The 56,044-nt window shown below is 37.0% G+C and overlaps 1 pseudogene; it reads right to left on the bottom strand.

Annotated features, from left to right (window-relative positions):
* Positions 1–38,719: 38,719 nt before the first annotated feature.
* LOC143607087 (ent-kaurene synthase 2, chloroplastic-like) lies at positions 38,720–47,721 on the bottom strand (annotated as a pseudogene).
* Positions 47,722–56,044: the final 8,323 nt, after the last annotated feature.

Raw genomic sequence — 56,044 nt, forward strand, 5'->3', positions numbered from 1 at the left:
ATCCCAAGAAATAACCTTCGATAGCTTTTTCTTCGAATTTACCCGAATCCTTCTTCAAAATAGTACACGGACACCCAAATGGTTCCAGGTACTTTAAATTAGTTTTCTATTATTTAAGATCTCGTAGCTTGTTTTCTTGAGGCGTTTCACAGTTAGAACTCGATTAAGCGTATAACAAGCTCTATTCACTGCCTCATTCCAGAATTGGACAGGAAGCTTAGAATCAGCGAGCATTGTGCGTGCAGCTTTAATCAGATTTCTGTTTTTCCTTTCAGCAACACCGTTTTGTTGAGGTACATAAGGTGCACTATATTCTCGGTGAATTCCCTTTTGAATACAAAAGAAGTCCAATATAGTGTTTTTGAATTCAGTACCATTATCAGTTCGGATTCTCCTCACCTTTTGTTTATACAGTGATTCGATCTTACTAATAATATTTTGTACCAAAACCGGTGTTTGATCCTTTGAACTCATAAATAACACCCAAGAGTATCTTGAATAATCATCAGTCACTACAAGACAATACCAGTCTCCAGAAATACTCGCACGATTCACTGGACCAAACAAATCCATATGAAGTCGTTCAAGAGGAGTATCAATGGAATTCAATAAGTTAGAGGGATGTGTCTTCTTCTTCTGCTTGCCCTTTTTGCATGCAACACAGTGATCAGACAACGTAAAATTCTTTAACGAGACACCCTCAACTAAGTCATTTGCCATTAAATAATTCATCTTTCTGACATGTATGTGACCCATTCTACGATGCCATAGAATCGAGTCTTTCTCGGTTGCTTTCGAGACAAAACATATTTCGATCGATGTGGATACCTTAGAGCTCATATTAAGACATAAATATCATTTGATCGTGACGATCGCATGACAACCATGTCCTCGGGAATAACATAACCCGGTTTTAAGATAAGACATTCTTTGTCAGTAAATATCGTAGTGTACTTTTTATCACAAATCTGCGATACACTCAATAAGTTATGATCAACTTTGTCGCAATAATTCACTTTCCTCAAACGTAATGTGACCATTTGAAACTTCACCCTCTTGTGTGATCATGCCCCCAGAATTCCCTGCAAATGCTACATAACCCCCTTGAATATTTCTCACATTTGATAAGAGGTTGAGATTTCCAGTGATATGACGAGAACATCCGCTATCCATGATCCAGTTTTCACCAGAAATGGTCTTGGAAGAACCCTACACACAAATAAAAGTGATTAGTTCAAAAAGGCATCCAGCCTCAGTCTTGGGTACCTTTTGGTTTTCTCTTTGATCATTAACTTGAACAGATTTCAACTGTTGTTCAGCCACTTGTGAATAAGTTACCGGCTTCCTAGACTTTCGTCTTAAGTAAGCTGCCTGAACAATGTTTGAATTCTTGTTTTGACATATGGGTTCAGTTGGAACGAATTTTGGTTTCACTTGACCATGTGTCTCATTGACATGAAGAACCTTCCGAGGATTCACATTAGAGAACAAAATATGAGTATCATCAGCATACGACACAGGTCGTTTCAAAATCTCCTTAACCAATGGAATTGGCTTAGATTTGTCCTTGATAAAAGGATGAAGATTCTGATAGTTCTGCTGACTACAATTTCTCACAACATGACCTTGTTGACCACAAAGAAAAAAACTTCGCATGTCTACATGATAATGTTGAGAAGTAATTGGAACAAATGATGCAGACGGTTGAAGATGACTCACATTTTTAGTCATGCTCTTAGCAAACTCATCAGATAATTCAGATTTCTTCTTTAAATAAAAATCTAAATTAGAACAGTTCGAAAAACTTTTAAGTGTATCTGTTCCAGTTGACTTCACAAAGTTAATTTTCTTAGCTTGTTTTAAAAATTGTTTTGCCTTAGTCAATGAGTCAGATTGAACTGATGTTTTTGTTTGAGCATACACACGTTCAAGTTCTTGAATTTTTGAAGTTTCATTGATAAAAACACTCTCAATAAGTTCAGGTTTGATAATACTTATTGGAATATCATTTTCAGTGAACATCGTGTCCATTCCCTTTAACTTAAAAACTCTAGCCGATGAAGACTTAGAACTCGGAGGATTAATGAAACGCATTAAGTCCTCATCAGAAATCTATGGTTTAACTGACTTCTTTGCCCTCACTGGTTTGGTTTTCACAGTTTCTTCCTTGTTCAATTGAGATTTGAATGAACCATACACAGCTTCCTCAAACTCTTGAGGTTCGCAAAGAATATGATTAGAACTAGGAATGTTCTTATTCTTGTGTATAATCTCAGGTTCAAACACATCCTCAATAATCACTTTGTCAACATTTTCAACAAAGACCTTTTTACTTTCCACATGAGGTTTTTGAGGAGCAACTTGGGGTTTGACAATTTCAGGTTTAATCAATTTAGGTTTTTCAGAAATCACATACTCTTTTTGAATCAAATCCTCTTCTTTTCTTGTAAAAGGATTAATTTTATAATCATTATGAAAAGGTGGTGGAATTTCGACAAAACCAATACCTTTCTTGGAATCTTTTTGTTTTCCAGATACTTCAATAATTTCATTCAACAGAAAAGATGAATTCCTAAATTTCCCCAATTTGGTCTTCAACTCAAGAACCTCATTCTCAAGCTCAGTTATCTTAGAACGATGTTTCAAAATTTCTTGAAACTTTTGGTCATTAATGGTCATTTTCACAGATAACTCGGCTTTGAGATCGTGGTTACTTGTCGATAATGCTTCAATCTTTTCTCGAGATCTCCTTTGAGATTCAAGAGATTGTCGATAAGTATCCTTAAGAGACGCAATTTCTCTTATAAGATTATCATTTTGATTTTTCAATGCTTCTAACTTAGATTTGTTAGAATTACAGTCAACACATGATGTTTTAACAAATGAAGTAGCGGAAATAGAATTACTAACCTCATTGATCTTGGCCATGCAAGCAAACATTGATTCAGAAAACTTGTCGCAAGAGTCGTTAGAATCAGATCCAGAATCATTATCGGAAGACATCTCACTACCAATAGCATCTTGACAATCTTTATGTAATCCGAACATAGCCAAATTTGCTTGAACATCATTGCATAGTAACCGTTGTGACCAATCAGTTTCATCTGCTAACACTGCTTGTGTTGTAGAAGAAGATGGTTTCTTTTCAGCATCACTTCCTCGTGGTGTAGAAGCATTTTGACTTTGACCACGAGGTCCAGTGTATTCTTTCCTTGGTTTATCACATTCCTTCGCGAAATGCCCAAATTCTTGACAATTATAACACTTTACTTTTAATTTGTCAAAACCCAACTTCTTGTTTAAAGCTGGAAGATCTTTTCCAGTTCTCTGCATGAATCTTTTAACTTTACGAACGATCATAGCCATATTCCATTTTAAATCCATGATTTCTAGATCATCTGGATCTATCTGATCATAGTCCTCATCTGTTAAATCACTTGTGGCAATCTTACTACTCACTAAGTTTTCATATGAAGACATAAAAGCCGTCAGAAAAGCAAAGTTTTGCTCAGCTTCCTTCATATTAACACTAGGTGGTGTAGCAAATGGATTGGTATTAGTTGAACTTCCAGAACCACCCGAATTACCATCATAGTAGAAACAAACTTTTGGATCATTAAACATAGTTGATTCTTTTTCACTTGCAGCATGAGTAAGAAAAGCAGTGATTGGAGAGATCGTTGAACTAAGAGGCATACTTCCACCATAGAAAGCTGGATCTTGATTTTCTTTGGAGGATTTTTGACACTTAAGATCATATTCTCTAGCTTCGATCTTTTGTAGAAATCCAAGTGCCGTCAAGTCTTCATTCACAAAATAGTCATTCTCTTTCAAAACCATTAGAAATGTAGAGTAGGAACTTGGAAGCACACTTTTAATAGTGTCAATTTTATCTCTTTCAGAAATTTCCAATTTCAGCTTGTCCATTTCAGCAATTAAATGACTAAATCTTGTAGTCATCTCTTCAACTGTTTCTCCCTTCAATGGATTAAAGTTTCGAAACTGAAACTTGAGCATTACGTTCTTACTCTCAGCTGTGTTTCCCATGCTTCTCATACGCAGATGTTGAAATAAAGACGCACATCTCTTGATACTACCAACTTGATGAAAGATATTTTCTGGTAATGCCATAGTCAAAGTAGAATATACTTTTATCTCGATTTCTAAAGCTTTCTTCTCTTCTTGTGAGTATTGAGAAACAACTTTAGGAGTATACCAAATAGTATCATCACCAATCATTGGTGCAACATAAACTTCATCAAGACAATATGAGCAGTCAGGATGAACATATCCCAAATGTGCACGAAACCGAGGTTCCCACTTGGCAAAGTCACTAAACTTCATCAAACGTGGACATTTCTAATGTGAACCTATCTCGGTATCAAGTTGCAACATCTGTTGCATCAACATGTTTTGAGACGCTAATGCATACATACCAGCCATTTTTTAAAAAAATTAAGTGTTTAACGAATCAAATAGTGAAATAGCTAAACGAATCAGTGAACAGTTATAGCGAACTGTGAACAGTTATAACGAACTGTGAACAGTTATAGCGAATTGCGAACAATGTTTAACGAATCAACCCTTAACGAAGTTTAGACTGATCAGCAACGAAGTACCTTAACGAATGAGGTGAGTGTTTTAGCGAATCAAAAGTCAACTTAATGAGTCAACTTAACGAATCACAAATAAAGTTAATGAATCAACCAAATGGCGAAACAGATAACGAATGAGATGAAGGTTTAGAGAATCACAAGTCAACTTAGCGAATCACAAGTCAACTTAACGAATCACAAGTCAACTTAACAAATTGACCAAACGAATCACAAAGGATTAGTTTAGCGAATTAGATAATAATCAGTAACGAATCACTAAAAAATTCTTAGCGAATTAATATAACGAATCAGCAACAGTTGATTAGCGAATCACACTATAGCGAATCAGGTTGTTACAACCGTTTGTAACAAACTCTGACACCTTATGCCACGTGGCAAAGGTTGTTATAACACAAATCCCAAGAAGAACACGTGTCACACGAATCGTTTAATCTAGTTAACAAACTAGATAACACGAATCAATAGCTCACACGAATTGATTAACGAACTGGATAACGAAGTAACACTGATGTGCGAAAAAATATATATAAATATAAAACACAAATCGCAACTAAGCTTTAAAAACCGAACAATCTATCCTAGTTCACACAAACGGCAAGTGTACCGGTCGCGTATAGCACAGATAAGGAAAGTCCGGATATCGAACTCGAAGACACGTGAAAACGTTTATAATTACTAAACTCTGACTAAGACTCACCAAAATATTTAATTAATTTATTTTAGAATTTATTTAACTACTTAACTTAACTGAATGAAAACTTTTGACAAAACTTTGAAAACTTTGGTTTAAATTCAATGAATAAAGACGTCTACCTAGGAATGAATCATGTTGATAAAAATAACAAGACAATGGATTGAAAATATTCACGACACCGGTTATAAAAGATGACACAACTAAAACTTGTTTAAGAAAGTTAAATTACCTCTCAGTCTCTCTAACAAACTCTAACTTATTTTAATTGATTTTAAATAATAAACCGGAAAAACAATTATTAACGTGTTCAAATGACGACTCACCTCTCGGTCTGACCGACATACTAGCCTAATGGAAACGAATACTACGCCACCAAGGATAGAGGAACAATTTAACTTAACCCAAATTAAACCAACTAATTGCACATAAACACTCAAACTTGACAAGACAAAAACCCGCTCTCGCGCGGTCTTAATTCTAACAAGTAAAAGCAACAAGACAATATTACTTCTTATCACCTCTCGGTCTCAAAGAAGGTGTATTTTAACTGATTTTAGATGATTATATTACCCACTTATCTCTACGGTTGTACACCCCGCAAATAAACCCGAAACACCAAATCAAGAGTCTAACAAGCAATCAATTAATCAAAACCAATTCAATTAACTAATGCAAGAGGATTATAAGTAATAAAACATAAAACACAGCCATCACACACAATCTAATTTATGGTTTAGTTAAACTTTACATCAATAATTCAAGTATTGAACATTAAAAATCCATTAAACAAGTCTAAACTACCCAACAATCATCTATCCTAGGTAGAACAAACAAGTTTAGCTACTCATTGATTTTGGACAGCAGCAAACACTTAAAATAACAACCATAATACTCATCCAAATCATAATAAAACTCAATCCAAAATCAAGTATAATCAAACACACTTCAATCCTTAACTTAATGGAAAAACAATTAACTTTAAAGATCAAAATCAATATAGTTAAGAACATAAACAAGAAAGCAAAGTTTATGAGTATTATACTATCAAATATGGCTGAGATTTGTGATGAATATTGATCCCTAGTTGCTGCCCAAGATCACCCCGAGCCTCCTTCTTCTTCTCCAGCCGCCAACAGCCCCTCAACAGCAGCCGCCTCCTTCTTTTTTTCTTTCTTCTTTGCCGGCTACTGTAGCTCCGATCGGAATTTGCCCAAATTAGGGTTTTAGGGTTTTTTTGGTTTTATTTTCGGGTTTGTGATCAATGAATGGCTGAAAACTCTTGTTAGTAACTTAATATAATATTATAAAAGGCTTTTAAGATGTGGGCTTGGGTCCGGCCTTGACTTATAAGTTTGAAAGTTGAACAATTAAGCCCCTAAACTCTTCAATTTAACTCTTTTTTCCACTAAACTTCATAACCTACAAGAAAACAATCATCTTTGTAAAATCAAGCATAAATAAACCATAAAACTTAATAATTAAACTAAAAAGTAATTAAAACATGATAAAAATGATACGGAAAGTAAGTGTGTTTCACTACACATCAAACATCCCCACACTTAAACCTTTTTCGTCCCTGAAAAAGTCTAATGCAGTTGGATCAGAATCGGAAAATCAAAGTTAAATCAAACATATAGGTTATGTTTTAAAGCTCAGAAAAACGCAAAAACCGTGATCATCGATATTGTTGTCCACCTAAACCCATGCCTTAATCTTTACCGGGACAAATAAGATCCGACAATAATATTACTTAGTGGTTTACACAATTAAGACCCCCTTATTTTCTGCTTTTACCGGACCATACCACCCCAACTTGACTTAAACCTCAAAGTTAGCAGATTTAAAACTTTGTTGCTCAATATTTATGAATAGTTAAGACGATCAAGGGTATTGTTTATCCACCTAAGCTTAAGCATCAAAGTCTACCAAGCAGCCATTAGATATGATTAAAGTTCAATTATTTATAGCCAGTGCTCCCCACAACATGACATACCCCCGTTATCAAGCAATACCCCAAATCCATAACCATATGTGAGTATGCAAAATTTCATCTGTAGGGCTTACATGTAGCGTGTCCCTTGTGGTCCGTTTCTTAATGGTAATGAGACGCGAGCAAGGGGACCCCACATGACTAACAGCGTGGATGATCAAGTCTGTAGTGTATTTGTACTTTCGTACTTTTTGTGATCATGTTTATAGACTTATAAGGGTTTGCTCTTTGGCTTTATTTTAAATATCCACAACCCCACTTAGGAATTGTGAATACCCAGCTAAATAGATTGCATACAGACCCATGGTCTCCGGACCCGAAGCATCCCATCAATACAGGATTTAAGGTTATAAAACCATACGCCGATGAGGTGTAAAACACTAAACTAGCAGTCTAAGATTTATATCACAGGCTACACGGCATACTCTAACGTTAAACCTACCCAAGCATCATATGATAACGTATTCAAATTTTTAAAAACTCATGATATTTCCACTTTTTCATACCAAAATTTGAGGCTTGAGTATGGCCCGACCTTACATTGCTTATTTTCCACGGACAAAACGCTTTACCCACAAAAGATTTCCGTTTAACCGTTTTATCAAATTTGCCCTTTCATTTTCAAGGCTGAGCCTACCGACACATCACAAGTTAAGTGCGTTTTCTTTTATTTATCTCATATTATTAGTAGTTTGAAAAACCGATTTCCGATAAATATCATCATTTCCCACTTTAATGCAACAGAAGCTAAAAACAAGGGACATTTGTTTTTTCAATAAAAACAACGTACGAAAACGAAAAACGAGTGAGAAATTTTTATTTTTTTTTAGAATTTTTTAATTTTTTTTTTCTACAACTAAGTAAAATAAATTCCCATCCCCACACTTAGAACGAAATCGTCCTCGATGAGAACAAGGAAAAGAAATAAAATAAAAATAAAACGTAAAGCATAAAATTAAAACTTGAAAGAAACGAAATTAAAATAGAGAACGGGTTACTCCCCTGGTTTAGATGCAAATTCTTCATCAGCTGTTTATGACTCGAACGACCGTATAGCATTTCATTCGCGGCCGCAACCACGGGTGAACCAGTTCCAAAACGCCATCAGAGCTACTATGCGCATAATAATACCTGTAATAACTCAAACTCGCTCGCATGTAGCGGCGTACAAAACAGAAAACAGAAACATAAGAACTAAACATATTTTTGTGTTTTTGAATTTTTTTAAATTTTTTTATTTTTATTAAATATTTAATTTTTTTTTTGTATTTTTATGTTTTTATTTTAAAAATATAAAAATAAAACAAATAAAAACAGATAATAAAGAGAATCATAATATAAACTCTACAACTCGGGCTGTCTCCCGAATGATGCATCCATCACGACTATTCCTCGATGAATGAGTCAAGGTAGAACACCTCGACTGTCTGATCAGTTATCGGCTCTCCTATGTAGTGCTTCAATCTATGGCCGTTCACCTTAAACTTCCCGCTTCGATCTTGTATCTCAATCGTGCCATACGGGAAAACCTCAGTGACTATGAACGGTCCCGACCATCGGGATTTCAACTTTCCCGGGAATAACCTCAACCGTGAGTTATACAGTAAAACCTTATCCCCACACTTGAACTGCTTATTACCCTTCAATTTCCTGTCATGCAGTTCCTTCGTATGCTCCTTATACCGAAATGATTGTGCGTATGCGTGATCCCGGAGCTCCTCTAATTCATGTAATTGATGGAAACGATTACCCACTGCGGCGGGTAAATCAAGATTAACCCTTTGAAGGGCCCATGAAGCGCGGTGTTCCAATTCAACAGGAAGATGACAGGCATTCCCATAAATCATCCGAAATGGTGTGGAACCAGTCGGAGTCTTGTAAGCTGTACGGAAGGCCCACAGAGCGTCATCTAATTTGTCGGACCAATCCCGACGATTTGAACCAACCGTTTTCTCGAGAATACGTTTGATTCCCCGATTACTCACTTCCACTTGCCCACTAGTCTGTGGGTGGTAGGCGGTCGCAAGCCGATGGGTGACCCCATAACGCTTCAACGCCTTATCCATCTGCGAGTTGCAAAAGTGAGTACCTCGATCACTGATCAAGGCTTTCGGGACTCCAAAACGAGCAAATAGACTTTTCAGAAAATGGACTACCACTCGGGCATCATTGGTGGGTAGAGCTTTGGCCTCAACCCACTTAGACACGTAATCGACGGCCACGAGAATGTATTTGTTTCCGCGCGAAGATGGAAACGGTCCCATGAAATCAATACCCCAAATATCAAAAACCTCACAAACTTGAATGGCATTCTGGGGCATTTCGTTTCGCGAAGAAATGTTGCCGACACGCTGGCAACGATCGCAACTCTCAACGAACAGGTGAGCATCCTTAAAGATAGACGGCCAGTAAAAACCAGAATCAAAGACTTTCTTTGCCGTAGAACTCACACCGTGGTGACCTCCAGTCGGTCCCACATGACAATGGCTCAAAATTTGCCATCCTTCCTTGACATTCACACATCTTCTAATAAGCTGATCAGCACCAATGCAGAAAAGATACGGATCGTGCCAAAGGTAAAATTTGATGTCAGCAAAAAATTTCTTCTTTTGCTGGTAAGGCATCTTTGGGAGGTATCCGTCAGCGAGATAGTTCGCGAAATCAGCAAACCATGGAAAACCTTCCTCTTGTGCAGTAATGAACATCAGACTCTCCGTCGGAAAACGATCGTCGATCCTAACTCCTGAATCTCCTAAATCAACTCCCTCTAGTCGTGAAAGATGATCAGCCGCCACATTCTCGGCCCCCCTTTTATCACGGATCTCTATATCGAACTCTTGAAGCAGCAGGATCCATCGGATAAGACGAGGCTTAGCATCCTGCTTGCTGAAAAGATATCTAATAGCGGCATGATCCGTATAAACAATCGTTTTGGACAAAACCAGATAGGACCTAAATTTATCGAAAGCGAACACCACAGCTAAAAGCTCTTTTTCGGTGATGGTATAGCTTTCCTGTGCGCCATTTAAGGTCCGGCTTGCATAGTAGATCGGATGGAAATGTTTATCCTTCCGTTGTCCAAGAACCGCTCCGACTGCGAAGTCGCTCGCGTCACACATCAACTCGAATGGTAACGACCAGTCGGGAGCAACCATGATCGGGGCGTTAACTAGTTTGTCTTTTAGAAGATCAAACGCCTCGATACATTGCTCAGAAAAAACAAATGGAGCATCCTTCTCCAAAAGTTTGGTCATGGGTCTCGCGATTTTAGAAAAATCATTGATGAACCGGCGGTAGAACCCGGCATGACCTAGAAAGCTACAAATTGATCTCACAGAAGTAGGCGGGGGAAGATTAGAAATGGTCTCGACCTTTGCCCGGTCAACCTCTATCCCCGCACTTGAGATTCGATGCCCTAGAACAATGCCCTCGCGAACCATGAAATGACATTTTTCCCAGTTAAGGACTAGGTTGGTGTCAACGCAGCGGGACATCATCCTTTCGAGATTTGATAAACAATGATCGAAGGACCTCCCAAATACGGAAAAATCGTCCATGAACACCTCCATGGAGTCCTAGATCATATCATGGAAAATGGCCACCATACACCTCTGGAATGTGGCCGGAGCGTTACAAAGTCCGAACGGCATACGTTTGTAAGCAAACGTTCCGTAAGGGCATGTGAAAGTGGTTTTCTCCTGGTCGTCGGGAGCTATCGGAACCTGGAAATACCCGGAGAAACCATCTAGGAAGTAGTAGTACTACTGACCTGCTAAACGCTCTAACATCTGATCAATGAATGGGAGAGTAAAATGGTCTTTCCTGGTGGCATCATTCAATCGGCGATAGTCAATGCAGACTCGCCATCCCGTCACAGTTCTCGTGGGAATAAGATCGTTCCTCTCGTTGGTGACGACATTCATGCCACCCTTTTTAGGAACCACTTGGACTGGACTCACCCAAGCACTATCAGAAATGGGGAAAATGATCCCCGCATCAAGGAGTTTAATGATCTCCTTCTTTACGACCTCTTGCATTTTCGGATTAAGCCGCCGTTGCGGCTGGACGACAGTTTTGAAATTTTCCTCCATGAGTATTTTATGAGTGCAGAACGAAGGATTGATACCCTTGATGTCGATAATCTTCCAAGAAATAGCCTCCTTGTGCTCTCGTAGCACCCTCAACAACTTCTCCTTCTCGACCTCGGTCAACGCAAATGCAATGATAACCGAAAGTTTCCTCTCTTCATCTAAAAAAGCATACTCAAGGTGGGAAGGTAAATCCTTGAGCTCTAAGGAAAGAGGAGGACTCTCGACTGAAGGTCGGTCCATCGGATCGTCTCGTACGATCTCAGCAGACACGCCAGATTCAGGGGTATGCGACTCGGTGTCGTCATTTAAGGACTGATTGGTTACGGCAACCATTTCAATCTCCGGAATCTCCCTACCGAGAATCTGGGTGTCGGAGGCAGATCCTCCACAAGTTTCGCTGAAAAATTCCCCGACATGCTCCATGATGGTATCAATGAAGTATAAGGAGTCATCAGCAGACTTGGGGTGTTTCAGTGACTGTCGAACATCGAAGGTGACGTTCTCATCCCCAACTCTTAAGATTAATTTACCCTCGCAGACATCGATCAATGCCTGTGCAGTGGCAAGGAATGGTCGGCCCAAGAAGAGTGGGACACTATCGTCATCGTTCATGTCCAGGATGACAAAGTCCACCGGGAAGATGAACTTGTCGACACGAACAAGCATGTTCTCGACCACCCCTCGGGGGTATTTCACCGAACGATCAGCAAGCTGGATACTCATACGGGTAGGCCTCGGTTCGCCTAGACCCAACTTGCGATACACGAAATACGGCATGAGATTAATACAGGCACCAAGATCTTCCAGCGCATGGACGACCGTATTATCACTCAAGATGCAGGGAATTGTGAAACTCCCAGGATCGGACATCTTTTCTGGTAACTTTCTCTGCAAGACTGCAGAGCAACCAGCACTCAGAGGAATGGAAGAGACTTCGGCTAACTTCTCTTTGTTTGAAAGAATATCCTTGAGAAACTTTGGGTATTTGGGCATTTGCGTAAGTGCCTCAAGGAAAGGAATATTAAGATGAAGTTGCTTCAGAAGATCAAGAAATTTGGAGTTTTGCTCCTCGTCTCTATCCCTACAGACTCTCCCGGGAAATGGGAGTCTAGGTTTGTAGACTCTCGGTGGTGTGCTGGGTAATGGTTGGTTCTCGGCCTGTGCTGAACTTCCGGGTCTGTCCCTTTGATGCACCTCGGCCGGTGGAGACTCCAACTGAATCTCCTCGTCTACCTGCTCCTCCACATCTACCGCAGGCTCGTTAACGACTCCTCTCGTCGCCTCTTGAATCACGGGCTCGCTACGTGCCCCCGCACCGCTCCTTGTCGTCACAGCCTTCGCGAACGCCTTCAGATTTTGTTCAGTGTTACTTGGAAGTGTACCTGGCGACCTCTCATTTAGACGACTTGCTATCTCTCCCATTTGACGCTCAAGATTTTGAATTGACGCTCCTTGATTTCTCATGAATGACTCGTGCTCCCAAAATTTCTCTTGAGTTTCTTTGTGACGGGAGTCCTCTTGAGTCATAAGTTGCAACAGCATCTGTGTCTGCTGTGCCATCATCTCCTCTAACGTGGGCTTCTTCTCCCCACTACTCGGTCCCTCACCGGAATCCGGGAATAGGCTCTGACGTTGCTGGAAGCCGGATTGATTTCCGTTCCTCCAGTTGGAATTTTGGTTACCTCTCCACCCCGAATTATAAGAATTGAAAGAATGTTGATTTCAGTTTGGATTATTAACGAAGTCGACTGCCTCCTCCTGTAAACCTACGGGGCATTGAACGGTATCGTGTCCCCCTCTACAGATCTCGCATAACTTACTTTTCACCTGCAAGTCCTTCACTAACGCTTCAACTTGTGCTGCAAGTGCGGTGCTCGTGTCGACCGAATGCATGCCGCGTGATAGGGAATCCCCGGTTTTGGTACTCTTAACTGGTGGTCGCTGGTATCCACTCATGGCTAAACCGTTAAACAAGGCAATGCACTCATCCGTATCTTTCGTCGTCAGTAGGTTACCTCCTGCAGCTGTGTCGAGCAGACTCTGAGTTGCGTACGTCACTCCGTTGTAGAACTTCTCGACAAACGCCCAGTCTTGTAGGCCGTGGTTTGGACATAATGCGAGTAGATTTTTGAACCTTTCCCACGCCTCGTAGAAGCTCTCGGTGTCCTCCATCTGGAAAGAATGAATTTGGTTACGCAAACGAGCGGCCTTAGCCGGAGGATCGTATTTTTCAAGAAATTGGGTCTGCATGGCAGCCCAAGTAGCAATGGATCCCTGTGGAAGGGACTCAAGCCACAGACTCGCATGATCAACGAGTGAGAACGGAAAGATTCGGAGTTTTATGGCGTCTTCGGATACGCCGGCAAGATGAAACGTGTCGCAGATACGTGCAATACGAGTGAGATGAGAATGCGGGTTCTCGTGGAGCAACCCGTGAAACTGAGCAGAATGAGCTATCGTGTTCAGAACGTTAGAAGGAATCTGCCAACTCGTTTGAACTCCTATAGCTGGTGGAGCAATGCTGGATCTCGCGCTAGCATCGACCGGACGGGCCCGGTCTGCAACTGTCCTCCTCGGTAGTGGATTCGCGTCGCCCATAATCCTATCCCTAATGACGGGTTCAGAAAAAGTAGGAGAAGAAAACGTATTACCGACGGATGTAGATGAACTGGAAGACGGTTTTGTACGACGTCTCTCAAGAAGCTCTCTCTCTGGTTCGGGAAATCCTTCAACTTCTGGTGGTCCTAGAGATCGAGTACGTCGCATACAACTATTAAAATAAATAAAAGAAATTATAATAAGCTAAACTATTTTAAACTAACAAACAAAACAATTAAGATAGACAAGTAGTAAACAAGGCAAGTCTTAACTCGAGTCGTTCTTAATACGCCTCAAACCGTGTCCCCGGCAACGGCGCCAAAAACTTGATGTGCGAAAATATATATATAAATATAAAACACAAATCGCAACTAAGCTTTAAAAACCGAACAATCTATCCTAGTTCACACAAACGGCAAGTGTACCGGTCGCGTATAGCACAGATAAGGAAAGTCCGGATATCGAACTCGAAGACACGTGAAAACGTTTATAATTACTAAACTCTGACTAAGACTCACCAAAATATTTAATTAATTTATTTTAGAATTTATTTAACTACTTAACTTAACTGAATGAAAACTTTTGACAAAACTTTGAAAACTTTGGTTTAAATTCAATGAATAAAGACGTCTACCTAGGAATAAATCATGTTGATAAAAATAACAAGACAATGGATTGAAAATATTCACGACACCGGTTATAAAAGATGACACAACTAAAACTTGTTTAAGAAATTTAAATTACCTCTCAGTCTCTCTAACAAACTCTAACTTATTTTAATTGATTTTAAAGAATAAACCGGAAAAACAATTATTAACGTGTTCAAAAACAATTATAAACCGGAAAAACAATTATTACCTCTCAGCCTAATGGAAACGAATACTACGCCACCAAGGATAGAGGAACAATTTAACTTAACCCAAATTAAACCAACTAATTGCACATAAACACTCAAACTTGACAAGACAAAAACCTGCTCTCGCGCGGTCTTAATTCTAACAAGTAAAAGCAACGAGACAATATTACTTCTTATCACCACTCGGTCTCAAAGAAGGTGTATTTTAACTGATTTTAGATGATTATATTACCCACTTATCCCTACGGTTGTACACCCCGCAAATAAACCCGAACACCAAGTCAAGAGTCTAACAAGCAATCAATTAATCAAAACCAATTCAATTAACTAATGCAAGAGGATTATAAGTAATAAAACATAAAACACAGCCATCACACACAATCTAATTTATGGTTTAGTTAAACTTTACATCAATAATTCAAGTCTTGAACATTAACAATCCATTAAACAAGTCTAAACTACTCAACAATCATCTATCCTAGGTAGAACAAACAAGTTTAGCTACTCATTGATTTTGGACAGCAGCAAACACTTAAAATAACAACCATAATACTCATCCAAATCATAATAAAACTCAATCCAAAATCAAGTATAATCAAACACATTTCAATCCTTAACTTAATGGAAAAACAATTAACTTTAAAGATCAAAATCAATATAGTTAAGAACATAAACAATAAAGCAAAGTTTATGAGTGTTATACTATCAAATATGGCTGAGATTTGTGATGAATATTGATCCCTAGTTGCTGCCCAAGATCACCCCAAGCCTCCTTCTTGTAGGTTCCCAGCCGGATCTACACGAGATATCGCGTTCTACGTAGGTGCGGAATCCCTACGTAAGACGTTACGAGCGTAGAAGACGATACGATTAAACACGTTACAATAAACACAAACACGTTATATTGCAACCGTAAACACCTGATACAAAGATCACCAAATACAGACTCTCTCTAACTCGTTCTCTGAATAATGAACTGAATTCGTTGGAATTTTTTAATAATACGTAACCTAAACAGCTTATATAGACACGACAACTTCGCCTGGCATGTTCAGGCGAAGTTGTCCCTAACTTCGCTTGTCTAACAAGTTCGCCCATATCAGCGAACTTGTTAGCAACTTCGCTTACATACAAAACATAAATCTAACTAACACGATTACAGACACTTGACACTAAACTACTGACATCTTGCACCAACAGACTCCCCCTTGGCAGTAGCTTCAACTCTTTATCTTCAAACACGTGTCTTGTAATCTTCAACGACCTTGCATCTTCATCTTCAAGCATGAACTCCTTCGCGTACACAAACTGATACAATTCTTTGATATTTCTTCGCTTCGTCTTTCCAAGCAGGAATATAAAAGATTTTCTTCTCATTCAGCACCTGCAGATCAGCTTGCGACAAGTTCACTAGATGCATCGGATCATAAACTCTTAGCAGCTCTTGTTCATCTTCGTCTTCCATCACTGCTTCAGCTGTTTCACAATCAACATACCACCACTTTAGATCTTTGAGCACATCCTTGGGCATCTGTTTCATTGGCACTTCTTTAAGGCACCGGATCGGCTTATACTTCATAATCATCCAAGGTTTACCATCTGCTCTCAATCCACGATCTTTGTCTTCGATAATTTTTCCCTTTTGTGGTTTCAACAGCTCAAACTTCTTCTCTTTTATACTTTCCTTCCAAACAATCTTCCCAATAACTCTAGCCATATTATCATCACTTCAGTTTATCAATCCCAATCTAGCTAAGTCTTTCACTTCACATTCTGGCAGTGTATTCAACGATCTTAAAAGTCTTTTGAAGTACTGAACACCATCATACCTCTTAATAACAAAGAGCCTCAACTGCTCATCGTATATCCAGCAAATAATCCCTTTTCTCGATTCAGCATAGCCTCTAATGTTGTAAGTCTTCTTAAACATAGTAGGGACCGCCGGTTTCTTCGTTTTGACGAACCACTGAGCGTAGCCTTCTTTCCATCTAGGCTGCTCTTCCCATTCCGTCTCATCACTTCCAATCTGTTGACTCATATCTGCCTTATCTACTTCTGGTATCTCATGCTCCACATTCTCCTCTACTATCTCTCCCTCTTCAATCTCATTATCAATAACTATCTCTTCACCAATCTTCTCTATCTCATCACTCGGTAGTACATCATCATCACCAAACAACTCATCATCCATCTCCTCTACATCCACTACCACCACATCATCATCACCAGCTGCAGTTGTCGACTCCCCCTGAGTTGTGGAAGTTCCAAGAGCTTGATCAGTTCTTGGCAACTCACCACCTGCATCTTTCGACGCATTGGGATCATCGTCTCTATCATTTCGTCTCTTGGTCCTCAACTCATCGCCTTTACAGCTCGTCTCCCCCTGAGATGCCAAGAACTCCTTCAGAGCATCTATGATTTTTCCATGTTCTACCAGCAGGGACGACTGCATCTGATTCTCTGCAACTAGGCGTTAAATAGCCTAGGTCTGGATAAGATTTATCCTTGATTGTTCTGCCACGACCCGTTCAAGTGTTGCTATTCGTTCAGAGTCTGATAAGGTTGCATCGAAATCGAACCTCATATGTGATATATCTTGAGTGTACTGAGGAGGGATTTCCGATGTCACCGGGACCTCAGAAGTAGAAATAGACGTAACCGCAGGTGGTATTGTCACCGATAACCCTGCAGTGGCCACAACAGTCGACTCAATAAAGCGTGCCACGACCTCCGTTGGAGTAAGAGTTGGAAGCGGCAACGAGACAATCTCAGGAGCCGATAGTTGGAAAGTAGTGGGTGGGAGGCCAAATGTAGATGAGGTAGCCACCACGGGAACATCCGTAGCGCTTGGCCTTGTAACCTGTAATGTTGAGGGAACCATTGTCATACTGGATAGTGCGGGTGGGGTGAAACGTACCACCATCGAGCTCTCACCAGCTCCAGAACCTGCACCTATCCGTTCCCTTCTTGATCTGCATATTAACTGTTGTACCTCTTCCTCATAGTCTGACTCGCTGTCATCATCAGTTCTCTTTCTCTTCCCATGTAGTCTTTCTCGAGTTACCATAATCCTTCTTGCCTCATCAGAACCAGCCACCGTAGCAGCTGTCCTAGTAACATTCACAGTCGACACCCTCTCAACCGAGACTTGCACATACTCTCCAGGGTCCACCCGTTCCATATCAAAGTAGCCTTGACCTCCAAACTCAGCATCAAGGTCCACGTTCTCCTCCGGTGACACAACAGGTGCAGCAGGTATAACTTGAGGTGCTCCTGCCTGTTGTGGTGCCGGGTCCCGAAACTCGTCCCCACGAGCAGGCACATACCCTAGGTTGATTAAGTACCCAAACAGTGGAGTATGGCGAGGACGGAGCTCAGGTTTGCTCCTCGCACTCGAAGATCTACATTGGGCGAAGATCCGTTTATTCACACTTTCAACGTATCTGATCGGACGGCGCTGAGGTAGCGTTGGAGCAACATGATTCAAGATTATTTGTAGGAATCTTGGATACATGATGAATCTCTCACGCGCCATCGCCCTTCTCTGACGATCAATCTCATAGAAGACCATCTGACTAAAGCTGTATCGCTTGTTGTAAGTCAGAGCAGTCATCGCCGACTGCATGGTCGCGCCCATGCCATCAGTGCCAGCCTTTCTCCCTGACATGCATACAATCATGACATGCATGAGAAAGCGCCACTGGTCAAGCAAAAACCCTTTCCTTCTCTGCGTATCCCCCAAGGGACCAGAGTATCCCATCCTCAAAAACGGTCCATCACGGAAAGGAGCCACAAACTCTGTCGGGTCATCCCTTGTCTCATTTCCAAACCGTAAAGCCGCCCGGATTTGTTCAGAAGAGAACTGAACAATCTGATTGTTGACTGTTGCGCGCATCACCGGGGGCTCGACTCTACAGTCATATTCCACGGTCTGCCAAAAATCCTCAATGTTGGGCAAGGATATCGGCAGTGTTGTAGTGATCGCGTGGAATATACGCGAGCGTAACAGAAACGTGATGATTTCGCGGAAATCATCAACTCCGCTCGCCTCCGGGTCTAATGTTATATACATGTTGTGACCCGGGAAGAACTGTCTTTGGTTATCACCTCCGTCATCACCGCCTGCACCACCTGCTCCAGCTACAGCAGCCATATCTGCAACAAACAGGCTAAGTTATATAAACGTGAAAGCAAATCACAAGTTCGCCTGTTACCATGAGCGAAGTTGTGATCTATTCTGTACAGGCGAAGTTAAAGGTGGGGCGAAGTTGGGAAACAACTTCGCTTCAACTTGAACTTCGTCTATTAACTGTTAAGTAAAAAGGTCCAGGCGAAGTTAATGAGAACTTCGCCTAACCACAACATCACCTCATAAACTGTTTCAAAAACTATTATCAGGCGAAGTTAAACCTCAGGCGAAGTTACGGATAACTTCGCCTAAACTATAACTTCGCCGAATATGAAACGGCGACAGTTAAGGCTGTTCAATCGAATCGATTTGGACAATTTTGAAGATTTCGGCCAGTTAACACAAGATTTTGAGTCGATTTGGACGATTAATATGTTTACTATCACGTGAAAGTAAGTTTGAAAATCGGGTGTTAAGGTTCGAAAGACGAGGTCGATAATCGAGTCGAAACGACCGATGATTAACCTCAAAAACAATGATTATATGAAACTATAAACCCTACAGACCTTTAATCGACAATGAAATCGAGAAAGAATGAACACAGATTGAATCGAACGATAATACGATAAGTTCGCCGGTTGACAGGAAAGAATAAGTTCGCTGAGGTTTTTGAAATAATGAACAGGTTTGACCTAAAAACTTCTTTATATAGGATCACAGATGTACCGGCGAAGTTATGGATAACTTCGCCTATTGCAGGCGAAGTTATACACAACTTCGCTGATATTAAAATTTTTCAAAACAACCCCATACTTTGAACAATTTGCAATTAAGTTTTAAAACATCCTTTAAAGAGATAAATGATATGATCAAGACCAAGTAACCAGGTATAAAATCAAACAACTACAAAAGTAACGAAAATTTGAAAAATTAAAGTACACAGGATCAAATTTCAGTCTCGACAGGGACTACCATGTTTTAGAAAAGATCCAAACAGGAATCATACTTATTACGTGACTGTCACACAGATCCGTGTTTAGATGTATTATGACATAAAGAAACAGGTTGTAAGCAGGTAAATGACTTAGAATGGTTTTCATTGTTTCTGTGATACGGGTTAGGTTCAATTAAGCTCAAAACTTAAGTGGGCAACAACTCAGAGATTATGATGCCTCCTATCTATTCTCAAAGCGTATTTGGCTTTCCCCAAGTCACCCCGAGTTGACCTCGACCCGTAGTGTCTGATTAACTAGTAAGTACTCTTCGATCTCTAGTCTCTTCTTCCCGTACTCTTTGTTGCATCTTGATTTACTAGTAAGTACTCTAGAATGTCTCAATAACTCACATTTTTTTTTTCAAACTTCAAAGTAGTAAACAACTGCAAGTCCCGAATCTGGATCACTGCAGTGTCTTGACACGCTATAATCACGGGAATCAAAACACTCATGGGCTCGTGTATGACTGGGTAATCGCTTTTCTGCCTATCATTCGGAAAGATATATATGAAGACATGCACAACTCTTAAGGAGTTTCCACGTAAAATCGAGTAGATTTAGTTAGTATCACTTCTACTTTTACGCACCATAAAAAGCTACCATGACATACAATGACTGTTCTAAAGTCTTTTAGGCCTAATAACTTCACTAGTTAAGAACACAGAATCAGTATATCTATCACTTTCCAAGGTTGGATCAATTTTCTGTTAAACATAGCAAAGGTACTTCTTACGAAGTAGTAGACTTGAAAAATAATTTCATCTCCCATAAAAATTTTTTAACTTCAATCGCCCCGATCAAATTGAAGTTTTCAGGTAAACGGCTATCCCGAAGATCCAATGGATCAGCTGGACCGACCACATACAAGTATGTGTCCTTCTAACTAAGTATGATCGATTAATTTTCAGCGAAAGAATAAAAACACATCATAAACCGCCCCGGTCACTTTCAGTCATCTGGTTAATGGCTATCCTTATATTCAACAAGTAGAAATGAGGACCAAACATATCCGAAGATATGTCCTTCAAACTGAGGCAACCGACATAATTCTAAGCGATAGTGATTTTTTTTTTTTAATACAAAAAGCAGGGTTACTCGGGATTGATCATCCCATTCAACTCAACAAGGTTTTGAAATCTAGTTTTGTCAAACGCTTTCGTAAACATGTCAGCGAAATTATCTAGCGTATCAACCTTTTCGAGCACAATCAGTTTCTTCTCAGCACAATCCCGTATAAAATGATGACGGATGTCAATATGTTTAGTTTTACTGTGCTTAACGGGATTGTTAGTTACTGAGATAGCAGCAGTGTTATCAATGCAAATAGGAGTAAGAGTAAAATTCAGACCATAATCGCGCAACTGTTGTTGAATCCAAAGAACCTGGGAGCAGCAGTTGGATGCTGCCATGTATTCTGCTTCACAGGTTGAAATTGCGACTGAGGTCTGCTTCTTGCATTGCCAGGACACTAGGCTGTCACCAAGAAACTGACATCCACCAGTTGTAGACTTCCGACTCTGATTGCACCCTCCATAATCAGAATCTGTGTAGGCGACCAAATCCAAGTCTCCTCCTCTTGTGTACCACAACCCCAGCTTAGGTTTGCCTTTGAGATACCTCAATATTCTCTTCGCACCCTTCAAGTGAGATTCCTTTGGGTTTGCCTGAAAGCGAGCACAACGACAAACAGCAAACATTATATCAGGCCTAGAAGCAGTTAAGTACATTAAAGAACCTATTATAGCCCGATATTGGGTTGGGTCCACGTCTGCATCGTTGTCTGACTCAGCACCCAATTTGTGGTTGACGCAGACTGGAGTATCGTATGGAGTGTTGTCCTCCATCTTGAAACGTTTGAGAACATCATGGACATACCTCGTCTGATGAATGAACATACCATCTTTCTTCTGATCAACCTGCAGTCCTAAAAAGAAAGTTAGTTCACCCATAGCACTCATTTCAAATCTCTTCTTCATGATGGCCACAAACTCCTGACACATGGCGACCTTTGATGCAGCAAAGATAATGTCGTCCACGTAGACTTGCACCAGTAGAAAGTCGCTCCCTTTTCTCTTGAAGAACAATGTGCTATCAATCTTACCTCTTTCAAACTCATTCTCAAGCAAGTAATCAGATAACGTTGAGTACCAGGCACGAGGTGCCTGATGTAGTCCATACAACGCTTTACTTAGCTTGTACACGTGATCGGGAAAGTCAGGGTCAGGAAAACCCGGAGGTTGCTCAACGTACACAACCTCATCGACTTTACCATTTAGGAACGCACTCTTCACATCTAACTGAAAAACCTTCATCTCCTTATGAGCAGCAAATGCCAAAAACAGCCGAATGGCTTCCAATCTTGCCACAGGAGCAAACACCTCATTGTAATCAATCCCCTCTTGCTGATTAAAGCCTTTAACAACCAGCCTCGCCTTATTCCTGATAACAATCCCTTTTTCATCTCTCTTGCATTTGAAGACCCATTTTGTGCCAATCGCATGCACATTCTTTGGTTTTGCAACCAAGTTCCATACCTCCATCTTCTTAAATTGGGCTAATTCTTCTTGCATGGCTTCGACCCACGAGCTGTCCTTGAGAGCCATTTGATAGTTCTTTGGTTCAATCTGGCTGATAAAGCAGGTGTACAAGCATTCGTTGATTATGCCTGATTCTTTAATGCTTGTGTAAACACAGGTGTGCTCATTCAAGCTTTGTCTTGTTTGTACACCATCGGACAGATCACCTATCACATTTTCCAGAGGGTGATTTTTGTGAATTCTCGTAGTCGGAACCGAACTGACATTCAGATTATCTTCCAAGTTCGAAGATAGCTCATTAATGGGTGATTGATGTTGAGAGTGAAACGGATTGATGAATTCCTCTTCAGTAGAGGCAGCAGGGGTATTGACAGCATTTGACGAGGAAGGCTGACATTCATCATACTGTGGTCGTTGCACCAAAGTGTCTTCCTCATCGCATATTATCTTCGTAGCAATTCTTTCCTCAACTTCTGCAAAATCCAAATAAGGCATGTTAAAAGATTTAAAAAGTCTATCATAGTCAAAAACCGCGGCGGGTCCCGTGCTTGGTTTTGGTGATTTGTAACTTGTGATATCAGTGTTACACACCACCTCAACTTGCTGGTCGATGTATTAAAGACCCATCTGTTGGGAGTCCCAACAACGTATCCGACTAAGATTCCTTCGTCGGCTACTTCACCAAATTTAGAATTGGTCTTTAATATCGAACATGGGGACCCGAATGGTTCAAGACCACTCAAGTTGGGCTTTCTCCCATGCATAAGTTCATAACAGGTTTTATTTAATCTTTTAACAGTTAACACTCTATTAAGGATATAACAGGCTGTTGCAACTGCTTCAGCCCAGAACACCACGGGAAGTTTCGAATCAGCCAGCATGGTTCTGGCTCCTTCAATTAAAGTTCTGTTCTTCCTCTCAGCCACTCCATTTTGTTGCGGTGTATACGGAGCGCTGTACTAGTGTTCAATCCCCTTATGTAAGCAGAAGATCTCCATCTCATAGTTCTTGAACTCAGTCCCATTATCACTTCTGATGTACTTAACCCTTTTTCCCATGATATTCTCAACCTTGGTAATCAAATTCTTTACCATCTGAACAGTTTCATCCTTTGACTTCAGGAAATATACCCAGGAATATCGAGAGAAATCATCAGTGATCACCAAGCAGTAAGATGTTCCTCCTAGACTTTTTACATTCACTGGACCGAAGAGATCCATGTGAAGTAGTTCTAGGGTACTGACTATAGAATTAATCTTCTTGGTGTGATGGGATTTCTTGTGTTGCTTTCCCTTCTTGCATGATAAGCATTGGTCTTCGAAGTTGAAATTCTTCAAGGGAACACCCAACACCAACCCATTCTTGACAATGTAGTTCATCTTCCGAAGATGAATATGCCCCATTCTCCTATGCGATAATTCGGACTCCGATTCAGTCGCTTTCGACAAAAGACACGATTCTTCTGTGGCCATTTCAGTCGACCTCATGTCCATGATATACGTATTCTTCTCTCTTGGAGCCTTCATAACAATCCAATCCTCGGGTATCTTAAAACCAGGATGCAACACAATCGCCTCATTCTTGGTAAAATGCACGGTGTAATCCTTGTCACAGATCTGCGAAACACTCAGCAGATTGTTCTTCAATTCTTCAACAAAGTTCACTTTCTCTAAAGTCATCTTTCCATTCGTCACAGTCCCAATTCCTGTGATCCTTCCACCGCTCTCTCCAGCGAAACTCACTCTTCCTCCTTGAACAGGTTTCCATTCGTGTAACAAATTCTTGTTACCCGTCATATGCCGGGAACAGCCGCTATCCACAACCCATAGATTGTTTGCAGCCCTGTTCAACTGTTCCTGCACGATTAAAGCAGAGGGTTAAAATCTGGGGACCCAAGACCTCTTGGTCTTGGGTCGATACATCCCGTACCTTGGCTGTCCAAAGTTAGCATCAGAATAATTTCTGTAAGTCCAGCGGATACCTTCTTGGAGATTGACTATGAGGCCATCCAAACCGTCGTGAATTAAATGAATTATTACTTATGGTTTGGTTGTTAGCAGTGAAAAACTGAGATCTATTTCTTTGAAAACCTGAATTAGACCAATTTCTGAATTTTGATGGGTTTTCATTTTTTCCATTATATTGATTACCGTTTCTTTTCTCAGATTTTGAAGGCCTCACACCTCTGAATTTCTGCTTCAGAGGGCAATCAGCAATTAGGTGTCCTAATTGATTACATCTGAAACAACTCATGTGTTCAACTTTCTTTTCCATAGTTGTTTTAGATGTTGAGGCTGTATTACTGCCCGTTTGTCTCACATAAGGTGGGACATACGGGTTTAGTGGAGATTTCTTTTCAGTTGTTTTATGTTTCTCCCCACTTTTTGGTAACACTGCCTCTTGTTTTGTCTCACTCGAGTCGGAAGACTTGTCCGAGTTAGATGAGACAGGACTAGGCACAGAAATTTTCACACTCGAAACAGGCTTACTTGTTTCGCCTTTACTAACTTCTGGTTCTTTAAAGTAACCTTAACCGGAACTGTCTGACCAAAATCAACGTCGACAGATTTCTGATTACTAGGATCATAAGTGTAATTATGATTGTAAGGTGGTGGAACTTCATGATAACCAATTCTTCCCCTTTTAACTGGGGAACCTTGATCACTAACGAGGTGATCAAGTATAGCGGAGGAATTTCTAAATTTCTCAAGTTTCCTGTTCAGTTCCACCACTTTCACCTGGTGATCAGCTATCTGTTTATCCCTTTCAGCTATTAGTTTGGTCTTCTCTTCTAAGACTTCATAGCTAAGATCAATAACTTATATTTTTTCAGCTAAATTTGCTTTCAGACTTCTAATATCTTTTTCACTAGCTTTTATTTTTACTTTATAACTGTTTTCTCTAGCTTTAGTGAAATGATGATCTTCTTTTAACGTTTTAAATTCAGCATCCAAACTAACAAACTGATCAGTTATAGTTTTCAGTTGTTCAGACAGATTTTCACATTTAGTACAATGAATTTTGGTACTTACCTCGGAGAGCTGGTCTTTCACATCTGCCATGTTAGCTTCATTTTGAGCTTCTGCCATGTAAGCTTCATTTTCGCCAGTCACTTTCTCACTATCTGCAGTCTCGATGTTTGCCAAATTGGCCTGTTCGAACACTTCTTCAGCATGCAGATTCCAGTTGTACTCTCCATTTTGTCTGGATATCATGGCTCTATTATCATTGACACCCCCACTCTGTTGTGTAGACCTGTTTTGACTGCGCTCTACACGTTCATTTGTGCACTCCTTTGCAAAATGGCCATTCTGTTGGCAGTTGTAACACCTAACCTTCGACTTGTCAAACCCTGGTCTCTCACCAACAAACTTCCTACCAGTCTTCTTCATAAACCGCAACCCTTCTCACAATCATCGCCATCTACCACTGCAAATCCATCTCTTCCAGATCATCAGCATCGATCTGATCATAATCTTCATCCAAAGTTGTTGGATCAACAATTTTACCCTTGATGTAATTTTCATACGAAGCAATGAAAGATGCGTAGAGAGCAAACTGCTGTTCAGCAGATTTAACACTTATGGGCATCTTCGAGTAGTTGTTGTTTGAAACACTTGGGGAAAAACTACTCTTAGTTGCTTAAGGGCTAGAAGCATTAGATCCACCAGCTACAAAGCACACATCACCATTCATGTTGAGAGATACATGACCGTCATTTGTTGAGTTAGCGCCCGACTCTCCCTTTGAGTAGTAAGCAGACGAATCAGACTTCGAACTTGAACTTGAGTTGACCTTTGCACCATACATTCCTGGATCTTGAACCTGATCAGTAGATGTCTCTTTTCGAACCATGTTTAGTTCAAAAGTTCGTAGCTTGTTTACTGCCGTTTCCAAATCATAGTCGGCAAAGTCTTTGTCTTCTCTCATCAACACGGTGTACATCTCCCATTTCGGTGGGAGAGCATCAAGAAGCTTTTCAACAATCTCATCTTCTTTGTTAGTAATAGAATAATTGCTTAGTTCTGTCAGCAGATGATAATATCTAGTGATGATATCATCAAGTGATTCATTCTTCAGATACTTGAAGACCGAGAACTGGGTTTTAAGTAGTTTAATCTTTGAAGCACGGATTCCCACATTACCCTCAAAACGGTTTTCAAGCGCTTCCCAAAGCTCTCTGGCAGTTTTGTACTTTCTGAAGGTGTGCAGAATCTCTTGTGGAAGAGCCATTGTAATTGCTGCATGAGCTTTGCTTTCGGCCTCATACATTTTCTTCTCTTCTTCTTCCATCTTGCTGTATTTCTTAATCTGATCACGACCCTCATATTCAGCAGTTGGTGGAATGTAGCCATCTTGTATACACACCCATATTTTAGCATCTTGGTACTTGACATATTGTTCAAACCGATCCTTCCATGCCACGAAGTCAGTTCCTTTCAGCATCTTTGGGGCCTTAGTAGCTGATCCCGCTTCCACTTCCATCTTCACCAGTTCCGTAATGTTTATTGAATTCATCTTTTACAAAACACAAAGAAACCCGAAAAATAAAAATTTTCTTCATAACAGTACTGTAGGCGAAGTTGTGGATAACTTCGCTTAAGTCTGAACTTCGCTCACTTTCTTAAATTCGCCTGATTTGGCGAAGTTGTGAATAACTTCGCTTGAGGTAAGCGAACTTGTGAGGTAGGCGAAGTTGTGGGTAACTTCGCTTGAGATAAACGAACTTGAGAAGGTAGGCGAAGTTGTGGATAACTTCGCTTAACCTTATATCTTCGCTGAAACCCTACTAACAGTGACGGCAACTTCGCCTGATGAACACGATGGTTTTTGCAGGTTTGATTTCTGGATTTTGCGAGGTTTGTGACGGTGTAAAGGGTTGTTTATGATTGCAGGAGGTGAGTAGGACACAAAAACACAGTAAACTCGTCCCGCGAATAGTCGAACGGAACGATTTCTACACCCGCGTGATAATCCCGAACCACAATCACCAGCAAAAAGATCTGATACCAATTGTACGTTCCCAGCCGGATCTACACGAGATATCGCGTTCTACGTAGGTGCGGAATCCCTACGTAAGACGTTACGAGCGTAGAAGACGATACGATTAAACACGTTACAATAAACACAAACATGTTATATTGCAACCGTAAACACGTGATACAAAGATCACCAAATACAGACTCTCTCTAACTCGTTCTCTGAATAATGAACTGAATTCGTTGGAATTTTTTAGTAATCCGTAACCTAAACAGCTTATATAGACACGACAACTTCGCCTGGCATGTTCAGGCGAAGTTGTCCCTAACTTCGCTTGTCTAACAAGTTCGCCCATATCAGCGAACTTGTTAGCAACTTCGCTTACATACAAAACATAAATCTAACTAACACGATTACAGACACTTGACACTGAACTACTGACATCTTGCACCAACACTTCTTCTTCTCCAGCCGCCAACAACCCCTCAACAGCAGCCGCCTCCTTCTTTTTTTCTTTCTTCTTTGCCGGCTACTGTAGCTCCGATCGGAATCTGCCCAAATTAGGGTTTTAGGGTTTTTTTGGTTTTATTTTCGGGTTTGTGATCAATGAATGGCTGAAAACTCTTGTTATTAACTTAATATAATATTATAAAAGGCTTTTAAGATGTGGGCTTGGGTCGGGCCTTGACTTATAAGTTTGAAAGTTGAACAATTAAGCCACTAAACTCTTCAATTTAACTCTTTTTTCCACCAAACTTCATAACCTACAAGAAAACAATCATCTTTGTAAAATCAAGCATAAATAAACCATAAAACTTAATAATTAAACTAAAAAGTAATTAAAACATGATAAAAATGATACGGAAAGTAAGTGTGTTTCACTACACATCAAACACAGTTGATAACGAATCACAGATAAACATATAGCGAATCACCATACAGATGATAGCGAATTACATTCATCTTCAAATCTTCAAACATTCAAAGCAATTTTCCAGAATTATGAACATCAAACTTCAAAACCCAGAAACTCAGAAATATGCAAATCTGTAATACTTTCTCATTACTCAACCAAAACACACAAATAACCTACCAAAATCCTCGTAATCAAATTCCGAATCCAATACACACCATCTCGTAACCGATTAACACTAATTACCTTATCAATTTGACCAAAAACACACCCCTGTTTCGGACTTAAACCGAATCCAATATCAAACCTCAAAAATCCAAACCACACCTCAATTCCTCTAATCCACACCTATCCAATACCTTAACCAACACAAACTCAATCCAATTCGTCCATAATTCAACCAATTCAAACCAAAATTGATTCAATAACAATAAAACAGAAAAACTTAATAACAATAACAATTTAAACACCAAATCAAGTGTAAATCGAGCACCAACAGCTCTGATACCACTTGTTGGTTCCCGGATAAACAATCGATAACAATAACAGATCTCAGATATGTGAATATCCGATTAATACTATTAAAGATATAGCTCATAATTAAGCTTGATTTAATGTTATGTATGTGTATATATTATCAATATGTTAGATGAATAATGTTAAGGTGAAGCTTGAGAGAGAGCAAATACTCAAAAACTCTTTTTTCTCAACTCGTTAGAAAAGCTTAATTAACATGCTTTCGGCTTTTACCTATACATAACACATTTACACATTACCATTTTATTGGTGATAATCCATACATTTCATATTTAATAAATTCTACTCGCATACGCTTGTACAATCATCAAATCTCCACCTATGTAAATGCTTATTTACATGAATACAAATCAAGAGGTCTTTAAACGGGTTGTAATGGGGCCAAGTGTAAGGGTATGGAAGGGAATATTGAAAGTAGCTCAAGCGACCCGATCCGACTTATTACAAACAAACTAAGTAAACAATGAAATAAACAACTATAAACATCACTAACTTCTCTTTTTCTTTTTTTTTCTTTTGTTCCTCTTTTTTTTCACTCAATACATAATACTTTGAACATTGCATACATAAACCTTGCAACTCTCATACAAACTTCTTCTTTTTTTGTTTTTTTTGAACTAGTATAATACTTGAACATTATATACTAGCATGATAAACATAATGCTTCACATCTCTAACTGATAAATACTAAAACAATTACATAAAAACCTATTAAGTCGGATCATTTTACAAAATAACACCGGGGTTGATTAAATGAAAGAATAGGCCCAATAAAGTTTTCTAAAGGAACCAACCCCCCGCCCCTCACATAACCATCCTCATATGTATAATGTATGAGGCCCCAACCCCCCAAAACCCACACTCTCGCTCATCCAGACGAGGCTTAACCTAAGTGCCTCTATCAATTTTGCACGCATGCCAAGCTAAGATCACGAAATGCACTAATTATACAAGTTCTATCGGAGAATATCAACCTTCTCACCAAACAATACTTTTTCAATTCTCAAGTGTAAATGAACGTGTTATGTAAGTTATTACACTGAAAGCATGCTAACCTTGGTTAGAAAACTACATAATCTCCTTTTTTAAAAAACAACTAGGCACATGTTATTTAGGGAATTGTGACCATGAAAAGGGACCAAAACTTTACCCCGCCATCTTATCACTTTCCGATTCTTTTAAACACATTTTTTTTTTAATTTTTTCTATTTTTATGATTTTTTTAATTTTTTCTGATTTATTATTTTTTTTCTGATATTTTTTAAAAAAAAAATTCAACACAAACGAAAATAACGAAAATTTTCCTCATCCCCACACTTGGGATACATTGTCCCCAATGTACAGTTTTAAGAAAAATAAAACAAACCACTTGTTAAACACAACCTTCATTCCAACACATTCCAATTATACTTAATCAAAAGTATTTTGTCCACCACCCATCCACCCAAAAGCACATAAAGACACAAAAAAAATAACAACTATACAGTAATATACAGAATAGTGTTCAACTGGCATCACAAGGCTCGATCAGTTGTAAGGCGGGTGGGCCGACTCGAAGATAGATGTCATAAAGTCTGAAAATTGGCCGAAGTTAAACGCCCCATCGCCACTGCTGCTTCCTTCTTCTTGTGCTGGTGGTGGTGCCATTGACTGCATTGGGCTGACCCACATTGAATGATGAAGTGGTGGTTCGGGATATCGCACCAAACCATCATACGGAGGTAGAGTCGTGTAATCTACAATTTAAGGATCCGGTATAACCGGTTCACCTGCGCCCCTGGCCGGTTCAACAGATTAAACAATACACAGACAACCAACTGAACCAAGTGGCCAGTTGATTATAGATTAAAAAAATGTATTAAATATAGCATTCAGATAAATCCCCAATTCATATGAACCCTAAATCCCAAATCATTAAATTTGTTTATTGTTTAGTTTGATTGTGTTAGGGTTAAACAAGCAGTGGCGAGTATAACCTACTAATTAATTACCTTATACGACGATGTTTGATGGTTTAATCGCGAAGAACAGAGGACGGCGACGAAAGGCTCAAGACGCAGCACATACACTTCAATAATTAAATTAGATGTAGGGGTTTTGATCGTAGGGTATGTATAACGGTGTATCTATGTTTAATTGAATTTCTATAATCGTTTATATGTATTTTGTATTAGGTTAAGGTCGGCAAAGAGATGATACGGGATACGAATCAAAAAGATTGATATAACCAAATTGGGATGTCGGTTTGGCCGCAAATGGAATGTTTAACATAGCTGAAGATCCAATTTCCAAGTATAATACGTGAATTACGGTGCAAGCTATTGCAAATTTGTTACTCGGGTTCGCGAATAAGGTACGGGCCATCGGGTGTGGGTTACTAGGTTAAGGGGTATCATATATTAATATATCAAAATTTGCAGTTTAGTCCCTCAAGATAGGGTGTGAAAACAAAAAGATACTAATGTATAGTTTGTGGTTACAAATGTATTATCTTTCAAAGTAAATTTATATTTAATAAATAAATTATAATAAGAAATTAATAAAAATTAAGAATTACTCGATAAGCGTGATATTTTTGTTGATAAAAGCGGTTCGGTTTATGAATATAAATTTAGAAGATCCGAGTTGTTACATTATTGCCCAATAGTAGCTCTAGGGTGTTCAAAAATCAAAGTTATTAACTGTTAATTACTGTTATTAACGCCAAGTTAGAGGTCTTTTGGTCATTATCTGTTTTTGAGCTTCTCGATAGTTTCCTAAAAAAATTTTTCAAAAAGGAATAAAAGTGGGGTCGTTTAGATGGGTATAAGAGTCAAGGGGATAGGTATACATGTTTCATATCGGCAGCCCATATATCCATCCATATTGTGAGATATAGCCCCTATACTTAATACACATATTATATATGTATATATATCAAAACATGCCAGATTATGATTTGAGTGTAGCTGGTATGTTTCACAGAATTAGAACTTGCTTGTGATATGCATGTTGAGATCTTAATACCATCACTTGTTTGGAGATTAGGACTAGAAAACCCGTACATATATACCCTTACTAAATAAAACTCCTTACCCTACATTATCCCTTAGGAGCCCGTTTGAATCTTATTCCTTTTCATTTGCTAAACGTTACATTACAAGCCATGCCAGCTTTAGCCTTTTTATTTTAACCCTATTTGATGAAAACCAGTTCATTAAATTTGTATATATAGTGATTTGTAGAGCATGGTACACAATTCACATATGTCCCAATCAGAGTTGTATATATTGTATTCATTTATTGGCAAAAAAAATATGAAAAAGCCAAAAAGAGTTATCATTTAAAGTTATAGCTATTTGTAAATAACAGTCTTTTTGTATTTGAGTTGTTGGATAGTTTATTTGAATAAACTGGGTTTTATCCACCTTAGTCACTAGATATGCATGTTACGCACCCGATCCTTCGTTTAGGCGAATCTATTGTTCTTAAAGCACCACCAAATACCTTTGTTGGGTTGTCAATCTAGAATCGGTTATGACCTTAGACCTTACTAGTATTAATGATAGCAATTAACATAGGTTTGTGTTTGATTAATGTCAAGCAAATGATAAGTGTGCGGATGTGATGTTCGGGTGAAAATTATGTATTTTTAGGTTTCATTTTGGTGGTTTTACTTGGTTTTACTTAGAATTTCGATACTTCAATAGTGCTTTTGATTTGTAGGTCAGTGTCAGTTAAAGTATTATTTGGAGGAATTTACGAGCATGATTTGAAGTATCGAGAAGGTCGAAGCCATTACACAAGTGTTGGAAACAAAAAGAAATGAATTGGTTAAATTTCAGCTCCTAGGGTAAGCTACGCTGGGATCACAGTAGCTTACTCCGACTTCCAAATTAATTCAGAGTATGGCAGTCAGATTTTAGAGTAAAGGGATTACCACCGAGAGTATGTTATGCCAGGGGTCAAAGTAGTTTACGCTGGGTTGGGTCATGCAATTCAGTTTTAAAGCACGGGCCAGCTGCTCTATAAGCCATAAAAACCCTAAATTGAAGGGTATTTCATTCCAGCTGTTTGGGATGAACTTTGGCAATTTTGGGAGCTCCGGAACACCTCCAATCACTACAAAATCCATTGAAGATCATATGATGACCATGAGTGGCCAATTTCCCTCGAATGTTGATAATTAATCTGTTAAATGTCCTGAGATTGTTGTTTGTTACATACTTGAACCCCGGGTGTGATTTGATTTTCTTAATTGTTTGAACTTTGAGTTAGTTGCTTGCTTAATATTAATACTAAATAATTGCTAGTGTGATTAGCACTCATATTTGCCTACTTCATAATGTTAAGAATTAATTATACATTGAATTGACCACATACTTCTCATAGTTCGACACCCTACTTGCCCTAACTAGTTTAAGATGATTATGAAACTTGTTTAATATTGTTTTTGACTTGATCTTGATAGTCTTGCATCATTATGGCATGTGAATCGCTAAGCATTTTTAGTAATATCTATATATTAAACTTATGAAAACTCACCAACATTCGTGGTGCCAAAATATATTATTTGTAACGTGTTACATGTTGTTTGATGAAGTGTTGAAGATGAAGACAATTAGTCGACTTTATGGTTTACTTAGTAAACTTCACTTGTTATTCGATGTATTATTATTTGATTCTTTAACCAAACTATTTGTACTTATGATATATATATATATATATATATATATATATATATATTCATCCTATATAGGGTTGGTATCATTTAAGAACTCTAAAAAAGTTAAGAACTCTTCGATACCTTTAAAAACCAAATAATTTTTTAATTTTTTTTATATATTAACATTATTTAAGAGTAGTTTTATCATATTTTATATAAAAAATTTGATTACATATATTAATCACAAGTTTACATTTATGTAAAATTTATGTACTAACAAATTTACATATGTGTAAAACAAAACATAGATATGTATAAAAACTAATTTTCAAAATTGTAATCGTAGATATAGATATAGAAAATGATAAAACTACTCTCAAAGAATGTTAACATATAAAAATTTTTTTCAAAATATTTGTTTTCAAAGGTTCCTTCAAGTTCTTAAATAATTTAACAGTTCTGTAATGATACTCATCCTATATATATATATATATATATATATATATATAGGGGTGGGTTAACGTACAATAATGGCTTATCGTACATTAGGTACGCGATATTCCAGAACGTTTGATTAAAAAACGCGCGGTGGCAATTTCGTAAATAACCCAACAGTAGTTCGCAATCAAAATTCGTCGATTACAAATCAACTCTGATCCAAATTCGGAACTTGTCGCTCAATCTAATCCAATTTCTAAACTCTAATCACAGCTTACAGTATGAAATCTCAAAAGTGAAAAATCAAAATTGAAATAGAACGTCACTGAACATTAAAAATCTTCAAATTGATCAAAAATTGATGATTTAATAAGGAGCTTTAGAATCTTCAATCGATTATGAAAATACAGATTAACACACTTAATTGAGCTATGATTAGGGTTCATGTTTAAACGTTCTACTCAAAGTTTATACGTTCTGACCAAATAAACACCAAAATGATGATTTTAATCAATCGAATTAATGTGTAGAAGTATTTAGAATCATCAATCGATTATGGGATTGAAGAAATAACGCACTCAATCGAGCTCTTATTAGGGTTCAAAATGTTATGTTTAAACGTTCTGAAACAAAACTGAAGACCTATAAAGGTTCTGATACGTTCAATGAATTTCTGGGTGTTAAAAAAATGAAAATCTTTAAACGTTCTAATACTTTCAATGAAATTCTGGGTGTTCAAAAATCATGAACATCTTTAAACGTTCTAAGAATTTCTAGGTATTCAAAAAAGTTTAGAAGTTCTGAACTTCTAAACAGAACTTCTAAACTAACAAAAAAAAATAAACACCTGAAGTTCAGAACTTCTAAACAGAACTTCTAAACTAACAAATGTTAAATGTTGTGTTTTTTCAAATGTTAAACCTTTAAACGTTCAGGCAAAAAAGTTTAAACGTTCAGGCAAAAGAGTTTAAACGTTCAGGCAAAAGAGTTTAAACGTTCAGGTAAAAGAGTTTAAACGTTCAGGCATAACCCACTAAAAATTGAAAAAATTAATCGACCGAATCTTCAAATTGATGATTAATTAGATCAATTTAAAGGTTAATTGATGAATTAGGTTCATCAATTTCAATTTCAATTTCAATTTTATCAAAATATTAACAAACATGTGAACAAATAATAGACGATGATGTATGATGATTGTGGATGGTGGCTTCGATAATGGACGAAATCGTTGTACGATGAAGATTGTTGAATGGTGACGATGAAGGTGGACGGAATCGATGGGAGCAGTGGATCAGATTTGACGAAAATTACAAAACTGCCATCGCGTTAAATTGAAGATCGACGGGTATACGAGTCGCGTACGTATTGTATGATAAACCATTATTGTATTGGATCCTTTATATATATATATATATATATATATATATATATATATATATATATATATATATATAGGGTTGAGTTATAATAAGAAGATTAGTTTTCCTAGGAATGATAGGAAATAATGTTGTCCATTCATTTGAGAATTGAATGGTTGAGATTAGATTAGAGAGATCATCAAGTGCAAAACAAGGGTAAGGGCATAATAGGGATAACACATTTGTTGACATTCTCTCTCCACATGCAAGGCACATGTCAAATACCCCAATCATTTTAAAAAGCCCATAACTTTTTTATACAACATTTTTTTTCAAAACAATTTCACATAATAACGAGTGTTTTTTTATCTTTTATATGAGTACTATATTGCTATATAAAAATTAAAAAAAAATTCTTAGGTTTTTTACAAAGTGTGTTTTACCAAAATTGTGTTTTACAAAATTGTGTTATATAAGTGTGTTTTATTTTTTCATAGTGTTTTTTGCATTGTGTTTTACCAAAATTGTGTTTTACAAAATTATGTTATATGAGTACTATATTGCCATATAAAAATTAAAAAAAAATTCTTAGGTTTTTTACAAAGTGTGTTTTACCAAAATTGTGTTTTACAAAATTGTGTTATATAAGTGTGTTTTATTTTTTCATAGTGTTTTTTGCATTGTGTTTTTTACATTGTGTAATTTAATTGTGTTTTTCATTGTGTTTTTATTTTCATAGTGTTTATTCCATTGTGTTTTTTACATTGTGTTTTTCATAGTGTTTTATTTTCCGGAGACTTTTCCGGCAAGGAGGTGGCGGTGGGTGGCAGTGGGCGGTGGTGGTGGTTGTAGGAGATAAGTGAAAATTTAAGTGGGTTTTAATTAAGTGGGTTTTTGAAATTAAATTAAGTGGGTTTTCAATATTAAGTTATTAGACAAAAATACCATCATTCGTAGTCTTCTTAGGATAATCAAACTTCTTATTTGATCTTTTCTCTCTATATATATATATATATATATTGGCCACTTTAATAGTGTATTCTAGTGATTAACAATCTCAGTATCGCGCCGACGTATTCTACCCAAGGTCGGGGTGTTACAGACCCGGTACATGATCTCCAACATGTCTTGCTCCTCATACAGAGGTGAAACTTGACCCTATACAGGTACTCTGAATTTCTTTGCTCCACGTGCAAAGGTTGACCCTCAAAGACGAGCTCGTTATTGGGTTGTGTCACGTAGTAGTGCTCACCATCCAAGAGGCACTCCTTAAACAAACTAACAGCTAGCTTGATGGCTATTAAATAAAAAACAAACGCTTTGTTTCATTCAAATCCGGCATCCTGTCTCATATATATAGGAAGACTGTATGTCGGGCCCTCATCTGCTGAAATGCTTTCTAGCACCGCCCATTCGTTAAAAGATTCGCCAAAAACATATATAGTTCCCATTCCAAAACGACATTGCCAACGAAAATCGAACTATAGAAATAAGAACTCGATGGTAATATAATTTGAGAATGGGGTTGTGAATTGAGAACTGAATGTAGAAATTGTGAATCGACATAACAAACTAAACTATGGTTAAATAATATAGAAAATTACCCAAATAGCCATTTTTGACCACCAATTTCCAACTTTAGCCATGCTTTTAAAGAAATTCCGTCGGATCAAACGAAAACAACATCCCCTCCGACAGGTTAGTGTGATTAATAAGAATTCGCCATGTATGCAAGTGTTCCCGTCGGTTCTTATTGACTAAGAGAAAACATCTGCCGAAAAATTAACCTTTGGATCTGACGGTTTAATATTCCTTCATCGATGTCTCACATGTGTACGTAAAGACCTTGAACCACCAGATCTTGAAGCAATCTTTGATGGCGGTAGTGATATATAGTGGCAGTTTCAAGCGATGGTGGTGGTAATGACAATTTTAGGAAAGGAAGTTGTCGACGGCGGATTCTCCGTTGTTGGTCTCGGTCGTTTCAATGGAGAGAAAATGTTCAGTTTTTATTAATCTGAGTCCCGGTAGTGCCAAAAGTCCCGGTAGTTATTACTATTTTCTTTGGTTATTTTGCAAAAATAAAAGACAATCGGATCCGACTGTTTAGAAACTGTTTCCGTCAGAGCTGACTGTATTTTCCTCCGACGGTTCGTCCGGCTAATCGTTTCGGTCAATACCTTAAACCGTAGGTTCCGATGAAAAAACATGCTACGTACGTGGCGCGTCGGGATAGGGTAAAATTCCGTCGGACCAAGAATGGTTTCCGACGGATTAGTTTGGCTATTTTTGGAATTAGTTTTGGTCTTGGGCTAGAACTGGAAAAAGTGGATGAAAAATGGCTGGTTTGGGAATTTTTCCTAAATAATATGGAGAGGAATCACACATTAGTTGTTCATGATATAAAATTTGAACCTATACGTCACATATTGGTCTATACGCTATGTATAGATGTGATCAATATGCTACATATAGACCACAACAATGTTGGAAATTCCCGAGTCGGTCCGTGGCTTGGTGCGTGGGACGGCTAGGATATTAACTTGGCGTGCAAGTTAATGATTAAATAATATTAATCAATTTATGGTAGTTTCCTATTGTTTACATGTTAGGAAGATGATTATTATGGAATTGATTAATTAGAATCCCGATTATAGTATAACGTGTTAGGTTAGCTATAAATACCGTGTTTAAAGGGTAGGGACATTTGTATCAAGTTTTTGAGTCAGATTTCTTGATCATTAATAAAATTGGGTGTTAGCCAAATATTGTCTTCGTTTTTCTTGTTCATTACGCATCTTTGATTACCATAAACAACGCATGAAACTTTTGTGATATCTGCCTAGGACACGACCTCAAGGCACATGTGTAATACCCAAATTATTTCTCATTTCCCATATGTCGTGAATAGGTCCATACGCGACGTATTACTTTCCCAAATTTCAAATTCCCATATGTTGTGAATAGGTCCATACGCGATGTATTACTTTCCCTAATTTCAAAGTCAACCAGACAATGTAGGAGTTTGAAAGTTGTACAATCAATACTTGGCGTATAGATGTATACGCAACGTATATACGGTGTCAAATTAAAGATTTGTTGTCCAAATAATAGCACCTTGTACAAAATAGAATCATAATACAATTACAATATATTCTCTTGCTAATAGAGTTCCCTTTATTTAAAATTAGTAATACATGACTTGGACTAATAACAACCATAGTCGGTTGGGCCTTATTTAAAATTCAAATTACTTTCAAATAAAAACGTGAATGGGATCAAGTTCCAAGTCAAACTTCAACAACATATAAGAGCACCATAGTATAATCATGCAAGGCTGATTACTCAGTTAGACTCATAGGCATGGATACTGGTTGATATATGACTTCCTTCACGGTATCAAGAATCTTATTTCCGGTGAACGCATCATCTGTTGCATAAAAAAAGATGTCCACACAACACATCTTCCAAAATACATCTTTGCAAGCTTTGGGAACTTTATTTTCCTTTGTTTCCAGAACTAATTGCATCAACTTTTTCTCCAAATTATCGATCCACGTCTTAATTTCTTCTATGATTTCTTCTTCCTTAATCCCGCTCTTTCCATAATTCTTGTGCAATGTCACAGCATTAAGTTTGCCATCCTTCAATTCTCTCTGCACAAACACAACCCGTTAGTAGTAGCATATTTGATATCTTTAAAAGCTGAACTTGTGAAAACATCTACCTTGAAGGTTCTAATGTCATTGATAAGTCTACCATGAGTGCTCATTAGCTCAAATAAGTTATGATATTCAGAGCTTTGAACAATATCCTCTGACAGTCTCGGGCCAATAAAGTAAAGAGCAGGGAGTATGAACGCGCCTAGCGTGAACGATACATAACCATTTTCTATGTACTCGTTCATTGTTGGCACCACACTATCTCTAGCCCATTTAGCTTCGGTTAACATAGTATACAACATTTCCAACCACTGCAAAAAAAAACATATTAAAATGAACACGATGTAAGACTACGTGAAAAATCAGTAAAGAAAAGGTTAGATTGTGGTTGGAAGGATTTATCTTACACATTGAATAACATGACTTGTCACGTCTCGTTCTTGCCATTTATAAGCCGCGCCTCCTATCCAAGACACTACGTCTTTTATTGCCAAAAACATAATGCGGACTTCTTCTGAGCAGCAATCAGTTTCGACATTTACATTCCATCTGCAGTGATAATGACAACCCTTTAGAATATCAGGTATAAGTTTATAATTGGGAAAATCCCCAAAATGTCCATTTGACACCCCCCCCCCCCCTCCCCACAAAGATTAGAGAATCTCCTCCATAATCTAAAATCCAGAAATGTCCATTTAAATACCGTTGGACCCACCCTATTTGCACATGTCACGTGACGTTATTTCTAACCAATTACATGACGCCACATTGTAATTCTTAAAGTCCGACTAAAATTTGTTATTACAGGGGCGCTTGGGATTCCTTATTTTACTTCCTTATAACTTTTCAATAAGTTACAAACGTATAACTTTCCCTCTCACATCAAAAGCAATCTCAAATACCTTATTTATTTTCAAAAAGTTAATAAGTTATAAGTTGATGAAAATAAGTAATCCCAAACACCCCCTAAGTTTGGTGAGGATCAATAGTACATTTTGTGAGTCCAAACCAAATTTTTATTGACTCATGACCGTTTTAATCAACATAATTGAAAAATAATAATTTAAAAGCTATGTATATAAAATGGCGCCTTAACATGTAAAAATGGTCAGGTCCGCCGGGTTAATAATTAATGGAAATTTAGGGAATTTTTTTGAGGTGGACATTCTCTTGATATATACGTGTCAAATGGACGTTTTGAGTATTTTCTCGTCCATAACTAACCATAGATAATATACTTTTCAACACATTGAATCATGTTCACCAACTCATCCAAAGAGCCATTGACATCAAAAAAATCATCCACGATGATGACAAGGAAGCTAGCTTTTGCCCAAGTAATACGAGCATCTGATAATTCGGGAGAAGAAAGAACCGAAGAACCAGAGAAGTAACAGTAGCCCATCTTCTGCCTACAATTGATTTTGTCCAGTTTATTTTCTGCCACCCATCTGCCAACACAAAGAGAATCTATCAAGTACAAATAAAAATTATCATTTGCAGTTATTGTTGTAGGGTTGGAGACTAATAGATATTGTATATCCTAAACATATATTTCTGATTCTTTTAAATATATTTAGTATATAACAAGATTCAATCTTTTAATATTTATCCCGAAATATGTAGGATCCTTTGTATCATATTAAACTAGGTTTTATCTCCCGTATTATTACGAGGATTGTTATATATTTTGTTGTTTTTATAATATTTACTTATTTTTTTGAATTTTAATTTTATTTATTGCAAGACAACTAATAATATACATAGAGTTTTATGATAATAGAGTTTCACAAATAAATAAGATGCTATAACCCGTTTAAAAGCTATGTGGGTTTGATGAGACCCATGACATGCTTATTTTTTTATTATAAAATTGTTTCTTAGCTCTAAATAACATCTTTTAAAAAAATGAAATTAATTTTTAGTATATTCCTATATTATATGATTTTCATATCAAATAGTATTTGGTAAGATTAATTTTTAATTTAAAGAGATGTTATAACCCGTTTAAGGGTTATCTGGGTTTTGTGAGACCCATACCCGTGAATTTGAGTCAAATGCATGAGAAGCCTCAAATTACAAATAAAGCAATCTTGTGGATTGAGAGAATGTATGGAGTAATCATAGAGCTTTTAAAAGTTTCATTTATATATATATATTAAGAGAGGTTGTTTTACATTATTCGTTTATAATATTTGTATATTTTTTAGAATTTAAATTTATTTATTGAACCAAAGTTAATAATATACTTAGTATTTGATGATGAAAAAGTTTCACATATAAATGAGATGTTATAACTCGATTTAAAAGCTATTTGGGTTTGGTGAGACCCATGACCCGCTTATAAAATTGTCTTTTTAATTATAAATAATATATATCTTTTTTTTAAAGAAATCATAAATTAATTTTTAATATATCCCTATTTTATAAGATTTTTACATCAAATATTTGATGTGATTAATTTTTAATTTAATGAGATGTTATAACCCGTTTAAAGAATATATGGGTTTGGTGAGACTCATACCCATGAATTCGGGTCAAATGCATGAAAGGTCTCCATTTAAAAATCAAGCAAATTTGGTGACTCAAAAAAGGGGGTGCGACCACATCGCGACACGTGTGATTTTTATGTTTTCGTTTATAATAATGTTTATATGTATTATAGATAGATGATATTTGAGAGAAGATTGATTGAGCCAATTATAATTTCTGTCCGAGACAACAAATCTACTCTATAATAAAAGAATAATATCTTCAGCCACTTGTCACTCTCCTTTCTTTACCCATTTTCAATATGTTATTGGATCTGGGTTACCCGACCCAAATAAACAAATATTTTCTTTCAAAACAATGGTCTCTTCTTTCTTTACCCATCTCCAGCCACTGCCGATTTGGATCTACACCTCACCTATCACAACAAGCCATAGGTCGTCGTCATTGTTGCAGAACTGTATTGCTATTGCCTCCTTCGCTCTCCGATTACACGCCCGCTGCTGATTTGGATCATTCTTTGTTTTCCAATTGCAGCACATCATGTCAATAGTTAATTTGATTTGATTGTTTTGTTCATTACAAAAATCTGTTTAATTTAGGTCTTTTGATTTGGTTTTGTGAAATTGTTGATTTATGTGAATTTAGTTACCTTTTTAATTTGAGAACATACTCTTATTACTTAGATTGAAAGAATTGAGTTTGGAGGGTTAAACCTGTGTTTTGACTGGTAAAATTAGAAGTCTTAAGTTACATGCACATAAGGTGTTCGATAAAAAGCCTCAACTAAATTTTTATGAAAAAACTAACGAATACATGAAAGTTTAGGATAATTCATATAGCGAGTGAAACTGATATGTATAAGTTTCATGGTCTTTAGAGATTGGTGTATGATTAAATGAGTCGCCATGATCACTACTACGTGGTAATTCTATTATTTGCAATGTGTTGTCCAACAAAGATGCATTATGCTTAAAGATTTAATGGTAAATTGAATTATACTTGGTCTATGTTTGATTGTTAGGCTATATGTAGTGGGCGTGAGTTTGGGCGATTTTTATTTACTTTTAAACCTTGAACTTTGAAAGTGTATTAAACTTGATAAAACTTTAAATACTTTAAAATCTTTGGTTTGTTTACGTTTATATCCGTACAGTTTTAAACTTTGATTATTTTTTTGTATTGTTTACTTTATTTGTAAATTTATATGTATTTTGTCGTGTTGTGTTTTTTTATTATAATTTATTTTTATTATTGGTGTGTTTTTTTTAGTTTTATGTATTTTTTTGTATTTATTTTTTAATTTTAATACATTTTTATTTAATTATTTAAATAAATTGGTTTTTATTTGATTAGTTTAATTATAAAAAGAAAATAATAAATAAAGATACTGTGGGCCCAACTTGTAGCCCCTACACCATTACACCCCAAAACAAATTCGCCCTCTCTGCTGACTGGGCGCCACGTGTCACAATTCGCCCTCATTTGTAGCCCCTCCACTACACATAGCCTTAGGAGGACAAGGGGACAAAGTAACCAAGACACCATTTGTATCCTTTATGTTCTAGATAAAGGTGAGTATTTGTATCCTTTATTTTACATTTAGTAGCCCATTTGCTAGATGAAGATATGAGAAAAATGAGATTATGTATTTGATATTTAATAATATAACGGGCCATAAGTTCATATGACTCGTATGGTGAATAAAAAAGAATTTACCAAGGCATAGTGCATCTAACAGATGTACTAACTCTGATTCGATTATGAAAATATTTTGGTTCGGTTATGAAAAAATTTTGATTTAATTACGAAAAGGATTTGATTCGATTTCGAAAAGGATTTGAATTAATAATAATGAGGAGTATGCAACTTCTAAAGATGTGAAATTAACATGTTGAATGAAAGAACACGTGTTCTCACACGGACAACTATATGTGGCCTTATCGAGAATTAGAAGTAGACATGGATTAAAGATTATGATTCTTGATAAACAATGTACATTGACTAATACAACAAATGTAGTGTACAAAGAAATTTTGCTTATTTGTAAAATTTTTGTGTAATGTTTGTTTGGTAATTTCAGTATAACTTGTAACTGCATTAACAATATATGATAATTGTGTTGTTAATTGTATTTTGGTTAATAATTAAAGTTTATAATATTAATCAATTTCCCGTGTAATATACGGGACTCAAACTAGTTAATAACAAATTCTTGAAAGACAAATCCCAGGACTTAACCCAAGTCGACAATTACGTGATTAAGATATTCAACCAGGAAAGGGTTGCACCAGGCAATAAGTTACCTTTCAAGAGCTTTAAATTCTCCACGATATATAGACTGGCATGCATTAAAATCTTCCACTGCCAACCTTATGTAATCCTCGTTGCTAATATTTGATGAACTGACATGCGTACACAGAGTATTGTATTCAGAACTATTTAGTACAAAATTCTAAAATAACTGGCAAGTGAATTTTGTGTAAGATCCACAAAATCTAAAACTCACCAATATGTAGTTTTCAAAGTTCTTGTGTCATCTACGTTGTAATTCTGTATGTTTCTTCTAGTGGCCACGCGTTCTAAACCGGTATGAAAAGGGAACTTAAATGCATCGTTCACCTGAGTTAATTAATAACAGTTTACATATATTAAATTAGACATGAAGAGAGCATGGGTGGCTCGAAATTACAAAATTAATAAGCCGAAAGGCGAGGCCTGACCATGAACTAAGCATTTTATCTCCTATGCTAGTATTTAAAGTCGGTTTGATCAGGCAAAAGGAAACTACAAATATTATATTCCCTCTGTCCCTCTACAAGTGTCATGGTTTGAAAAACATAAAATTTAAGAAAGTTTAATGATTGTACTTTTTTCTTAGCAAATGACTATAATGCCCTTAGACATATATAAAAAGACAAAATTAAAGAAAATTTGAATGCTTGCATTATTAAGGGTAAATTTGGAAATTAATTAATAAAGTTTGAAAGTGAACATTTGTAATGGAACAAACTAATAAGGAAATGTGGACACTTTTAAAGGGGTGAAGGGAGTACTTAAGGAGACAAAACCTGTTTGTAGATGTATTTAGAGTGTTTGTTTGGCGCAGCGGATATTTCCCTTTTAAGGAACTTAGTTGACACCAAGTTTAGCTCTCCAAGAGCCGATTCATCTTGGTATATAACTTGTGATGCCTGATAAGCTTCAAGAGCTGCATATATGTCTTCAAAAGGCTCTTGATCATGTGGACTCATGTACGAACCATCTTGAATGATTTCAGCTAAGGGATCTACACAACAAGCCAAATGAATAAACTTTAAGGATAGCAACATATAGGGTACACGAGTTACTTTTATTTGTAATTGTCAAATATACCTGATGATATTTGATAACCATTTGTCCTTAATACCCGAAGGCGAGTGCACAAGTCCCAGCATTCATGAATATTCGCTCGTCCCTCTGCATCCAATAACTGGTTTTGTGGCTATATTGTTAGATTTCCAACCAATAAAAGATGAAAACCGGCCATATTTAACTCAACCATAATGAACATTAACTACCTGTATGCTTCCTCTAAAACAGTTTTGATTTCCACCATGAAATGTCGTGAGACTCCCAATCTTTCAAGTTGATCAACCATGTAAAGCCAGACATATAAATCAGGGTAAACTGTTGGGACTATAATCCACCACACATGAGTAGTTAAATTAAACATGTTAAAAGTTATCATGAAAGATATGGATGGTAAATATATATTGATGACGTACCTGCGTTACCAAACTTATCCAAAAGTGAAGTTAGATAATCAAGACAATCTGCATTCTGATGATGAGTAAGTGCAGCCGCTGATGCCGAAGGCGAGTTGAGAATCGAACCGTTCTTCATCTGGTATTTCATCACCATCTTCCAGTCATAAAAACTACCAAGTCCTTCTGAAATATATGCCAAGTATGCTGCCCTCTCTTTTAAAAGACATCTGTGTTCGTGTACATGAATATATAGCTTGTAATTGATGATAGTTAGGCTTAGTGCCATATGGTAACACGTATGAGCGTCTCTCAAAATGATTAGAATGAATTAAGTTGAGTTTACAATTTACGTTACAATGCTCTCCTCTAATATAAGGAAGAGAGAGGAGAAATAAACAACTAAATGCCTAATAAGGTTGTGTAGTGGAGGGGCTATAAAATGGGACGATTTGCGTCTTTGACACCTAGTCAGCAAATGATAGGTTTTTGTTTAAGGGTGTAATGGTGTTGTAGAACCCCCCCCCCCTCCCCCCCCCCCCCACACACACACACGTACGTACACACACATGTATATATATATATATCCACATACATAATAATAATAATAATAATAATAATAATAATAATAATAATAATAAACATTAACAAATAACAGGCGATAAATATTCATCGCACCCCCCCCCCCCTCCAAATCGCCCCAATATCGCCTGGGGGCGGTGTTCCATATAAAAATGCCACCATCGCCTCTTATTACTCGCCCACTACACATACCCTTAAACATCTACAAGTCTACAACTATCATAACTAGAAGTCAACAAGTCAATCAAATACCTTAGACAAATATATATATTTGAAAAAAATAAAAAAGGGTTAAATTTTTTTAAAAGAAAAAAATACATACCTCCTGAGCTCTAATTCTCTTCCATGTAGCATCAGACTCAGATCTTCTTGTTTTAGGGGGGAGCTTTATGTTCAAATCTACAGCATACTCAAGCATATGAGGAAATATAATGTCGAAACCAATTGGGGACGGTTGATTCTTGTCAGTAGCCGAAGCCATATTTGACTCGATAAAACATAGACCTACAACATGAGTTGATTGTTTATGTAGTCGATAATAATAACACACGACGTCGACAACCAAGAATCAAGCAAACAGACCCTTACCCTTCTTAATTTGGTGTTCTCCAGACATTCCATTTTCTTAATGCAAACAATAGATGCTAATGTTGAAGAGAGAGTATCTTTAAGTAATGGGGATGGAGGATTGTGATCAATAAGACCCCATGAACCATCATTAAGCTGATTATCCATTAACCAGTTTAGGCACTCAGGGAAACAAGGAGACTTGGGAGAGCTTGGAGAAGGGACCATGGCAACCCACGCCGTGTCATATGATGAAACAGAAAGTTCGACGTTGCTGAACAGTTTCGAATTCGTTCTTTGGTCATATCCATAACAGTGTGATTGTGTTGTCTAGAGTGTGAAGCAACTGCTAAAGTAAAAAAAAAAAAAGGAAAAGAGCGATGAAGATGTGAATTGGTAATCGGTAGGCCTAATGGCTTACTGCAGGGTCAAAACACCGTTAAAAAAAATAGACAATATTTCTTATGGTTGAAAGAAGCAAAATGAGGAAAAAAAAGAAAAAAAATGGTTAAGAGAGAGGATATATATGAGCTCTATTTACGCTTTGTACCAGGTTGAAGGCCAGGCAGGTTGTGTTGCTCCATGCAACAACCTACAACCCATGATCGATGAGCTGTGTGCGACAGCATGCTTACGGCCAGCTAGCTTCTTGCTTATCTCTTAACAGTTGACAGCAACGTCGATCGGTCTATTTGACAAAATTGAATGAGTTAGTGTCACTAGGGGTTGTGAGTATGGAACTTGTATAGTTTTCTGAATGTTAGAATATATATTTTTAGTGTTAACCAAGTGAATACTAAGGAACAACAAATGACATTAATAAGTATCAAATGTTGTGTTTTAACCATCTATACTTAAGAACAAGAAGGTCTTTGATATAAGTATCAAATGATCTCATCACGAAAGCATTTAATATTAACGGAATAAAAGAAAAAAAAAACGAGAAAACTCTACGCGTAATTAGAAGCATAAAGAAATTGGCATGTCACCTGATAAAAGCAGCTTGTAAGGAGGGAGGGGTAGAGCCGAAGAGCAATTATGCAGTCTGATTTAAGGATGTGTTTTATATATACAAAGTTTACAGTCCAGCAATATATTAATGACACTAGCACGTTAAGATACTTTTTAAAATCATGAGGAAAAATAATAATTACAAGTGTTATCAATTACTTCAATGCGTAAGGTGACAACTGACAATTATCATAGATTCTATGTTTACATACAAACAAAAAGCCAGAAAGGTTTACTAAGATACTGGTCAAAGGTTGTGTCTTTTGTGTGTAGTGACTTAAAGATATATTATTTATTGATTTGACATTTTTATATTTATTAAAAATATAGTTTACTTATCAATACACCTACGTACTAATTAAATAAATTATCATCGTTATTTACAACTTATTCCCCCAATAATTAACAGTGGATTTCCGACATGATACAAAAAAGTATAACTAAAAAAAATATAAAAAGGCAAAAAGAAAGTGTTTCTTTTCAAAAGTTCTTGATTAATTTAGAATCGAATGAGCAAGATGAATGCTTGAATTGTTGGAGATTAAATTGGATTTAATCTAAGTTATGTTCTTATATCGTGATTACGCAAACGAAAAATACTTGAAGAATGAAGGCTGCGATGTTTGCTTTGGATACGAAGAAGAAAGAAAAGTATATTGTAAAATGGGGTTGTAATTGAAATCGAAAAAAACTGATATTATAAACTTTAAAACTTTAAACTTCAACTTAATTATTTATATTCTAATAAAGTAAAGTAACTTTAGACACGTGTCGGTTTATGGTTAATTCTCATAATTTTTCCTTTCCAAAACTAATATATATCATAGATTAATAATTATTCACTTTTCTTACACTTCATTTATATTATATCTACAACATTATTAAATTATTTATTTTTCTTTACACTCTATTTATATTATATCTATACGCTTTTATAAAAATAAATATTTACATATTATACTACTATATACTGTTAGAATATATTTCACAACATACTTAGTGAAACCCAAAAATCAACAACAAACCGTGTTTGTTAATTATTGAAAAGAATATAATTTTAAATGTTATCATTAACATATTATACTATGTATATTGTTGAAGATTTATAAAAAAAAAAGCTCTAATATGTCTTCAATTTACGAAGTAATTTTTTAATCATTAAATTATTAATATACGTTTAAAAGTTGATCCATTTTTTTAATAATAAATCCATTTATCTATTGGTTTTTTTTAGTACATTGTCATTTAAATTTATAATTCATAAATATATGATTAAAATCTACCTATTTTTTCTGGTTAATTTAGTAAACTATATATATATATATATATATATATATATATGTGTGTGTGTGTGTGTGTGTGTGTGTGTGTGTTTAATTGCAATGATAGTATCTACCAATCACTTTCAAAATTAATAAAGTTTATCATATTTAGTTTCTTGGGTTTTTTTATCAAGGATTGCTTCGGGTTTTTTTGTGGAACTTAAATTTGTTTGTTACGAGTTAAAATTTGGTAAATAGATCGTCTGATACAAATTAACTACATTTGGCTCAAATTTGTTACGGGTAAAAACAGGGGTAATCTGAATATTTTTAAAAATTTGAGAATGCAAATAGATTTATCGTCAAAATTGTTATGGGTTCAAAGTTTTGACTTGAAAATGTAAAACCATGAAAGTTAGAATTTTAAATTTGACTGGGTTTCGAATTTATTTTTAAGAACATTTTTGAAAATAGTCAAAAGATTCGGGATTTTTTGCACATTGAATATGTTTACCATGACTATTAAAATTAAAGATAAAATGACAAACACTTCCTGTCATGCCACCTCCAGGCTTATCAATGCTTCTAACTTTTATCAAATTACAAGCACTTGTGTCGGCATTGACTTTTCCTTGAATAGTGATCGAAATGTTGTATGTGAAGTATGTCGTTGTAACATCCCGAAATTTCTAAAAATAATATTTAATATATTATTTATTTATGATGGAAAAGTTTACTTGACTTAGGGGGTGTTTGTTTTTTCTTCAAACATCTTCAAGGGAGCTAATGTCTGCAGGCGCGCAGACATTACCCTTGAAGACTGTTTGTTTTTTTTTCTTAAAACAGATCTGAAGTTATCTTCTTTCATCTTAAAAGAAAAGCAAGGAAATCTTGCTTAAAACATCTTCACAAAAAAACCCTACTCTTCTCCCTTTGCAGCCACCCCTCTCATCCACTGCTCCTACCACCGTCCGCCAACACCACCACCCACCGTACGCCGCCACCACCACCCCCGTACCCCGCCGCCACCGTCCACCACCATCCACCGCCACCACCACCGTCCACCACCCACCATCCATCACCACCACCGTCCACCACCCACCATCCATCACCACCACCGTCCGCCACCACCACCACCATCCATCACCGCCACCACCACCATCCATCACCCACCACCACCACCATCCATCACCGCCACCACCACCACCATCCATCACCGCCACCACCACCGTCCACCACCCACCATCCATCACCCACCACCGTCCACCACCCACCATCCATCACCACCACCGTCCGCCACCACCACCACCATCCACACCACCACCGTCCATCACCACCACCGTCCGCCACCACCACCACCATCCATCACCACCACCGTCCACCACCCACCATCCATCACCACCACCATCCCATCACCGCCACCACCATCCATCACCGCCACCACCACCATCCATCACCCACCACCACCACCATCCATCACCACCACCGTCCACCACCAACCAAAACCATCCATCACCACCACCCATTGTCCACCACCACCATCCACCGCCACTACCCACCGTCCGCCGCCACTACCACCATCCACCACCACCACCTTCCCACCACCCACCAAAACCAAATCGGCATGGCAAGCAAAGACTAAAAACTAGATGTAACTTGAATAAATGACTTCTATCTTGTGAGATAAGTTTGACAGTTATGCAGACAGTATCAGCTTATAAAAACAAACAGTCTTATATTTTCAGCTTGCAGATCTTCAGACCACATCTTCAGTTGCAGACATGAAAACAGATGAAATCAGCTTGCAGACAGTTTATGTCTGCAAAAACAAACAGCACCTTAGTAGAGAATTAATAAAATAATAAGGATGAAAGGATAAGTAGGCTAATTAGATGGAGTTAATTATGGACCCAAAAAGGAAAGATGGGCCTTAGGTCCATGGGCTTAAGGGGAGTATAAATACCCCTTAAAAACCCTAATCCTTTCCATTTTCATAAATCTCTACACCATAGCCTCCACCATCAAAACACACACTTAACTCAATTCCCGTTTTTGAGGAAAACCACCCACAATGACACAAAGATTCCCGGAGATCTAGCCGTCGGATCGGTCCCAAATTTTAATTGAGTGTTCACGGTATATAAATGAAGATTCCCAAAGATTAGATCTTTGATCAGAGGTCGGGAAGTACGGTTTTTACCAGAAAAACCGTAGCAGCTCAAAATGAGGATTTTCGGCCACTGTTTCACTATTCCGGCGACTGTAGCGGCAGTTTCCGTCGAAGTTGAGCTGATGGGTTTGTAGATCGGGACGAGACGGTTCCGTGGCCGCTTGAATCACTCAAATCGGAGTTCGTTTGATATGGTTTTGAGCATCTCGTGTGATTTCAAACAAAAACCTCAAATGTACGTTTTTGTTAAAAAGGTTTACTTTTCATGAACGGATTTACATGAAAATTGATAGGATGATAGATCGGGTCTAGACAAATCGTAAAGTTGCAAACTTGAAGATTAAAATGGACTTAACGAACTCATGGCTATGTACGGCTCGCTTAAAATAAACCTTAGATCTAGTATTGAACGTTTTTAGCTTAAAGGTCCCAACTTTATACTTTTCCGGGCCGAGTTTTACCCGAAATCAGTCATGGGAATGTTCACGGGGTTGGTTAAAAATCATATCAAGGGGTTACACATTAAAACGAAGATGATTATGGGGATTGAGAAAGGACCCGTAGCTGCTTGCTGTAACTTCGCCTTAATATCCAAGTTCGCGAGTTGTTAATTTCGCCTCATCTAAGTTCGCTGATCAAGTTCGCCTACTGCAACTTCGCCATATATAAGTTCGCTCAATATATAAGTTCGCTAATGTATAAGTTCGCTTATGTATAAGTTCGCTCAATATATAAGTTCGCTTAAAGTCTAAGTTCGCTTATGTATAAGTTCGCTTATATCTAGGTTCGCTTATATATCTAAGTTTGCTTATATTGAGACCCCGGATACCTGGCGACTTGTAAATGTATACATATACGTGTATACACTTGATAACATGCATCGTAAAGACCTAAGGAGATAAAATACATGAATGTTAAAATAAAGGAAAACCATAAAATGCTAAGTAAGCTAATACTAGACCTCTAGAGTAGACCAGACGAGTATTTGATACGTGTAACTATTATACAGTTAGCAGAGCTCAGTTAAAGAATGGATTAACTATAAGCGGAGAAAGAGACAGGATCCAGGTGAGTTTCTAGCCCCATTTCCTTGTTATGTTTTCGGGGCTGTGTGCATACTCGACGTGAAGCGTGAATACACTTACCTTAAGTGGTAAGTGTATGCTATAGATGATATATAGGTTAGCTATTATATAATGCTTGTCGGTGCGTGAACGATCTTCGGATATTGCACGTATCGCCAAGGATAGTGATTGCCAAGTGGTTGTTTGTGTGTATGAATGCTATGATTTGCTTATTATGTAAATGATGAAATATTAGAAAGCGTGCTGTAGATGAGTAGAGGTCGAGTGTGATAGAAGTTGCAAGGGTCTAGTAAGGGTGTTAGTAGCATGATGATAGTGCGTGGTAGGGTAAGCCTATGCGTGCCCTCGTTATTAAAGTGGCATAACGTGAAGTGCGTGGTAGGGTAAGCCTACGCGTGCCCTCGTTATTAAAGTGGCATGACGTGAGTGCGTGATAGGGCAAGCCTATACGTGGCCTTCGTTATTAAGTGGCTTAACGTGAGTGCATGAGAGGGTAAGCCTCTATGTGCTTCCGTAAACAAGTGGCTAAGGCATAGGGGACAATTAAGTGGTTAAGCGGTAAGGTGATCAGGTCGGACAGTGGACTATGTGTCTTCGGACACGTATATAATTACATGTAATGATTGTATGGTAAGTTGCTTGATTAACTAGAACTCACTCAGCGTAGCTGACTTTTAGTATGCACGCAGGTGAGCTGATTATAGAGTTAGCATGAGGACGGCACATGGCATGGATTGAACGGCTGGCATCTGAAGATGGAAGAAACGATGTTTTAAATATGATATTTTATGTTATGGTTTTGAAGAAAAGATTAATTGTTTTGTAATAAACGGTTAAAGTTTTATATTCCGCGAAAGTTTTAATAAACTCTGATTTGTAGAACTGTGTTTATGAGTAAATCCGACGCTAAAGTAGGGCTACCGGGAACGGGGCCTTACAGTCGTACAACATTATGGTCAAGTGTAGAAAAACATTCACAAAATTGAACGGGTTAACCTGTGATTTTTTTCGTCAATTGGAAAAGTCGAGAAGCCCCAGCAACCTTATCAAAATCTTTTCCATGGTGTAGCTCAAAACTATTATTATATGAGAATTATTCTTCTAAATTGGTTCATAACCAAATCTCTTTCAATTATATATATATATATACATATATATATATATATATGATACTAAGAATAAATTTTCAATAGATGGAGTGTTATTGGGTATGTTTTTGCACGCACATTATTTTCTTTATTAAGTTCATTTTTTTTTGAAAAAAAATCATTTTGTGATATAAATAAAATCAATATATGTATAATGATACAAGCATAAATGTAATAAATTTTTCTATATACATTATGTATTACTTTATTTGTAACTTAATTATTTAGATCATCTCGTGTGTTACACGGGTTCTAAAGCTAGTTATTAACATAAAGACTCAAAAAACTATTTATAAACCTAACAAACACAATTTGACTAGAAGTAAGAAACTAATAAAAGATAAACATAAACTTTAAATAATACTTAAATAATAATAGATTTGATTTGATCTCCCCCTTATCCTCCCCTTGAGATCAACCTTGTCACAACTCGGTTTTATCTTTAATGAATCGGGATTAAATATATCATTCGCCCCCTTAATCTTGATTCGTTTCTTTCAAATCTTCAATCTCTGGGAAATTTCCTCATCTCTTTAACACTTTAACTTTGGTAAAACTTGTTAAAATATCTGCCTTTTGTTTCCTTCCACTAATGTGCTTAACTTGGACTTCACACGTTCAATACATTCACGAATGAAATGAAATTTAATATTGATATGCTTACTTCTTCCATGAAATACGGGATTATTCATCAAATCTATTATCCACGTGTAACGTCACGACTTTTTCTTCATGCGCGGTAAACTCTCGCTTAGCAATCCCTTTAACCATATAGCTTGAACGAGCCGTGGTCTGCTGCTGCCCATGTACTCAGATTCACATGACCACAAGACTACGATTTGCTGTTTTTGTGAGAGCCATGAGATCAATGGATCACCATAATACAACGTCATTCCGATGGTACCATCCGTCCATCCGATTGATCCATACCGCCTAACTACTATGACAAAAACCAACCAACTCTCTATTACCGCAACCATACGTTAAACCATATACACTCGTGCCTTGAACATATCGTAATATATACTTCAGAATTTGCATATGGGATTGTTTCGGTTCTTTCATGAACCTACTAGTAACTCAAACTTAGTAACTCAAATCTGGCCTCGTGTGTGTTAAATACCTTTAGCTACCGATTATTCCCCGATAATCGGTTGCATCACGGGTTCTCCTTTTTCATCTTTCGTGACTTGCAACCGATGTTCCATAGGAAATCGAGTCGGGTTGCACTTGCTTAAACCTACATTTATTAAAATTATATTTATCACGTCCCGACCAAAGCGGCGGCGAACATGCCGGGGTGCAACCGATTGCCCAAAAACACACAAGACATTATTTAAAGTGACAATATTTAATCATCTCATTTCATTTCATAAAATCAACAAATAACACATCTTGTTCATACAAAACAAATGGAATACAAGCAAACATATATATTGTTCGTTCTGCTAATATCCTAATAGTCTTAGTAACGTTTTTCATCAAGTCCTCGAGTCAACAAAAGTCAAACATGTAACATTTCATAAAATAAAGTTTATCAACACAAATGCTGGAGAGCAACAATAAGTTTGAGCATATAGTATATAGTAAATAAAAAATCCACAAAACTTTTATACGAAACAATAGATAAAAGCGACAACTTGGATAAATAGATATCGCTAATAGAATTACGTTAGCGACACCTAGCTATAAGGAGATGCCAGATAGTCTAGGATTTTTATAGTTATCGTTGATTGCATTACGTTAACGACACCTTGCTATAAGGGGATGCCAAATAGTCTAGGATTTTATAGTTCCCACCAACCAAAAGCGATCAACACATAGGCATATAAGCATAGAACACCAAATCGAGTAATTATTTAAGTAAGTATACAATCACGTTTGTGGGTTTAAGATTCTTGTATAAAGCATTTAGTTGAATAAGTACGAAATGTCACCACAAAACGAAAGATGAAAAACAGGGTATGAAAGTACTCACCTCGATTGATAAACCGGGAATAATAGATAGAGATAAAATAATGCACAAGCTAGCGAACGAGAAAGAACGGATCCGACTTGAAACGACAAACACCTTAAATAGAATATATAATATAATATTAACATTGATATTTCGTGAAAGTAGAACCAAACTTGATACCATATATTGAAACTTATAACGAGAGGTTCGGTTGTTGATCGAATATCGGTTATCTTGTTAACGTTTGGAAATTACCCCCTTATCGCTAATGGAAATAAAATTATATTATATTATTACTTTTAATGATTAAAAATAATATAAAATAGAGATTAACGGAGTTTAAATCAAAAGATTGGTTTTATAAAATGATTTGATAATAAAGTTTATAATAATATTATTAATTAATATTATTGATTAATATAGTGATAATATTTTGTTAAGAGAATAATAACTATGAAACCTTTAAACGAGTACGGTAACGTTAATAAAATGATACCATACTCGATGTTGGTTCGATTTCTAAACGAGTTCACAAAATAAGTATAATAATATTATTGCTACTAATTAATGATAAAAAATATGATCTTAATAAATAATAAAAATATGATCTTAATAAAGAGTGAAAATGAAAAATCCGATGGGTGTAAATGAGAAACCCAAAAGTGAGTACATGAGGTCGGGGTAAACAATGTTACAATTAATAATAGCATATAGTGAGTTTCACACGTGAATAAACTTGAGGTTATAAGTAATTGAGAATACGATTGCATAGAATGTAATAGCATGAGAATGATGTGAGTTTCTTGGGGTGACGCATACGTGTATCAATAGAAATAAAATAGCATTTGATTAACAATCAAAACAATCAATGAATGTGTTAAAACGTGAATACGGCCACTATTGTGAAACCATTTATATAATCGTCATTATAGTAATGGTTTCTAATAGCGCCAAAACTTGCGGACAACCACACATAGGCCGTTT

The sequence above is a fragment of the Bidens hawaiensis genome, unplaced genomic scaffold (assembly GCF_021521415.1).
Source record: "Bidens hawaiensis isolate Kalapana, Puna unplaced genomic scaffold, B.hawaiensis_p1.1 tig00079346_1, whole genome shotgun sequence".
Classification (NCBI taxonomy): domain Eukaryota; kingdom Viridiplantae; phylum Streptophyta; class Magnoliopsida; order Asterales; family Asteraceae; genus Bidens; species Bidens hawaiensis.